Source organism: Vicia villosa, linkage group LG3 (assembly GCF_029867415.1).
Source record: "Vicia villosa cultivar HV-30 ecotype Madison, WI linkage group LG3, Vvil1.0, whole genome shotgun sequence".
Classification (NCBI taxonomy): Eukaryota; Viridiplantae; Streptophyta; class Magnoliopsida; order Fabales; family Fabaceae; genus Vicia; species Vicia villosa.
The window spans coordinates 24,534,320-24,606,408 of record NC_081182.1 but is presented as its reverse complement, the minus strand read 5'-3'; the positions used below and the strand labels follow the sequence as shown (position 1 = coordinate 24,606,408).

Sequence of the window (72,089 nt, the reverse complement as noted above, 5' to 3'; positions counted from 1 at the left end):
TCATTCTCCTAAGCAAGAGTCTCCTAAAGCTAGGGTTTGGTATTCTCCTGAAGGAATTAGCAAAACAAGGTCTCTAATGAAGTTCTCCATGGCCCATGATGATCTAAGATACCTTTATGATAAAAGTCAAGACCCAACTCTAAAGGTTACTTGTTCAAAACAGCTCAAAAGATTCACAGTCAACTGATTAAACCTAAAAGTCAACCACAATCAAAGCATGGTCTAAACCTCTGACCATTGGTCAAACATCAAGTACAAGGGTGTATATCCATAATTTGATCAAAGTTTGATCATGATTTATCAGTAGAAACTCAGAGATGAACAAATACAAAAAGGTTCAAATTAGGGTTTCTCTAGGAGAAAGTCAACTCAACTTTGACTGGCCATAACTTTCACATGGAACATCAAAAATTCCCCACTCAAAGCCTATTTGGAAGGAAATTGGATTCCCTACAACTTTGTCTCTCACAAGCCAAGGCTAGAAATGGTTCATTTGAGAGGTACAATGCAAAAGATTATAGGTCCTTTTCAAGCATCCTCCAAAAGCAGTTTTTTGTCAAAGAGGATATGATCAAGATAAAAGCTCCAAATGAAAACTATGTTCCAAAGTGGCTTATAAAGGACCTCTTGAGGTTTCCAAAAAGTCTTAGAACTCCTTCATAGCTTAAAAATTGAGTGAGATATGCTTGGTTAAAGTTGGGTGATTTTGGAGGCAAAATATGAAACAAAGGAGGTTCAAATTGGGATTTTTTGCAAATGGGCCTATATTTTTATGATTCAACCTTGGTCCACAAGTCACTTATGTTACCCAAACCAAGTGCCACGAATTTTACCTTTATTTGATTTTATATGATTTTTATTTCATTTAAAAATGATTTAAAATAATATAATTGAAGGAAAAATCAAATATTGTGTTAAAATATTCACATGAGCCAATTCCAATCACATTTATGACATATTATCATATAATTTTCGTGGTATATTGATTGGGAAAAGATTGATACAAGATTTGGCCAAAATAGAAAGTTTTCATTCAAGATTTGAATCAACTTTACAAACTTTGCAAGATTGGATTTCAAGAGGCCTTGGGCTATAATTTGTGACCTAATCCGTTGCCTATAAGTACTTAACACATGCCAAGTGAATAAGGGTTGGAAATTCTGCAGAGAAAGCACATTCACGCACAAGAAATTTTCCAAAAAAAACTCACATTCGGTTTCTACAAATTAGAAGGTTTCAACCAGATTTAAAGAGTGCAAAAGCTTCCTTGAAGGTATCTGAAGCTACCTGGATACTTGCATAGCATCAGCACCCCCAGAACAACCTCCAATTGGCCGAGGTATGTAACTCTGAAACTTGGATCGATTAGAGTAATTTATGCATTTTCATGGGTTTTTAAATGTATATTTTGTATGTTCTTAATGCTGTGAACGATTCTGGTTTAATTAATTGAAGTTTATGTGCTTGGAACGTGTTTCGCCATTAGAGGCCGAGTTAGGGTTCCAAGTTTTAATTTAGGGCTTTTTTCTAGGGGCGAAATTATAGGGATTTGAGGGCATATTCTGGTTCGTGAGATCTAGACGAAGAGGATAGGCTGGTCGCGAAACATTTATATATGAGTATGTGCTATTCGCTATAAGGCAGGTTGATTGGCCACGAACAAAACCCTAGCAAAACCGTAGCTAATACTTGCAGGTTTTTTTAGTACTTCTGGGGAAGACGATGGCGTGTCGTCCTATGGTTGGTCCATTCATAAATTCGCGCGCTATTTTGTGGGGTGTTTCTTATTTCTCTCATATTATCTTGGCTGCGTGGAATAAACGACTAAGTGGTTCAGTTGGGTTGGTAACGAAACGCTCTTGTGAGGGGGAGGTCACAGGTTCGAGCCTCCCCTCTAACATATATTTTTACGGAAATTATTTCTCTGATCACATGCGCCCATGGCTATCCATCCCACCATGGTCCCTCAGATCTAACCCCTTAATTCATCACTAACTTAGATCCCACGCTCCAGGATTAATGCCTATACCATAGTCCTCCCAGCCTGCCACATTGGATATAAATCCTGATTAACTTATATATTATAATTAATTTAAATATTTTAGTTAATTCCTTTTAATATTTATTTATACAAATTAATATATATTATAAATATTAAATTCCAATTTATTGTTCGCCCCGATTAAATCGATTAATCGCAATGGGCAATAATCGATTTTAATTAAAATGTTTATTTAGTTAAAATAGAAATAAATTTTATTTGGCTAAAAGGTTTCAACCATTTTACTGGTTGCGATGATTAGCCTATTTTCTTCATTTTAACTCATTATCATTTTTAATCGAAACCATCGATTACGAGGGGTAATGACACAAACTAAATTATTAAATTCCTAAAAAATACTTTTATTCGTTATCAGTGATAATTGAATCCATCAATTAAAATTGGTAACGATACAACTACTAATCTTTTAACTATGGTGATCGAATCTATTGATCGTTGCGGTTAATAGTACATACTAAAATCAGGGTTGTACGCCCAAATCTAAAACACTCAAAACACTTCAAATCAAACTACGGATTTTCATCCTTATTCAAAACTACGATAGGCCATTCAAAAAGCCTTCCAACCATCTCAAATCAAATTTCAACTCTAAGAGCGTACAACCCTTCCCCGAACTACGTTGACTCTGATTCTCCCTAAGGAGATACGTAGGCACTTGGATAACCAAGGCGAGTCCCCTTCCCTAAAATCTCAATTTTTCCCCTATTCATTTCCTTAGCTATAAACCTTAATAATTCTAGCCACAAACCTTTACCTTAAAATGCAAACCTTAGGAAAGGGTTGAGGGTGCCTAACACCTTCCCTCGACCTGAATATAGTATCTTACCCTGATCTCTTAACTGCGCGAGGTTTCCTATTCGCCTTGGTAGAATAGGTGGCGACTCTAAGTCTTAATTTTTAGGGCAGGTTGCTACATAAGGTTTGCGGGGATATCTATGAAAGCTCAAGATATTATATTAGTGGAACTCTCAAGAAGAAATATTTGGGGAGATGAGTAGGTCAAATGGTAGGCCGAACCTCTATAATCCTGGTGTAATCTCTCAATCCCTATTTCTTTAATTTTGGTTATTTAATTTTCTTTTCTCACTAATTTTTTCTTTCTATTTTCTGCTGCTTTATCTATACACTAACATAATTTTTTTTCAAAGAAAATTAATTTTTAAATTAATAACAATTAATGCACTTCACAACCTTCTCTTGTTTTTGGAGTCAATTGGTCAACACAATAAAATTTTCGCTGCCCAATTTTGTGAAAACTCGTATTTTGTGAAAATGTTTTTTAAAATCATTTTTAAGAGTAAAGTCTACTCGAACAAACCCCCCTCTAGACTAGGGGTGGCAAAATGGATGGATTGGATGGATTTGGATTGGATTGTTAATGGATGGATCAAAACGATCCATTAATCCATTAACAATCCACTAAATTTTCTTTTGAAAAATCCAATCCAATCCATCCACTAAGAGATATAATCCATCCAATCCATCCATTATGGTATTTCTAATGGATGGATATCCATCCATCCATAAAATTAACTTAAATTCTTTTTTTTTTTATTAATTTTACAAAAACAATTTTTTTATGAAACTTTTTAAAAGAATTTTAATTATAAATATTTGTCTCTATAGTAACTCTAATCAACTAACGTCTTGATTAACTTTACTTTTTTTATTAACTTTCTAATTCTAACCAACTAACTTATCGAAAGAAAATTAAAATTCATTGTGTCGCAATTAAACTATTTTAACATGAATGTTAAATTAAATAAATTCAATGCGTACCAATTAAGCAATTTTAACGTTAATATTAAATTAAATATAGACAAGGTATCTAGCATCATTAATTTTTTTCAAGGAGATACTGTACATATTGTATCATTAATCCTGCATCATCAATTTTAACGTTAATACTAACGTTAATATTCATACTTTTTTACAATATGATACAGGAAAGAAAATTTATGGGTGTGAATATTATGAGAAACAAAAATGTTAAAAAATTGTTTAATTTTAAATTTTTCATGTTTTTTAATAAAAAAGTAATTTAATAAGTAATAAACTAAAATCCATTGGATTTATAAAATGAGATGGATGGATTGAATCCATCCATGTAGTTTGATGGATGGATTGGACCAATCCATTAAATTTGTTTTTTGGTTAATGGATGGATTGGATGGATAAATTATTGGATGGATTGGATGGATATTCTCTTAATGGATTTTATTGCCACCCCTACTCTAGACCTTTCTCATTCGTATTCCTCCAACAACTAGGAAATTAACATCGGGTCATTGCTTATTCCTAGGGACATTACTCATCTATTTGGAAGGTAAAAAAACAACAAACAATATATAAAAGTTCTTTTGAAGTTGAATATAGAGCATTAGACACTATCTATTGTGAGTTAGTTTGACTTTAATATCGCATGAGGGATTTGCACAGCTTCATGAACTTATTCAATTAAGTGTTTGATAATTCATTCATTCATTTAACAAATAAGGGTTTGTGTATTTTTTAAAATAAGACTTCTTCTTAAGTATAATTAAACTTTTTCGTATTCTAACACATAAAGAAAAGTATTATTATTATTATTTTATTTAAACTGTCACTAGGTTAGGTAAGCCCCCTTTTATCGACGGTTTTACCGCTTTAGCCGACACTGATGCTGCCATTTAAAAATAAAGTAATATGGTCATATAACATCTAATCATATTTTTCATGTTTGGTATGAGAGAAGTTCAACAAGAATTTTATGATTGCTTCTGATCTCTTCATAAGAATAACTTGCAGATTTTTTCACAAAACATTTGTCTTCAACAATGTGTAACTCCTTTATTTCAAAACTTGACACGATTGACATTTATCATGTTTAAGTTTGAGGAAAGGTGTTAAAAGGCTTAGTATGATTAATTTAATTTCTTAATGTTAGAATATTTTATATTTAAATATTATTTATTTATTATATTTTAATAATTATTATGTAGGCATATATATTTATATTAATTATATTAGTTAATTATTTATCAAATTAAGTGGCTTAATTGATTAAGTGATCAAGTAAAATTAAAAAGTTAATTAGATTTTTATTTATAAATTAATTGATTAATTAGTTGGATATGGGTGGACGTCAGGATGATCCATTTCAGAATAATGGGAACCTAACGGGCCATCACCTTATATATAGGCAATGGTCCCCAATATTCCGTATATATGCAAATAATCTCTTCTACCCACTTGGAGAGAGTTTAATGCATTAGAAGTATCAGTTGAAAAACAACCACAAGCCAACGGGTGCTCGTCATTCGTTTATCTTTTCTATCCAAATATTCCTAGTATCAATCCTTGATATATGCTCTTATGGTTTATCAGGCTCGGCTCTGGACCAGGGCAAGTAGGCCCACAACCCAGAGCCTCAAAAAGATGGAGGCCTCAATTTTGGGTGTAATTGACAATTAGCATTTTTAAACTTTAATTATCAAATAATTTGTATATAATTAAATAAAATTTATAATGAAATTTGAAATTAAATTTTATTCTTGTAATCCTTATAATTTTATTTTAGTATAAATTTTAAAAACTATTTATATGTTAAATATTTAAAAGTTTGTCTTATAATTAACTCATTTATTATTAAATTTTTATGATGAAATCAAATTTATTATCATCTGTGCTTTGCTTTGATTTATTTCTTTTTGTTTAGAAATAAATTTCTTACCACTCAGGTAAACTTGCGTATTAGGGACACAATATGGTTTACGCCTACTCCTACATTTTCTAGCCATATAACATAGTTTTCCGCAATTAAAGCAAGAGAAAACGCCATTTTCATTTTTTTGAGATGGTGGATGTTCTCTACAATTTGAAACAATTAAGGCACTTAAAATATTCTCATTCTCAATTCACTTAAAATACTTATTTACATTGAAATTCTTTTTATTATTAGAAACAACTAAGAGTTCATATTTTTTATGGTGTCTCCGAATTTTTTTTTTTATTTTGGAGGCAATTAAAACGTTTATTTGTTAGGGGTCCACTTATTTGTTTGCCATGGCCTCTAAAAAGTCGAGACCGACTCTGTAATTTATATGCACTAAAGTAATATTATAGTTTTAATCTTTGTTATCGAGCATGTTTGTATAATTATTATTAAATTAATTCCAACATTTAGATCTTGTAATCAAGTGTAACAAATTTTCCTTTTTAGACAACTTATTTTAAAATTCACTTACACTCGGTTATAAACAAGTAGTTAGTGTGAGTTTGTTAAATGACTTGTCTATATAAAGTCGTGATGTATTGCCTCTATGCATTTGAGCTGAATGAATTAATATGTTGCTTCACTCTTCACGGTGGTTTTCATATTCTAACAATTTGCCTACCCTAATTAACACCTCAAATTGTCATGTCATTTTCAACGGTAATAAGTAGGCATGGGGTTGGGACCATAATATTTGTGTTTTAATCTGCCACACCAACAAGCCCAACTTCATCTCCTTACCATTTATCCAAAAGTTAGTTTCAGTAATTTAATATTTTAAGTTACTGCAATTGTAACATCAAGAATTGATCTAATAAGGATCTTAAAAATATGTTTTTCTCAAAGTTTTAAGTTTCAATTTCGTTGTTTGTTTTGCTTTATACGCGTTCCTTGCAAATCCAATGGAATTGATCCCTTCAATTAGTCAATTAAAAAATAGGCGAATCGTTTCATATGTTATTCTGAGTTAAAATTAACATAAAAAATATTTTATTTTTAATATAAAATATCGAAAACTAATATAAGTATTATTATTTGTCAAAATTTTAGTTGGTTCGTGAGTAAATTGTGAGAGAACAAATTAAATTTATTTTAAAAATAAATAAAAAGAGGAAAGTGGAATTAAAAAAAAAAAGAGAATGAACACAAAAAGTGTATTCTTTGATAGATGCACGTACCAATCATGAAAGGTATGCAGCATATATAACTTTGATTATGGCTTTGAAAGAGCAAGTTACAACGAATCAAACAAGCCCCATAAAAACAAAACCCTCATGTGATATATCAGTATTAAAGGGACTTTTGCCTTCAAGATATATAACTGTTGTTTTGATTTGATCATGATACCCCCCACTTTCTCTTCATACAATATGATAACAACAACAGATATAGATAAGAGATGCAGCCGATCTATTTTTTTCTGTCATAATCATAACTTTCGTAGTGAATAAATGCATATTTTTAAGTAGTATACATATGTTTTGACCTCATATGTCATGACATTGAAGTTGCTCCGTCGTCCAGAGTTTCCAGATTTATGTTTTGTTACTTGTCAACTTAGTAGTTTTGTTTATTAGTCATAATTGAGATTGAGTGTTAAATTATTTTTAGGCATGCGTAAATATAATCATTTGGTTAAAGTTGACGCAATATGTTTCCAATCAATAAGTCAGAGATTTGGAATAATAAATACATGATAACATTATTCAAATCGTGTCAAGTCTTGCTTTAGCATAATACTTCTTTTTTATTAAAATTTGAAATTTTTGAAGTGTGATTCGAATCATGAGAATGGCTAACTCGAATCCAACTAAATGTGAAAAAATAGAAATTTGATTGTGTCCACTTGATTAGGATCACACAATCCTGAAAAACAAGTTTTTTCTTCAATGCATTTGATTTGAATTATAGGAAAGCTTGACTCGAATCATAGAGGTTTTGATTTGAATCATAAAAAGGTTTGACTCGAATCAAATCATGCCTGTAAATCTTGAATTTTTGTTTTGTTAAGTTGATCTGAATCATAGATTTATGTGACTTAAATCACATGACAAATAGCTCGATTCAAATCATACACATCAAGTTTATGAGTTTTTAATTTAAGTCTTGATTCAAATCATTCACTCTCTTGAATTAACTCATATCATTTTCCCTCGACTCAAATCATATGAATATTTTCTCTCCTTTTTGTGTCTTATTTCCAATACATATATAAATCGTTTTTCCAAATCCCTCTCATAACATTCTATAATTTATAATACACATAAAATATTAGAAATGAAAAAAAGGAGGAAAAAGGAAGTAATTTAAGTTTAAAGTAGTTTGACAAAAGAAATCAAATAAAGAAATAATTAATCGAATAAACATCTCGAATCTGGAAACCTCCACCAACAAAGATGAAATAAGCGAAATTTTTCTCTAAAGAAAACCCTTGAGCAAAGAAGAATTGGAAAAGAGTGAATGAGGTGCATGTTCCATCTTTGTAGGAGAAGTAACAACTAACGACTACAATCCACTTTAAGCTCAAAGAAATCTTCCAATAACCCATATCACATCTTGAAACACTAATTACGCTTGAGTGTGTATATGCATGTTACTTTTCTCCCTACACGCGTGGAACACATGGAAGTCACTTCCTTAAGAAAATGCCCCGTCAATTTCATGTTCATTTAATGCATGTGTTTTCTATAACAATTTCTCCCATTAAGCAAGGGGCCTCTGCTCGATGGACAATATCTCCATGATTCAAACTTCTAAGTCAACCTGTTATACTCTTATGTCAACATCCCTCACTTCATGATTGACATCAAAGACTTTGGGATCAAATGTTCTAGGCTCGCTTGCGGCCCACGAGACTGGTCCAGTTGACATAGGCTCAATCTCTTGAAGGTGCTCGCCGCGCTACAACACATGTAGATCTCCCTCACGCTTCATTGCACAGAAGCACACCTCTCATTCATTCTGAGTCATTAGATCATCATCAAACACCCATCCACATTTTACGCCAGACTATTTGGTGACACTTATAACAGTCACTCATATATAAGTGTGACACCGAGTCATATCTATGTACGCTTCATTACACACTTGCAAAGTTCAACCTACATTTTTAACAGACTTGGATATCAAATTACTAACATTTTTATAAATGCTCTTTTCGATCATCTAAGAACTGTCATCACTGCCGTAAAAGCGTTCTACGGTTATTTTCATTATCAGACCAATCGTCTTCTATTTTAGTTTAGGATAAGATTGAAATATATTTTGATGTTACACGATATGTTTTTGTATAGGAAAATCTAGCGATTGAAATATCTTATTTTAGTCAGATAAATAAAAAAACTCATGTTGGAAAGTTATATTTGCGATTCAATTAACAAATATTATGCGTGAAAAGGTGTGAATATCAGAAATGGACCCAACTCAAATATGTGACAACAGTAGCGAGGGCCCAAAACTACAATAATTTTTTTCAGCAAATTAATTCTTATGGAAAAAAAATTATTCAATACTTAATAATGACTGCCTCTTCACAAGAGGAGAAAATATGTTATGGGAATAATTGGATTTAAAAGTAGTCCCCATTACATTTGTTCAGGCCAAAATTTGTATACTCTTCCGCTACTTGAAAATTGATTTATTTAGTTAAAATTTTAAAGGATTAAATATCTTTCTAGTCTTTATAAATATTTTAACTTTTAATTTTTAATTTCTATAAAAATTAGTTAAATTTTAATTCTTATAAAATTAGTTTTGTACGATGTTTTAGTCCTTTTACAAGGACTAAAACTAGGTGTATAATTAATTTTGTAGAGACTAAAATATGACTTTTTTTTAGAATGACTAAAATTCAAAATTGATAATTTTGTAGAGACCAAAAACATATTTAACTCTATTTTAAATTAAATATTTTAATTACTTTAACTTTTTTTTCTTATATTTAATTATAGAGAAAATAGTATTTAAATTATTTTTTTATGTGTATAAAATATTTTAATCAAATTTAAATAGTGTTAAAAAGTATTTCAAATTTAATAAACTAATTTATATGAGTGAAAATTAATTTATTTTAAGAGTAACTCTTGTTTAAGTTAATCCGCTTAATAACTCTGTAGAAGGGAAGAAGAATAGGAGAAACAAGGAAAAACAACCAAGGGCACTAATCCAGCATAAATGGACAGCAATCTAGCACACCCTCCTATCAAGACAAAAGAAAATGTAGTCATCGATGGAGCTGGGAAAACAACAACTAAGCAAAACAACAACGTTGCATGTTGGTTGTAAAATTTATTTAGCTTAAGTTGTACCATTAAAAACTATAAGTGGTGAGTAAAGTTTTTTTATCATATCCAACAAGAGTATTATGTTAAATCTTACAATGGTAAGGATCTTGTCTGACTCATCTATGTACCGGCCTGCCAGCTTTGAAGCTAACTGCTAATTTCGAGATATACAACCCTCCATTTGAATTCTTTACCCTCCATTTTAATCCTTTATCCTTTTCATGTGGTTAATCTCTACTTGAATCTATAATGAGTTTTCTTATATTACAATTATCTTGCAAAACATAATCACAAAACAAATTAATTACTATGTAGCCCGCTTTGTCTGAATACAATCCCCAATGATTTTAGGGGCGAGTCACAACATACAAAGGTATTATCGCACATAAAATACCTTTGTCACGTCGATCATGCCTCTGTCTAGAAATCATAAACAATCCCACAATAATATTTAATTTCAATATACAAATACACAATTAGTTCTCATTTCTATCTTGACCGATTCTCCAAATTTCGTAAACATGAAAAAATATTAAATGCAAAATAACATGAAATAACTATAAAAAGAAATTCAGTACAGAGACAAAATATAAATGAATCACATGGTTCACATTATTGGGGGAAATTTTGAAGGAAAATTGCGATATAATACGCAACAGAAATTAAAATTTTCCTTTAGAGATCCTTACGAATGGGCGTGATCAGTGATAGAAACAGTTACCTCTGGTGGCGATTGAAACCTTTAATGCTGAATCGAAGGATTGATCACGAGTGTTGATGAAGAACAACGCATCTACTCAGTCCACGCAAATAGATCCCTTCAGTCTCAGTGCTAGCTGATATGAATGAAGGCTTTGAGTGAGAGAGAAGAAAATACGTCTAGGGTTTCTCAGACCAAATTTTCATCAAGTCAAAATGCTTTTACACAAGGGTTTTATTTATAGAACCACTTGTGTGGGCTGTAAGCTAAAAAGCCCACTTAAGTGTACGTGCACCATACCTTATGATGTATGTATATCACTTAAGCGCGTGGTATCTTACCATATTTTGTATTCTACTTAAGTGCACCGTACCTTACGTTGTTCCTTATTTATTTTATCTCTCATCAATCTGTCCTTGTGTGTGACCCTGTAGGTTCTCGCGACGCTTGCAATTATATTAAATCATGTGTTTAACATAATAAACATTGAGCGGTATCTAGCAACACATCACTGTTACCCAAGTTACAAAAATGTCATGTGATCTAACAAAACCTTTTTGTAATAATACTTGTGTGTACAATTACCCTTTTGCCCTTATTTATATATTGAACACAAGACATAGACCGTGTCACCCTTGTCTAGTTCAATATTGGGCCCTTATACATTTATCCTGTTACGCAGGATGGGCAAATTCCATATAGGTCACTCATGTCCCTCAGCATGCTTTGTGGAGTACCCATCAACTGCCTTTATGGTCATCCAGTTACGGATAATATTTGATCAACAATAAAGTATTCGACTCTACATATAGGTTCCATAGTGGTTTCAGGTCGAAGGGTTGTATACACCACTTATCACCATGAGAATAACTTATGACACTTTACATAACATTCTATGTAGTATTCTCATAGCGGGTCAATCCAGTATAAATATTACTCCTAATATTTATACCTATGTTAAGACTTGATAACTCCTTATCCATGATCCACGAGATGTGATCATCAATCTATCTACATAATAGTCTCAATGCGTTAATGTTATCCCACTTCACAATAAAGCTCGACTACTGATACTTTAAGAATAGTGTCCTTGTGTTTAATGATTCTCATGATTAAGTCAAACTTAACATTTGATTAAATGGACTAGATAGTCTAGGAACTTTATTATTTTGGAAAAACAAACATAATAAAGAAATGCCTTTTATTATTAATAAATTATTCGATACAAGTATCAAAAGTATTGACTTATAGGGCTTACACCAACAAAATTAATCTAAGAGAGACCTAATCTAAAAGAACTAGTCACTCATGTCAAGGTGCAAAGAAACACAAGAAATTGGGGGTTTGAATTGGGTTTCAAGATTAAAACTTTTTCTCTCACCCAAACACAAACAACACAAATACAACAATGATAAAAGAACACGAGTATTTTTATCCTGGTTCCCCTCTACCTAGGTTAGTCCAGTCCACCCGCCAATGTGATTTTGCCTTCTCAATAAGGTCTTAATTCACTAATCAAAACTTTGATTACAAACTCAATGACAGGCATCCAAAGACTTCTAAAGAATCATTACTATGCCCTAGTCCCTCAAGAAAATTACAACTCAAATACAATCTGTAAATGACTTCTTGAGTAATCTTATTAACACTTAGTCTTTCAAGGAAATTAACCAAAAAGTTAAAATACAAGGATTGTGTTTACATATGCTTCTAAGTAAGCTGATACACATAGTTTAATACAATTGTAACTTTCTAACAAAGAATGAAAGATATAAAGATTTAAGAAACAACAAATGTTTTCTTCGTGTATTTTTTCAGTGATTTCTTCATAATATTTTCCTTTTCTTTTCATATTATGCTTCTATTTTTTATTCACTTCTCATTATTATTTCATACTTCAAAGTCCTCTTTATATAGATGATGAATAGATTTGCTGGAGGATAAAGTTGGAAAATCTTTAATATCACAGCTTGTATGAAGATGTTAATTGTACCATAGTAGAGGGGCGCTTGCAGCAATAGTGGATGGAACGTTTGACAACGTGATGGTGCAACAGCACCGTCCTTTTTCCTAATAGTATGGGTAGTGGAAAGGATACTTGATTTTTGTACTATTGTACTATTTTTTCAATATCTTTTTTTAGAAGTTGTCTTCTTGAAGTAGAGGCTTCACATATGATTTAATGAAGCTTGAGTAGAGATCAAAGTCTATCTTCAGAACTTGATGACAATGAGACTTTAGAGTTCAAATTTCCGAGACTTTTCAAACTTGAATTACCAGAGTCATTATGGATGGACACTTATAGATGCGTTGACTTAACAATCCAGAAGCTTGACTTATTTTAGCACATGTCTTTGTATTCTTTCTTTGGTTCAAAGTGTGATTGATTTTCGGAGTTCAGAGTATGCTTTGTTCAGAGTCCAGAACTTCACTAGTCCAGAGTCTACAATTTGCTAGTCCAGAGTCTACTAATCAGAATCTGTGCACTTAACAAAATTGTTAGAGTATAAAATTATTCTCTATATATTGTATACTTTGTTATCATAAAAACTTAAGGATAGTTACATATTCAAACTTGTTCCAACATCATCCTTAAAGGATTCATGACAATTATAGTGAAAAGAGAGAGGTTAACCTTGGAAAAAAATTAAAAACGGTTATAAATAATTTTATGTGTTTTTATTTCTTCCTTTACAGTAAAATATGCCTTCTTGATCATAAAATTTAAAACCATAACAAGTAAACGAGTTTTACATTATACAAAAAAATATTATACAATTGCAAGATTGCACCATTCTTAAACTAAGATATGCCACGATTTTTAGATTATGTCTGACGTGGCAGTCAAAGATCCATAATGGTGTACCTCTCTAGTACTTGGAAGTGTTTGTAAGCTAACATGTTGCTTAAAATAGTGTCACTGTAACTTTTGCAGCGATTTTTACACTTTTTCTACTCAAATAGTGCCCGTTCTAAGGTATGGACACACCATCATTTTTTTCTCTTTTTGCACCTTCTCCTTCTTTTTTTTCTTCCATTTCTCATGTGCTAGTCCTCTTTTTCATTGTAACTTCTATAGTAAAATACCATAGTTTTTTTGGTTAAGATGATTTTGACTTGTATTGGTCTTTTCCAAAATTCTTCAAAATATTTACTAAAACCTACAAAAACAAAATAAATTAAAATAAAAAATACATAATAATGAAATAAATTATTACTAAAAACATTATATGACAAAACTTCTTAGTAAAAACAAATTCAAATCAAGCATATACTCATGGTTCGAATCATGTTTCCCAAATCAAGTTCAAGAAAATTAAAAACTTCATGATTCGAATCAAACCTTTACATGACTCGAATCATGCCTTCCATATATTCTTTATTTGAGTGAAAAACTTGATGATTTGAATCAAATTGCGTTGACTTTTGGTCAACGACTTGTTTTAAGCACTAAAAACTTTTTTTGCATGTAAAATAACCCTTTTGGGAAATGTGCAATAATGCTCATTGTGAGAAACACGGTTACTAAAATAATAAGCATGAAGACAAGCAGCAAAACACCATAAAGAGATAGATATATTGTTGGATAATTTACTCCAAACACAAGAGGGGATAGTGAATTGGGTGAATTTAAAAAACGATGTCCAATTATAAATTCTTTGAAAAATATAATTATTTAAAACAAGTTTCTAAATCAAACAAAGAATAAATCGTATAATAAGTAAAGAAAAGGAAATCATAGTAAAGGAAAGATGAAAGCGCGAGGAAAATATTTAAACATCGGAAATATAAAGAGATTAAGATTGATAGAATTTCACTAGAGAATTATTGAGGTTTGTCCTGACCTCTTAGAGTACTCCGCTATCCAAGAATTTTTTCTTGAGATTTTCAACTATATAAGAGAATTTCACAAGTTATGACCATAAATTTTCTCACAAACAAACAGGTGTTTTACATTGGCTGTCCTTTAAACTAAACACAATATTTATACTTGGACAATCTCGAAATAATTAGAGTTTTTACACTAGGATGAGCTCAGGAACCAAATGGAGATTTTGACGAACAATCTCATAAACAAAACTCATTAAAGTATCAATCCGGTAAGCTTCTTTAGCACAGGAATTACCTTGAAAACTCCATGAGAAATTAGTGTTCAAATGTGTTTTTATCCCTTGTATTCTCCAAAATTTATTAAATTGCTCTGAACTACCGTCCAGGCATCCACCATGCATTGACCTCAAATTTCATAGCTTATTTTTCTCATGAAAGTCTTTATTAGCTGATGATAAATTAACAACAACGTTGGAACCTTCTAAAATATATAAGCCAAATTTTAGAACCTTTAGCTACGTTCACTTGTTCATTTGAAATATTCAAGACCCTATGTTCAACTCTAATGCAATAACCTATATCATTAAACATGCTCATGGATCTTAAATTTCCTCTAAGATTCGGAACATACCTCCCAATGTGAATAAGAAACTAATGATCATCAAACATTTTATGTCTTATCGTACCAAAACCATGTACCTTACAAACCTTATTATTACCAAGTTTTAGATTTTTTAATTCTCTTAAATCCATCCACTTGAAAGTCTCGAAATATTCTTTTTTTGAACACATGTGATTAGAGAAACATGAGTCCATAACATAACCCTCTCCAGTCTTCAAACTTGGCACCGCTAATGCACCAACTGATAACTATCCTCATCAGAGGCAACAACAATCTCCACAGAATCTTCATTGTCCTCCATCTTAGAACAAACCCTCTTGAAGTGATTGAGCTTCATAGAAATAAAGATTTTAACCTTGACTTGTCAAACCTCTTTTATTTAGACATACCTCTATACTCACTTTCTCCTCTTGAGACACTTAATCCTTCATCATTATTCTTAATCTTCAAATATTTCACCTCTGAATGTTGTTTGGATCTCACAACCCTATAGACTCATCCAAAGCAAAAGTACCTTCTTTACCTTAAAGAAGGGAATCCCTATAACATTAAAAGTATTTGGGTAATGAGCTCTACAAGAGTATATCCTTGTTATCTTCTTTAATTTTCATGTAATTATTCTCGTTATCATCATTGATATTGTGAATTTATATCAACTACTCCACTATAGATTTGTCTATACCATTAAGAATGAGCAGACTTGTTGTTTTAGACTGTTCAATTTTCTTAAACCTGAGGATGTACCCAACAGAGTCGCCAGTTCTGTTATACGGTGGGAGAACTGACTTTTAAAAATGTTGCGGATAGCAAGAGTCGCCACCGACTTTTATTTTATCCAATTAGGAAAGATATAAAAGAACATGTAAGACCTTTTTCGAAAAGAGATTGAGTTCGGGGGGTAGATTATACAAAGGGAAGGTGTAAGCACCCTTTGCATCCATGGTTATCCATGGGCTCTTAATTGCTTAGCTCACTTGTTTGTTTGAAATATTTGAAAAGTGTCGTGTGTGAATTGAAAAGATTTGAATAAGGACTTTAGCTTGTAAAATAAGCGTAGCCTTTTTGAATTGATTTGAAAAAGGGGTATGAAAAGTAATTTGAAAGTTTTGTTGTAACCAAGCAGTTAAGAGTACCTACCCTAAGTTCGTCTTTCTTGTTCCTTAAGTTTTTCGTTTTGAAAGGGCTATCCATACCATAAGAAGGGTAGGTAGTCTTTTCATTGGATTTGAAAAGGGTCATCGAGGCTTATCATTCACCATAAAATTGTCCCTACCATAAAGAGGGCAAGTAGTCTTTAGGGGAGGATATAATAGTCATTTTAAGGCAGCAATAAGGACACCTTAGCATTTGAAGGGACGATCATTATTTTATCGAGGCAACATAGAGGGACTAGATCTCATATGCTGATTTTATTCGTAGGCAGCAGGCTAAGGTATCCTCGTATCTGAGGACTTGACTATTTTTTAATCGAAAGGCAGCAATAAGAGGGATTACCTTAAAGGTGCGTAGGTGCATCAATCACGTGATTCAGTTTGGATATTTTATCTTGTCTTAGTGATCTAGATTCAGTTAATAGTCTTGCCACTCCCTATATTACTAACCACGCAATTAAAATAAAGGCAGAAATATAAATGTTCCTACGCTATTACAAGGCTTCGGGTGGGGGATTACATGGCCAAAAACCCATGAATGCAGAAAAGAAAAGGCAGAACTTTAAAGGCATAAAAATAAAACCTTAAAATATTACATGGCTTTGGGGTAGTTACAAGAATATAATTAATTAGGCAAATGATGAAAAATTAGTACGGTAAAAGGGCAAACCCCAAATGGGGGAAAAAGTTAACCACAGTTAATAGAATCAAAATAGTAAGTCAGCAAGGCAAGGAAAAAGGCAAACCCAAACGGGACAAAGTTAACCACTGTTAATAGAAATCAGATAAAAGCTTAGACTAGGGTTGGAATACCTAAAGGGTTAACGGGAAACTAATTACTGAGCCTAACTGCACTAAGTTAGTTAAAGTTACAAGGAAAAGTTAATTGATTAAATAAACCTAAATCTAATTAGATTAACCTAATTATTTAACCTAATTCAAGCTAATTAATTAATTAATTCTAATTTAAGAAAAAATAATATTATAATTTTGTCGATTTAGACGTTTACCTAAAATAGGATTTTGGCTATTAGTAATAAAAAGATTTATTGGTTAAATTTAAAAGAAAGTAAAATAAATAAAAAAAGGGAATTAAAATTAACAAATAAATAAACAAACCAGGGACTGAGATCCCATGTGCAACGTCCTTGAGTATCCATGGTGGAGATGCGTCCCAGGCACCTTCAGATCTGAGCGTGTAAGCATCATATGGCTGGTGCTGAGGGTGTATCGTGAGGTGCGTGGAGGGGGGCACATGGAATCTGAAAGCATGATTGTTCAAATAAATTAGAAAAATAGAGAGGAGACATTAGGGATCGAACATGCATCCCTTGGGTGACCAGTTTCCTTCCTTTACCATCAGCGTTGCACATGTTAGCTGATAATAAAACCAAGATCAAACAACATATATTAAAACATGGATTAAATTGAAAATTTCAAAAGCACTCAAACTGGGGCCCGCCACTTCACGCATTAACCAATGAAGAGGAAAGAGGAAGAGACTGGGTTGTTGACCACCAATCACCATGCGTGAACATGCCACACAGACCTCCCCTGGTCAAATGAGTTGCAGCGGCGCCAGAGTCAAACTCTGGTCGCCTTCTCCGGCGATACGAAAGCTCCCACCTACAATAAACATTGAAAGACACAATCCAAACGCACCCAGATGCACTAAATCTCATGCTGCGATTTCAATGGAAAGATTAGTTTTCAAAAATAACACACATAACTATGAAAACGAAAGGATCACCCCTTAATGCCGTAACCATGGCAAGGACTCATTCCGGCATGTAAACTCGTGAACGATGGTTCAAAACGGTCCTAAACTTTCCCATGATCATGGATATATGCATCAGAATTACTTATAGGCCATGAATGGAAAATTCGAGATCCAAGAAAACTTACCTCACCGGTGCAATCAAGGGAGGACCTTTTGGAGTGCTTAGAGATTGGTTGGTGCTATGGATCAACTCCTGGGAACTTTGGGAAGTGATTGGTGTAATTTTTTGGCTTTGAATCCTTCTTAAACTTGCTTTTTGCCCATGCCCTAGCTTTTTGTAAACTTTGAAATTTTGGAACCCTAGCACTTGCACCACCTTTTCGTCTCTTTTTCTTGTGGTATGGTTCAGAATATACAAGGGGTGGAACTAGGTCAACAAACTTGGAGAGAATCAAATTGAATCAAAGATTGGAGTTTTGAAAAATATGATTGGTAAATGTTTCCAAATTTGGCCAATTTTGATTCAATCTTACCAATATGGTTATGCACGAAATTAGATGGGAAATATGGTGCTTATTTGATTGGATTTTATTGGAAATCAAGGCAAAGTTAAATCCCTTTCATAATTCTTTGATTACTTGATTTTAATCATATTTTTAATGAATAAAAATCAATATAAAACCAAATAAAATCCATAAATTCGTGGCATTTGGATTGGATGTTTTGGATGACTTGAGGATCAAGATTGAATTAAAAAAGATTGGGCCCATTTGCAAGAAAACTCCTTTTGAACCATATTTGCTTCACATTTTTTACTCAAAATTGTCCAACTTTGACAAGGCATATCTCCCTCAATTTTTAAGATATGAGAGATTTCTAACACTTTTTGGAAATCTCAAGATGTCCTCTACAAGCCACTTTCAAACCTTTTTCCCATTTGGAGATTTTATCTTGATGATATGGGCTTTGACAAAAACTGCTTTTGGTTGACTTTCAAAAAGGACCTATAATTCTTTGGACCATATCTCTTAAATGAAGCATTTTTGACCTTGGCATTAGAGAGACAAAGTTGTAGAGAATTCAATTTCCTTAAAAATAGGCTTTGGTTGGGAAATTTATGATGTTCCATGTGAAAGTTATGGTTGGTCAAAGTTTAGTTGACTTTTAATTCCAAAACCCTAATTTAGAAACTTTAGGTTTTGTTGATTTCTGAACTTTTCTTGATGGATCATGATCAAACCTTGATCAAATGATGAATGTTATTTAAAGGTGTTGATGTAGACCAAGAATCGGGAGTTTTGACTGTGATTTGATCATAGTCGACTTTTGGGTCAAACTAGTCGACTGTTGACCATTTGAGCAGTTGACTGGGCAATCTTGGGAACTGAGGCTTGAAACTTGGCATGGAGATAATTTGAATCATAAGAAGTCATATGAGACTCTTTTGAGGCCTTGATTCATCCATCTTCTTTGATCAATTCAAAACCCTAGTTTGACGGTCTTTGATTTAGGAGAGAGTGCATTCAGTCAATTTATGAAATGTCTTGAGCCATTGATATTTAGATGAGCTTGAGTATGAAAATGTGGAGGGAAAATTTTGGGGTATGACACAGACACAACCTGTGAGTCAAGGCTTGGTCATAAACAATGATTCAAGTTTTGTCTGCATTGAAGTTGTAATTTTCCCTTAGAGTGTGTTTGGATGAAGCATTTTAATGAGGGAAAGTAATTTTATGACTTGATCAAAATCTATTGCTTGGCTAATAAATATGGAGAATTGTTAAAATGATGTAAATTTATGAAGTATTTTATTCAAGTTAAATTTAAGGAATTTCAAATGACACCAAAAAGTAAGGAATTTAAAATTGCTCCATAATTTGTGTGTTAAATTGTTTTTTTTTTAATTTTGCAAGATGGTCCTTATATTTTATGAAAAATTTTAATCCACCCCTAAAATTTTCAAAAATTGCAAATAACTCCCTTATGATTTTCAAATTTTACAAATTGGTCCCTTGAAATTTTCAAAAACTATAAATTGATCCCTATTTTTCATATTTTAAATTTGGCCCAAAAATATTAAAATTTATGAAAATGACCTAAAAAATTTAACAATGAATCATTTTATTACTCCATCCAAACAAAAAAAATTAAAATTGAATGCATTTCAATTTTTTTTTTTATAAGCAAAATTTATTAATAAGGAAAGTACAAGGAGTACTCCTAACCTTACAAATAAAGGAGGATCATCAAGACCCAAAAAGGAACCAAGAAAGAATGACAAAAAATAAAGTTTATACAATTTACAATTAAGACCACACTCCTAGGCACCTTTTAATAAGTTGCTACTTCTTGATAAAATAAAACCAAGATCAAAACTTCTACTTGGTTAGCTCCAAATATTTCAAACTTGTTTGAGATTATAAAGGATTGGATCCTTTTGTCAACACCTCAAGAACAATAAAGGATTGAATCATTTGAAATGCTTAGAATTCTAAATTCCTTAAATATCCACAATTACATCATCCAAACTCACTTTTAGGGAATGTAATGTTTTGAGGAAATTTAAAAAAAATTGACTAAAATTCATTGTTTGAATAAAAAATATGGAGAATTGTTAAATGATGTAAATTTATGAAGTATTTCGTTCAAGTTAAATTTGAGGAATTTCAAATGACACAAAAAATTAAAGAATTTAAAATTACTTCTTCACTCATGCGAATGTTAAATTGTGTATTCTTAATTTTACAAATTTTATAAGATGCTCCTCATATTTTATGGAAAATTCAAATTCACCCCCAAAATTTTCAAAATATTATAAATAAGTCCCTAATAATTTTCAAATTTTACAATTTAATCCCTTTAAATTTTCAAAAATTGTAAATTGGTCCCTAATTTTTATATTTTAAATTAGACCCAAAACTTTTAAAATTTATAAAAAACGACCTAATAAATTTGACAATGAATAATTAACTACTTTATTCAAATATAAGAATTTAAAATTGAATGAATTTCAATTGAATCATTGAATTGCTTAGAATTTTAAATCCTATAAAAATTTACAACTACCTAATCTAAGAAATTTCAAATGACACCAAAAATTAAAGAATTTAAAATTGTTCATTCCGTGTATATAATGCGAACGTTAAATTGTTTATTATTATTTTTTCAAATTTTACAAGATGGTCCTCATATTTTATGAAAATTTCAAATTCACTTCCAAACTTTTTAAAAAGTTGTGAATAAATCCCTAATAAATATTAAATTTTACAAATTCCCCCTTCAAGTTTTCTAAAATTGCAAATTGGTCCATATTTTAAATTTAACCTAAATTTTTTAAAATTTATGATAATGACCTCAAAAGTTTAACAATTGATCATTTTTATACTTCATCCATATAAAATAGTTTAAAAATGAAAGGATTTTAATTGAATAATTTGAATTGCTTAGAATTTTGATTTCTTTACAAACTATCAAACCTCATCCAAACACACTCTTGAGATTTATCCTTGAGGCACAACGTAATGGCACGTCTAGTTTTATCCTTCATCTCGGTCTTCTCTGCTTGTGTTATGCGTACAAGCATCAATGTCTCATCCTTCAATGCTTCAATCTGCCATTTGAAACCCATGATGATCACTTGTAATCAAAATTTCTTTGCCCTACAGTAGGCACCACTTGTTGTGAAATTGAAAAGTTCAATCACACCAAAAAAATTGACGTGTGGGTTTTAAAGAACAATGATAATCAAAATAAACGACCTTAAATAAAAATAACTCCTTTTGTAATACGATATCAACTTAATTTGAAAGAAGAAGATAAAACCCAATTCTATCAAACGATCTATTATGGATGAGAGAACATCTCTTGGATTCACTATTCTTCCAAAAGTTGTTACAAAATATTTCAAAAATGAGTTACAAGAAAATTGTCACTCAAGTTCGCAAGCCCAAAGTATTTAGAAGTGTTTATCAACCCCCCTTAAATATATTTAAGGGTTTCTCAAATTATAAGAACACACTCTTAAGAATTTACCTTTGTCTCTCTAAGATTACTACTAGGATTTCAAAATGTCTTCAACTCTCAAAGTTTGAAGGTTGTAATGACAAAAATAATGAAGATACATATTTACAACTGCTAAAGTTAAGCAGATACTTTATGAGCCCAAAGCACAATCCATTAACAACAGATCTAAAAATCAAAATAACCAAATCCGATACACAAAAATTTCCCCATCCCAAACTCGACTTTTTCAGATTGCTTTTTCCTTTGACTTTCTCACTTTTTCTATATCAAAATAAAATCTTTCTTTTCATCACTTATCACTTAAAATTTTAAAGCAATACCTTAACCATAATAATACACTATAGTTTTGGAGTGGATGCTAGAATCGGGTACACCTTTTACATAGATTTTAAGTGTCTCAATCTGCACATCAGAACTATATTTTAACAACAAAAATTACTACTATAATATTGTGCCTTTTAAAGAAAAGAAATCTAAAATTTCAAGTGAAAATGACATTTGGAATTTACTAATATTGGTACTAATCTATCCGTGTGATTAATTGCCAGGCAAAAGGATTAGGACAAGGGAAAGGTTACTAGTTTGTGCAAGAAAAACCGGAGTGGTGTTTCCACTAAAATATAACATTATTTTCTTTAATAGACATCACTATATTTTTCACTATTAAGTTGACAACTTGATATTTAGTTTAGCACAACTCTCTTTATCACTTTGGCGCCCGGTATATAGTAAACCATCAACCTATTGCTAATATATATTTTATACTTTTAAATATAACATTTTCAGGGAATTTTTTTCTAAATATAAATTTTATTTTATAATTTTCAATACCTTAACTTAAAAAATGTATTTTTCTTATAAAAAAATTGTACTTTTAATCAATATTATTAAACATTTTTAAAATAAAAAGTCAGAGCTAAACGCATTCATATATAAAAATATTTTAAAAATAATTTAATTGGTATACATTGAAAATGTAAAAATATTTTACACAATCAATCAATTATAAATTTTTGAAGATGTTTGATTTTTATTTTAATTACATGTAAAATAACACAAATGATGAAATGAATGGTTGAAATAGGTAGAAAGTTTAAAACTTTTTACAATTAATCTCTGTAGAAAAGTTTTGCCAATAAAAATACTAAATACTCTACTTGTTTTATTAATATATGTGAGAATTATAAGATAAAAGCTTATATTAAATGATTGAAGTATTTGTTTATTTTTTATGAAAATAATTTAGAGTAAGAGAATGGTTTTCTAATTCAAGATAAAAATAAGCCTTGGAGCTCAAAGAATACTCAATAAAAAATTGAACTATTCAGAAAAGTATCCACAATTTTTAGGGAATAAATCAAGCAAGAGTTCATGAATATTTTAAAACCATCAAATACCAATTTTATACTGTTTGTCTATGTTTTGCTTCAATCTATCTCAAGTCACTTGATCACTGCACTTAGGTATTGTCTATTTTAGGGGTGGGAATTTGTTACGGTTTTATTCTTTAAAAAAAGTGTTCCAATGAATTAATAAGTGTGAATGTTGTATATAAATTATCTTCGATTTTAAAGTAATGTGTGACTTTAAGGTGTGTCAGAACAGTTGTCTCCAGTCAAGGTTAAGTGGCTAAAGAGTCCGAACATCAAGAATGTGAGTCCGGTTCTTCCATCTAGCGCCAATGTCCTGATCGACCTAAAATTTGCTCACCACTGTGACTAGGAGATATTGTCCACTCTGGATAGGGGAATCCGTCACAGTTTTGTCTTTTAATTAACGACACTTTATGTCAAAAAGTGTCATTATATATAAATTACTCTTAGTGATTTAAATTCTCAAACAATGCAAAATCTTAAGATGTACTAAGAGATATTTGCTTTTGATATTTTTTTTAGTAAAACTTCTAAAACATTCACCCACATCTAAAAATTAATATTGAATAAATTAACACAATTAATGAAAGTGATGGGAAATTGAAAGTTTCAACCACACAACGATATAGTTGAAATCTAACAATAATATTAATTTCGTTGATTGTAAATTAAAGAGGTGTGAGAAAAAACAATGACAACTAAAATAAATGGTCTAAAACAATAAAATAGCTTATACTCAATGTAAGCAAATCCATAACAAGTAAGGGGAAGATAAAAGATGAGAACACATAGAACTTGTTTATCCAAATCGATCAAACCGATCTACGTGAGGGAGAAAGAAAACTCTCTGGTTTACTTTACTTTCAAAAATTATTATAAGAAATTCCAAAAGAGTTACAAAAAAATAGTCACTCAAGTTTCCATGAACAAACCCTATTTTCTACCAAATGTTTCCCAATCTCTCAAACTCTTTGTTTATGAATCACACAAACTCAAGGTGTTGTTAAGTGTTTATGAATCCTCTTAAATACACCAGAAGGTTTTTTTATTTCAGAAAACTTTAAAGAATTTCTACCATATATGGTTGATGAGGTGTTCGATCGCTAACCTGCTATAGGAGTGAGGCAAAGGGAAAAATGGCTCCTTCACTATTTCAGAAAGAATAAGTCTTCCACTACCCTATTTCCCCGCATATAAATTAGCTAGTAACTCAAGTATATTTCACAAATAACACATAGGGTGTCACACACTCTCATTTCAAAACACCTACTTATCTGTAGCACATATAATTTTAAAACTAAAACATTACACCTGTCATCGCATGCTCACCTTCACTTAGGGTATATCGCAGCAGGATTCATCAATAAACATGCAATATAAACTCTTATAAGTCTCAAATCAATTACTTTAATAAATTGAAAGGCAAATGAGATAAAACCTTCGCAAAACAACAAAAGCATCAAATATTAAGAGTGTAATATCCAACTCTCTAATTTAATATCAACAAAACATAAATGAAATGGAAATATCGTTTGTCCCGCCCTGTATTACAAAATTAGAGCAACGTAATCTAAAACGCAAAACAAGTAAAGAAAAATAGCCTCTTGCCATCCTCCAGCTCTAAGCAGCTACACGGTTGCCCACTTATCTGTACTCCGAAGAGGAGCACAAACCATAATAATAACAAAGGGGCTGAGAATACATTCAAATAATAACCGTGCATAAATAATCAGAGTAGATTACTACATAACAATTCACGCATATCAACTATGCACCACAATAACTTGTATCCATACTTCACTCTCATCACAATCATATGCATTTATTTATACAATACGACTCACAATACATCAACGACTCATATGCATACGGTATCGATCACGATAAATGGTTTTTATCATGAACAGGCTTCCATCTGCCGAACCCCTGAGCCCCGTATCAAGCTCCAAGCCCCACACCGAGCTTGGGACAACCACCAATCCCCTCACTAAGACTCATGACCTGCCTCTTTCATGATCAACAATAACGCAAGATGCATGAATGAATGCATCATCACATTAACTCAACAACATATAACGATATCACATTAAACCGTATTAATTTCTACGCAATAATAGGGTAGTTTCCACACCGTAACCACACACCTCAGCTCAAACATCTTATCAACACATGAATATCACACCGCCTGCAACCATGTTAGCTCACTGTAACATCAACTCATCATTACAGAAAATACAACGATTCACTAAACAATTCATATATGTCATCACAGAAATCCCTACAGGGTCCCATAACTACAGCTCAATCCTCTCACCAAGCACTACCATGAGATAGTACTACTAATTAGCTTTCCAACGCTTCAAACGACTCTCTATTCTGACTAGAGATCAAAAGTCATGGCCAAAATCGTCAAAATGACCATTTCTCTCATTCAACCCTACATGCGTCGACCTCTAGGGAGCATGCGTCGACCTATGCAATGCATATGTCGACGAAAAAAGGACAAAAAGTGTGACTTTGCAAACCACTCAGTATGCTTTGACGCAAAAGGGACGGAATACATAATTCATGTTTTTTCATCGTTCGAGGCCTTCCAGACATCCAATTTCGATTCCGTAAAAACTCATGATCTCAATATTCGTCGTACTACAATTATCTAATGATTAAAACAACAATTTAATACATATAATTCTTAATTCTCTCAATATCATATTAACCCCAAAGCTTCAGCAACAATGGTGGAAAATAATTCAATTTCAAAACAGTAAAATCACTTATTTTAAAACCTCACCCAAACACTCCCTAACATGTCAAAACAACTTATTTCAAAAATCTAACATTATGGGTCAATTACCTACTACTATTACTTTTCAAAACTCCCAATTAACTCATGATTTCACCAATTAACACAATATCAACCAGAATAACACATATAATCATATTCATCATCTCCAATTTACCATTAACACAACATATCCACAAGAACAACATCAACACAACTTCACATATTAAATTTATGGAAACATCATCAAGAAGACATAATCCACCATCAATCATCATCATCAATTTTCATAAATCACATACAAAGCTATTAAAACACAACAATGGAGAAACATAAATCCTATTGGAGGTTAAAGGAAATCTCTCTATCCTTTCATGATTTAAGCACTCTTAGATGAAAAATCCCCCTTTACCTGAATTTTCAATAAAAATTGATCGATTCCTTAATATGTAGGAAGACATTGTGGAACATGTATTTCATAAATTAATCTATCATATGACTACTGTATATTTTTTTAACAGAACATTGTATGACTAGTACTACTACTTACATCGTGTGTATTTTTATTAATTTAAGGGTGCATTTTGGAACCTATTAAAGGTATCACAGGATTCACTTCTGAAATGGCGGGGAACATCAATAGCTTCCTCTCAATTTTAAATTCCAACCTTTCCATTATAATCCATTTTCTCTCTCCATAATAGCATGATTAGTTGAAACTGTTTCTCGTTTTAGGAAAGAGAGAGAAAGAGCCACAAACATTATCAGGTATATTATATATATGATTTGGCTTGTTTGTATTTTTATTGTTTAATCAACACCTGAAGTGTTTCATTTCATTCAGACAATACAAAACTTGAGCCAAATAGTATTTCTCAATCAATTTTTTAACTGCTTAATGCATTTGACTACACAGTTGAAGAGATTCCTCATAATATAAGGTTAGTTAAGCTTGGTTATGAGATTTTCAGTTCATTCTTATTCTTATAGATTCATACAGTTTGGTCTCAATTTTCCCGTTTTTGATTTTTATCTACGAAACACTGACACAACAGACACCGGTACTAACACGTTGATATCAATAATAGTTTGAAAAAATTCACAAGTGCCGGATCAGACACTGACACGTGTCAACTCTAGACACACATTTGTTATTTGTTCAGAGGTTTCAGTGAGATTTTTATACTTCTCCATTAAGATGTTTTGCCTTTGTTTGAATGATGAAATTGAAAATCACCACCTTGGAAGTAAACCCTTAAAGTCTTTCAATTTCCAAGAGTATTGATAATTTGGGGGGACTAAAAATTGATAAGACCCTACAGTTTTAGGGACCAGTTTTGAGTATTTACTCCACTTTGAAAACTTGCCATTGAATTTAATTCATCTATTTGACTTTTTTTCACAGAATTGTTGGATTTTGGACTAGTACTTGTTAGGGTACCAATGCCATTAGAATGAATTGAAATCAAAAGTTGTGTATTATAGAAAATAACACATTATGGAGAAAGAGATTGTTGATGATGTTATGGAAATTGAAGTCCTTCCTTCAATGTGGCCAGAAGATATTGCAACTGATGTTGGAAAACAGTTCAATATCGAAAAGCCCGGAAATGACCAAGTTATGTTAGAAGAGATTACAATCATAGAAGAACCGACTATAGCCGACTTCAAGCGTCTCATCGAGCTAACGAATTTCACAGAAAAAGGTTCTTCTCAATTGGCAAGCCTTATGAAACACTGGGAGTATAAACAAGCTAATGTCGCGCGTCTTTTAAGAGAAGAACTCGACAATCTTAGAAAACAAAGAAAGGATGTTGAGTTAAGGAAGTTGGAGATACTAGAAGAGCATAGGTTCGAGGAAGAGAGATATGGAGGCGATAAGCGTCCGGTTTCTATATTGGATGATATTTATGATATATGGCAACAAGATCAAGATGTACCTTGTAGAAAAAGCGATGTTGTGGTTCAAAACAAGAGAATTGAAATTGATGCTGAGTATGATACTGTTGTCTACTGGAAACAACGAGCCGCGCACTTGGAAAAGCTTCTGGAGGCAAGTATGATGAGAGAAGAGTGCCTAGAACAAAAGTTGCAAGAAAGTATTAAGAACTTTGAGAGACAATCATCACCTGTTGAAGAACTCTCTCAGATTTTGAAGAGAGCAGATAATTTCTTGCATTTTATACTCCAAAATGCTCCGGTTGTTATTGGCCATCAGGACAAAGAGTTGCGATATCGCTTTATCTATAATCACTTTCCAAGTTTACAAGAGGAGGTAATGGTTTTTGCTGTTGAAGCTTAATGATACATCAAATTTTTTTCATTTGAATTTCAATTCATTTTCGATCATTTTTTTCAGGACATTATAGGAAAAACGGATGTTGAAATATTTACCGGATCGGGTGTTAGGGAGTCTCAAGATTTTAAGATGGAAGTTTTAGAAAAAGGATTGCCTGCCAAAAGGGAAATCACTTTTGAGACAGAACTATTTGGTTCGAAGACATTCTTGATTTATGTTGAACCTGTCTTCAGCAAGACAGGAGAAACAATTGGAATCAATTACATGGGAATGGATGTAACAGATCAGGTAAATATTATTGTTGATTTGTTGTGAATTTTTCGGTTTTGAATTTTACTTGCATGGATATTTATGTTTCCTGGAAAATGAAGGTGAGAAAAAGAGAAAGGATGGCGAAGATTCGTGAAGAGATAGCTGTTCAAAAAGCAAAGGAAACAGAACTGAATAAAACCATTCACATTACAGGTTGGTTCATTCATTCTTTAAAAACTCCTTTTATCAAATTTTAATTTGTTTTCGCGGCAAGAACGCTGATTATGTTTTCATCTCCTTTGAATAGAGGAAACAATGAGAGCAAAACAAGTGCTGGCAACAATGTCGCATGAGATAAGATCTCCACTGTCGGGTGTTGTTAGCATGGCTGAAATTCTTTCCACGACGAAACTTGATAGGGAACAACGACAGCTCTTGGATGTCATGTTATCATCAGGGGACTTGGTTCTTCAACTTATAAATGACATACTTGATCTTTCCAAGGTCGAGTCAGGTTGGAAATCTTTCCTTGTTTTCAGATTAATTATGAAATTGTATCGCGTAAAAAAATTTACACCATCAACAAATACAAACCATTCACACGATTTTAGAAGTATTAATGATTAAAGTCAGATGTTTCTAATGATCTGAAGGTTATGATTGATCGAAAAATTTTACACTGGCGGTGTATATGAACTAAATCCTATTATTTATAGATAAACTTGAGAATTATATATACTAATTCATACCTCGTAAAATCTTGATTCTATGTAGGAGTGATGAAGTTGGAGGCTACAAAATTTCGACCACGAGAGGTAGTAAAGCACGTGCTTCAGACAGCTGCAGCATCATTGCAGAAAATATTAACCTTAGAAGGACATGTAGCAGATGATGTACCTATCGAGGTGAGGAGATATTTAACAGCTGCATAATTCTAATTGTAACGATGCGTAATAGATGGCCATGACATCAAAACATTGAGCATGATTTCAACTGATTCGTGCATAACTGCAGGTTACTGGAGATGTTTTAAGGATTCGACAAATCCTCACAAATTTAATCAGGTACTAACTTTTATGCGATTAATAGTCTCAAACTTTGCAACATTGTTGCAGTTATGAATTATTGATAATATTTTGCAGCAATGCCATCAAGTTTACACATGAAGGCAAAGTTGGGATAAACCTTTATGTTATGCAAGAGCCAACTTTTTCAAAAGCTGAAAGCATACAGAAGATTACATCAGGCCAATCAACCATTTCTCTGAATGTAATGAAAGAAGAAAAATATCTCTCAACACCTCAAAACGAATGCTCGATGAATGGAGACACAGAGGATCAACATCACTCAGCTGAAACAACCGTGTGGATAGGTTGTGACGTTTATGATACAGGCATTGGAATACCAGGTATCGAATATCACTACTTCGTCTTAATGTTTATTCTCATCAGATGAATAATTTTTCCATGTTACAATGTAACAGAAAATGCAAAACATAGTTTATTTAAAAGGTACATGCAAGTCAGTGTGGACCATGCTCGAAAGTACGGCGGCACAGGGCTAGGACTAGCAATATGCAAACAATTGGTAAGCCTCTTGTGTATTTGGTTTGTGTCACATTTCATTTGTTTTCTTGACTTTCTAAATTTCCACCATTTTTTATGCACTTGGCATAGGTTGAGCTGATGGGGGGTAGCCTAACAGTCTCTAGCAAAGAACAGCATGGTTCTACCTTCACATTCATACTTCCATTCAAGGTCTCGATAGCTTGCGATAGTTCTGATTACTCGGACGAGCTCTCAGACATGGAGCATAACGACGCAGCTTTTGATGATACAACGACAGAAGGTTTCTTCCAATTCCACACAAACAGAACTCACAAGTTACTGCCTCACAAATTCAGTGGATTTTCTGAGAGTCCGTTATCATTTCCCGCTACTTCTAATGACATCATATCAAAAGGGACATGTTCGTTCGATGATTCATCTTCGATTGTTGATGCTTCAGATATGTCTGAATCAGCCAGTTCTTCTAGTAACAAACATCATCTATATAATGCTCATGCATGGTTTCAAAATGGTAGTGCAGATTCTTCTCAGCATATGGTGATAAACACAACTAATCAATGTGTTAGTAGAAGTAGTAAATCAGAAGTAACCAAATCCATATATAAGCCTAAGATCCTTCTTGTGGAAGATAACAAGATCAATATCACGGTGACACAAACCATGATGAAGCAGTTGGGTCATAACATTGATGTTGTCACTAATGGAGCCGAAGCCGTGCGAGCAGTTCAACGCTGTACCTATGACCTGGTTCTGATGGTAAGCATCGTTGCTTATTGATATATATTACAATCATGATTTCTTCAACTCATTTGATAGTCACACTTTACAGGACGTGTGCATGCCGGTTATGGATGGTCTTCAAGCAACAAAACTGATTCGGTCTTTTGAGGAAACAGGCAATTGGGATGCTGCGAGAAATGCTGGAATCGAGCAAAATCTACTAGGTCTAGATTATGAATGTTCCACTCCATCCACAAAGCGAACTCCCATTGTTGCGGTGAGCTCTAGAAGACTAGAACCAATAACATATTAACAAGAAAATAACTGACATCTTTAAGTTGTTTATTGAATTATCAGAAAAGAAACCATTCTTACTATGAATGCTTTTGGAAAGTTAATAATTACTGCCCTGTATGAATGCAGATGACAGCAAATGCTTTGTCAGAGAGTGCAGAAGAGTGTTTTGCTAATGGTATGGACTCATTTGTATCAAAACCTGTGAGTTTACAAAAATTGAAAGAGTGTATTGAACAATATACTTAAGGTGATAATACTTTGTAATTTCTTCTTTTGTATAAAGAATATGAGTTAAGAAAATTTTGTAATGTATGTATATCATATTTTCATCCTTTGCAAGTGCTTACCTGTTATATGTATCGGTATAGGTGAGGTATCACAAGTGTCTGATAAAAGTAACCTTGAATCAATATAATTATTAGGATCTTGATGTTACAGTTGTAGATTATAGCATAGTGAATGTGAGTTAATTTCACAGTTGTTCACAGAAACACTTTTTGGATTAGTAATTTGCACATCCTCCATTTCTGTATTTTGACTTAAATCTTCATTAGTGGAAACATTTGATTCAGTTTTACCAGATGGATTAGGTGGACAGTGTGTACCTGAAGAGGCCTCATCTGCTCTTAAGCCATCATCATGAAGACTAATGTTTTCATTTTTATTTCCACTTTTCATGAATGTGTGACAATCCAAGTCTCTTTAAACAAATATCCTTACCGAGACGCGAGATATTGAAGTACTTGAATTATTGTTTAACCAAATAGTTTTGTTCTGATATAGAAAACTTACCACAAATATTAGGAGTGCTAAGATAGGTAAGCAATCCCTTCAATGAGAAACAGGCCCCAAACTGTTATTAGAGGAAACGACCAGGAGAATGAGGTTTTGTGAACAAATCAGCGGGTTGATCATGAGTGCAAATGAAGATAAGATGAATTTCACCATAGAGAAGACACTGACGAATAAAGTGACAATCAATTTCATTAAATTTTGTTCGCTTATGAAAAACATCATTGTGGGAAATTTGAATGGCACTATGATTGTAACAATAAAGATATGTAGGTGAAGGTTGGGGTGTCTCTAAATCAGCAATAAGTCAACAAAGCCATAATATCTCAGAGGTCGTATTAGCAAGAGCACGATATTCAACTTCAGTGCTAAAGCAGGCTGTCAAAGTTTGTTTCTTGCTACGCCAAGAAATAAGAGCATCTCCAAGAAAAATACAAAAACATGTGGTGGATCGATGATCATTAAGATCATCGACCCAGTCAACATCATATTATGATCTAAGAATCAATGAGGATGCAACTGAGTAGTGTAGACCATAAAACAGTGCCATTAATATACCGAATAATCTGGAGGACAACATCATAATGAATGACATATAGAGAAGTCGTGAATTGACTAACCAAATGAACATCATATGATATATCTTGCTTAGTCAATGTGAGTTAAATCAAGCTACCTACAGGTTGTCGATAAAGGGATGCATCGTCGAGCAAAGTATCAACTCGAGGAGTAAATTGAACATTGGGTTCTAGAGAAGTATTTTCAATTTTACAATCGATGAGACCTGCTCAAGAAACAAGATCAGAAGAATACTTAGCTTGTGAGATAAATAAGCCATCAATAGAAGATAAGACCTCAAGTCCCAGAAAGTAACTTAATGGTTCTAGATCCTTCATCTCAAAGGCTCACACAAGAATTTCTTGAGCTCTTCAACTCCAACAGAGTCATTGCCAGTGATAATCATGTCATCAACATAAAGCAGCAAGACAACAATATCATTGTTTGTTTTTCAATTAAAAAGAGCATAGTCATGAGAACTAGAAGAGAAATCCAACTAAGTAATAATATTGTGAAATTTAGCAAATCAAACTCTAGGTGCTTGCTCAAGATCATAGAAAGATTTACGAAGACGACACTTCATTTTTCTGGCAAGTATATCCTAGAGGAGGATTCTTATAAACCTCCTCTAACTCATCATTGAGAAAGACATTTTTGACATCCATTTGTGTAAGTACCCATTTTTGAATGGCTGCAATGGCAAGAAGAGTTCGAACAAAGGTGATGCGTGCAACATGAGCAAAATTTTCTTCATAACCAATACCATACACTTGAATGAACCCTTTTGCCACTAGAGGAGCTATGTATCACTCAATAGATCCATTTGAAAGAGTCTTTATTGTATATACCCATTTGCGTCCTACAAGAGGCTTATCAAAAAGAGGTTCAACAAGGTTCGACGTGTGGCTTCTCTCTAATGAATGTAACTCCTCCTTTATAGCTTGCCGAAAATGTGGATCTGTAGAGGCTTCCTTATATAATTGTGCACTACTAGGTAAAAGGTATACCACAACGGTTGGAAAAGGAATACCACAACGTCTGACCAACCGTTGTGAGATAAGGGGTAGTTGTATGTATGATGCTTTCCGCCACAGTCGCGTGACCGTGATTTTAGGTCAAGTAGCACGCTACCTATCATAACGGTTACTTAAAACAACCGTTGTGATATGCTTTAAAGTAAAATATTTAACAACGGCTGTTCTAAACAACCGTTGTGATATATACACTAAGTTTATTATAAATTGTGTGAAATTATTATAAATTGAATGCTCACTAAACATATAACTTTTCAGTCCAATATAGAATATTATAATATGATAAATTAAGTTATATTAGAAGAACAAGTTAAACGTTCAATGCTAAATAAGAATTTTTCAACTCCTTATCAGCATTTTGCCCTTTAACTGTTAGAACTTGGTTTAATTCTCCTAGTTCTTCAACCCCCTTCCTTTACCTTTAGTTCATGTTGCAACATATTATTTACTTTGCAAAATAAATTAGAGGTGAAGGAAGTTGAGGTTGAAAAAATAGAAGCATTAAACAAAGTTCTCACTGTTAAAGAGCAAAATGTAGATAACGTGCTTAAGAATTTTTGTCTAGAATTGAACATGTAACTTGTTTTCAAATGTAACTTTATCTATTATATTATAATTTTTTAATGCAATCTGAAAAGTTATATATTCGGTAAGGTGTTGAAAAGCACTCAAACCACATAAGATATAGTAAACAAATCTTAAACAAACATTAACAACAACATTCATAAAAAACATACAACTTTTATATGTAACAACAACATCAACTCATAAAATGTGTCAGAAATGTACTTTTCTCATAATGGCATCAAAAATGAAAGGTAATGAGGATGAAGGTGAAGTGAGAGCAGCAAAAATTTGTTAATATATAAGTTTGCAGCGCTCACACAAGTTTGCAACGCTCACTTTACCTTCATCCTCATTAATTTTTTTCATTCACTCATCCATACCTACAAGTCTAAACAAGTTGAAAGTTCAAACATAATGTAACAAGCTACTGAAACCTAAATAATAATAGATAAAAAGATTTTGAAACATAAATTATGGTGAAGACGAACCTGTAATGTAGTCATTTCCTAAGATTTGAAAAAGACGAAATCGCTACTTAAGTTTGGGATTTCAATATGAGTGAGGCGAGTGACATAGATGCTAGGGTTTTATTTTAAGAGAGATGAGTGAAATAGATGTTAAGATTTTATTTTGAGAGAGACGAGTGACATAGATGCTAGGGTTTTATTTTAAGAGAGATGAGTGAAATAGATGTTAGGATTTTATTTTGAGAGAGACGAGTGAAATAGTTTTTGCAGAGTGATTTATATCTCAGGACAAAGAGTTTGAACTTTGGTTTTCCTCTTTTGGTTTTTGTTCTTTGTAGATATTAGTATTCTTGAACTATTTGATGTTATGAGTAGACATGACAATAGGGCGGAACAATTTTGATAAATTCTCATATCCTTTTCCAATCTCCATCGAGAATAAACTAAATTGAGACTCAAACCCATTTAAAATATTTTTTTCGGTCAAAATCAAAGTAAGTTTTATTCACGTGTACAAGTTTTATATATATATATATATATATATATATATATATATATATATATATATATATATATATATATATATATATATACACACTACAATGAGGAAGGGCTTTTAAAGCGCTTTTTCGGCCTTTAACAGCGCTTTAAAGCGCTGCCAAAGCCAGCGCTGGCATAGGCTACGAAAGCGCTTTTAAAAGCGCTCTGGTAGGCCCCCCTATAAGAGCGCTTTTCTGGAAAAAGCGCTCTTGTAGGCCCCCCTTTAAGAGCGCTTTTCAGGAAAAAGCGCTCTGGTAGGCCCCCCTTTAAGTGCGCTTTTTCCAGAAAAGCGCTGTGATAGGCCCACCTGTGAGAGAAAAAATTTAAAAAAAAACGCAACATACTAAAGCGCTTTTGTAAAAGCGCTCTTATAGGGGGGGCTATCAGAGCGCTTTTTCTGGAAAAAGCGCTCTTAAAGCCCACCCTATAAGAGCGCTTTTACAAAAGCGCTTTAGTATGTTGTTTTTTTTTTTTTGCTTTTTTAGTAATCTTTGGCAGCGCTTTTAAAAAGAAGCGCTTTAGTATGTGGGCCTTTAAGAGCGCTTTTTTAAAAAGCGCTTTAGTAGCTAAATGAGGTATTTTAATGTGCAGCCTGTAATTTAATCCTCCCAGTCGACCTGTAATATTTTCGACCTGTAATATGTTTTCAGCCTGTAATATTTTCGACCTGTAATTTATTTTCGACGATATTATTTCAGCCATCAGTAAGACAATATATATATATATATACTAATATAATACCATTATAATATCCAATATTATATATATACATCATTACAACATCAATAATATTATAGTACTTCAATTCGACACAAATCCTACATGAAAAAGCGCTTAATATAAAAATGACACAAATCCTCTTTTATTTCTTCCAACTTAAGTCTCGGGTATCCAGTGGCACGGAATTCGTCAAGGTACTACAAAACAAAAACAAAATATGAATGATACATTTAGTTAAATGTAATAAATTATATGAAATTATCTTAAGTTATAAATTCATACCGTGATCGGAATCTCTAATTGATTTGCCTGAAGGATTTCTTTCATAAACCTCAATACAAAGTATCCGCAATCGTAACTGTTTTTCTGTTGCGGGCACTACATAGAAAAACAAATAAGATTCTATAGTTGTGCATTGTTTTATCAAGTAGCATAAATATATTATAAGCAACATTGTGAAAAATAATGTACCTGCACTTGGATCCAAGTAATGTTGCTAGATTTAGTTCGGGATACCTGTGCGTCCCGTTGACTTCGGAACACTTGTATTGATCTAATTAACAAATATATAAAAGCATATGTTTAGATCAATCCCACAAATAAGTAAATATATATATATAAATATACACGAATATATATTTAGAACGATCCCACTTACAAATCAACGATGTCCTTCATGGCCGGATAATTGGTCCATTCACCATTTACCGAATTCAGATAATACACGACTTCCCTTATAGGGTTGATAGCAAGCAGCAACCAGTGTGCTCTATAAATAAAAACAATAGGTTATATGAAAATTTTGCTATACACAAAAGAAACAGAGATTAGATGAACAAAGAATGAGAAACTAACCCTACTGGTCGGGTATTATACGCCCAAAGATGCAGACATTCTGTATTGCCGGTGGACATGAATCTATCTACTAAGCACTGTCTAACTGATTCCGGTTCTGAATCAATTGCCATTCCGCTGCAGTGGGCGGAAGATACGAAACGGAATCTGTTAGACAACGGAGTCCCGCGCAACACTCTGTCATACAACAACCTTAAATAAAAACATAATAAACATTAGATTATTTTCATTGAAATGTGTAAATAAATTATATTGTGGGACTAATTAAATAATATATCGGATGAGGGAATATTACCGAATGTATGAGTGCATGTTATTGACGCCTAGTTGATATATAATAACAACAATTAACCATATATGATATATACCTGAAGCTCGTCCCGAATCGCGTCTTTTTTCTCATCCAAGTCTTTGCTTTTCATATTCCATCTAGCTACGGAGACCGGAATATGCATACGAACAAGTGTACCAATATAACTTGTCAACTTTGCAGAATTAGGACCAATTGCTTGTTTATCAGAATTCCATTCCAATCGGTATACTAATCCTTGGTCTCTATGTCGAACGATTCCCTTCATGATAGTGATGCCTCGTGCAACTTCTTTTGCTTCAGTATCAGGTGGAGCATTTGTATCCGTGGCATCTCTTTCTTGAGCATCTCTTTCTTGTGAGTTTTCAGGTGGAGCATCTCTATCCGGAGCCATTTAACCTGTATCAAACAAACTAAAGCACATTAGTACACTATTAATAAGCTAACAATCTATACAAGTAAAATGGAAGTCAAACCATGCATGTACAAGTAAATCGGAAACGAAATCGGTACAAATCAAAATAATCGTCAAAAAATAAAGTTGTCGGAATTGAACGAAATTTACATGGCTATGGTAAAACGTCCCCACGGACTCAAAAATAAAGTCGGTTTTCCGAAATTCAGACCCTAAGCCCGACTTTTGATTACGGGCAGAAGCAAAACCGATAAAAAAACAGTCCCGAAATGTAAAGATAAGTGCATGAGCAGCTCCGGAGTCGTCAAAATAGTATATTTACATGTAAAGAAGTCGACAAACGGATACATGGTTCAAAACAAATTAGTCGGTAAAAATTGAAGAAAATAATCGGTACAAATTGAATAAAACAATCTGTACAAATTGAATAAAACAAATTGAATAAGTACTATACTATTGAATAAAACAATCGGTACAAAGTGAATAAAACTATTACCTTTATCACTAACGTCTCTTTCTTTTCTTGGTAGGATTGTGTTCAACGCGTCTCTTAACAACACGGACGGTTGGATTAATCCAAATACCCTCATTATGATCATTTCTAGTACAAGATTCATTCTCATTTTGATCGCTTCTTGTACAAGAATCAATGCCAACACCAATATCACCTTGATCTTCAATGTTTTCATCAACTATTTTGTTAGATAAAAGCACTATAGACCATTTCGTACTTGAAGGATCATTGACATAGAACACTTGTTTAGCTTGAGAGGCTAGAATGAAAGGCTCATCTTTGTACCCTACCCTATTGAGATCCACTTGCAAAAATCCTGACTTATCCATTCGTATGCCACTATTATTTTCAACCCACTTGCAACCAAATACAGGAATCTGAAACTTCGCGTAATCAAACACCAAAATGCGCTCGATAACCCCAAAATATGACAAATTTGCAAATTTCGGATTTAAGTCATTCGCACTTGATATGTGCATTGCTTCAGCCACCAAGGTAACACCACTATTTTGCATAGTACTTTTATCATCCTGTTCTTTGGTATAAAATGTGTATCCATTAATTGCGTATGCGCTATAAGAAAGCACAATTACAGTTGGACCATAGGCTAAGCATCTCAACCTTTCTGTTACTGAAGCAGGATCTGAACGATACTTTGAATAAATATGATCCCTAAACCACGGTATGAAACTTCGATTGTGCTCTCGTACTATCCAGTTCTCATTTCTATTTGGATTTAAATCTCGGAGAACAATCTTGTGCATTTCAACATACGGCTCAACCTCAATCTCATTGTGCAGAACATACAAGTGCGCTTGATCCCGTTCGACCATTGATACTGTCACAACTTTATTTCCAATTAGCCTTTTTCCTTCTTTTTTTTCGACAATATGAGACTTAGGGAGTCCAATAGATTGAACATTTGACAGATATTCAGTACAAAACTCAACCGCTTCTTCAACAACGTATCGTTCCGCAATACATCCCTCCGGTCGACTTCTGTTTTTCACGTACCCTTTTAATATTTTCATATAACGTTCAGCAGGGTACATCCATCTCATATAAGCTGGTCCGCACAATTGTGTCTCTTTCACAAGATGCACGACTAGATGAACCATTATGTCAAAAAACGAGGGAGGAAAATACATTTCAAGATCACATAAAGTAACAACTATCTCTTTTTGCAATGTTGGTAAGATCGCGGGATCGACCACCTTACTGCAAATTGACCTGAAGAAGAAACACAGCTTAGTTATTGCGCTTCTTACTTTTTCTGGAAGAATAGAACGTATACCTATTGGTAAAAAATGTTCCATTATAACATGACAATCATGCGTCTTCAAACTCTTTAACTTGAGGTCTTTCATGGACACAAGTCTTCTAATATCTGAAGAGTAGCCTTCTGGATTTTTAACTTCACTGAGAAACTTACACAATGTTTTCTTCTCCTTTCTAGATAGAGTGTAAACAGCAGGTGGCAGATATGTTCGTCTTCCTTTCGTCACGGGTCCCAATTCAGTTCTCATTCCCATGTTTACCATGTCCTTCCTTATGTTAAGGCCATCCTTAGACTTTCCTTGTATATTGAGTAACGTACCTATGACGCTGTCAAATACATTTTTTTCAATATGCATAACATCCAGGAAATGTCTTACGTACAACGACTTCCAATATGGAAGTTCAAAAAAAATTGACTTCTTCTTCCACCCACCCTTGACAAGTGAATGTGCAAAAGGCTTGCCAAACTGAGTGCTCACATCTTTCACCTTTTCAAAAATTTGATCACCTGACAAAAAAGGCGGGGCTGTACCGTGTTCGGCCTTTCCGTTGAATGCTTTTCTCCACCCACGGTAGTGATGATTAGAATTTAAGAATCTACGATGGCCGAGAAAGACATTCTTCTGACAAAGCTCCAATCGTGTCGTATCGGTTTCATCTTCACAAACGGGACACGCCTTTTGACCTTTATTGCTGTACCCGGATAGATTTCCGTATGCTGGAAAATCATTAATTGTTCCAAACAACATCGCCCTCAAGTTGAAACTTTCCTTCCTATACCCATCGTAAACCTCCACACCGTTCTCCCACAAAAACTTTAAATCTTCGATTAAGGGTGCCAAGTATACATCTATGTCATTCCCTGGTTGTTTAGGCCCAGAAATTAGCATAGATAACATCATGTACTTACGCTTCATACATAGCCACGGAGGTAGGTTATAGATCATAAGAATCACAGGCCATGTGCTATGCGAGATACTTTGAATACCATGCGGGTTCATTCCATCAGTAGACAATGACAACCGAAGGTTTCTTGCTTCTTTTCCAAATTCAGGATATTCAGTATCAACTTTCATCCATTGTGGTGAGTCTGCCGGATGTCGCAACTTTCCATCAATAATTCTTTCATCTGCATGCCAAGTCAAGTGTCTTGAATCGGTCTCACTACGATACATGCGTCTAAATCTCGGAATTATAGGAAAATACCATAAGACTTTAGCAGGAGACAACTTTTTCTTATATCGAGGGGCACCACATTTAGGACACTCATTCAACGCTGCATACTCGTTTCGAAACAAAACGCAATCGTTTGGACATGCATGTATCTTATCATAGCTCATGCCAATAGAGGACAACATCTTTTTGGCTTCATACGTTCGATTGGGAAGAACATTATCCTCTGGTAGCATATCTTTCATAAGGGCTAATAACTCTGTGAAACTTTTATCCGACCATCCATTGTCCGCCTTTAAGTTGTACAACTTTAACACCGCAGACAATCTTGTGAATTTTGAACAACCATCATACAACGGTTTCTCTGCATCGCTTACCAACCTCTCAAACATTTTGGGACAATCCGCAAGATCTTCTTCAAGCGCTTCTGCAATCTCTTCGACTCGATCGCAATCGTATGTGTCTGTGCAATCGTCGTTTGAAGCATACTTCCTATTACAACTCGACCCAGCATTCCCGTTACTTTTCTCACCATGCATTGTCCAACATGTATAACTTCTATCAATTCCAAACCGTAGTAAATGGGATCCCAACTTTTTCCCGTCAACCTTATCCCCATAACAGCAACCCAAGCAAGGACACGACATTCGAAGCGGGTCTTCGGAGTGCGCAACCGCAAACTCAACGAATTTCCATACCCCTTTCTCGTACTCTTTCGACAATCGGTTTGATCTCATCCATGTCTTATCCATGTCTTGGTTTCTCTATCAGGTACTAAGGAATTCTGTCAAGATAATAAATAGCTATCATCATAATAGAATACCTAATCAGAATACCCGATTTCTTAAAGAAGACATTACCTTATTTCAAGGTAATATAAGTCCACAAACCAAAAAATTGGTTGAGAGACACTAAATTGATATTAAATAGAACCATAAACAATAAACTATAAACAATAAACACTAAATTGAATATGCAAACTGTAGCATATTCAACTATTTGTTCAATAAACTTGATTCATGTACAATTATTTTAAAATGGTAAATAAAATGAAAACAAAATTATAATTTTATAGTTTAAAGTGAAAGCAAAATATGAATATAGAATATATTCTCAATTATGAAATCAATTATGAATTAGCTAGTAACTACAAACACCCGAATTTACAAAACCGAAATGCTCAAATATGTTTTGGCTAGATGCTTTATCTTTATCTTTTGTTATAGAAATAGCTTATAGATAGGCACTTATATGATATGCACTAATGTAATATAGTACTTAATTAAACTATTTATCTAAATAGTGCCTAAGTTATGTTTAAGAGTCACTTCTAACATCAATGATATTAATTTCTTTTTACTTGAATATTGAATATTTCTCATTAACAATGAAAAGATGTGAACAATATTTATATACATGTTAGTTGGAAAAATCTAAATAAGAATGTTATTCTATCGTTAATTTCAAAGGATACTATTAAATCTTAATAATCAATAAGATAGCACTCAAAATATCTTCACTAATTTGTCGGTGTCGTGTTGTATTTACACACAACATAACCTACAATCACTCAAATTATCTTCACTCAAAAACCTATAATAATTTGTAAGTTGTTGTGACTAAACCTCTTTTGTCTTCAAACAGAGCAAAACAATGTATCAAAATAATGTATCAATGTATCAAAACAATGTATCAAAACAATGTATCAAAACAATGTATCAAAACAATGTATCAAAACATATGCCACAGACCCTAGTAAGGACAGTAGCTCTATAAGCCAATTAACTCTAGTAAGGACAGTAGCTCTATAAGCCACAAACAGCACCAGGTAGAAGAAATCCAAAAGAAAATGTGACTTAATTTTTCAACAAAACCTACAGCAATTCATTGATTCAAAGCATTCATGTAATACCAAATTCATTCAGATTCACAATTGAAAAGTATGCTTCCAAATCCAATGACAAAATATTTGCAATCAAGAAATTTGTCAAACCTGATTTGAACAAAAATGGAGATAAAAAGCGCGACACAGCAGAGGCGGAGGGACGGCGAACCAGCTGCTGAGAACGGCGAACCAGCGACTAAGACGGCGAACCAGAGGGGGAGGGACGGTCGGAGAGCTGCGATGGAAGATGAATGTCGTGGCGGAGTGACGGAGGGGAACGGTCGGAAACAGTGATGAGGGTGGTTAGGGCTTCAGGCCGTACGCGAGGAGAAGAAGAGAGACTGAGAAATTTGGGGCAAAACGTGTTTTTCTGTTCATTAGTTTAATTAATTTAATTTTATAAAAGCTACGACAGCGCTTTTGAAAAGCGCTTTAGTAACACCCCTTATACCAGCGCTTTTTAAGAGAAAAGCGCTTTCGTAGGATATCCCTATAGCAGCGCTTTTGAAAGCGCTTTCGTAGACTACCCTATACCAGCGCTTCTATAAAGCGCTTTCGTAGACCAGCCTATACCAGCGCTTTTTAAAAGCGCTTTCGTAGGTCCCCCATTTACCAGCGCTTTTTAAAAGCGCTTTCGTAGGTCCCCCATATATCAGCGCTTTATTCCCCTTGTTTTATATTGTTGTCTTTAGTGAAAGCTATAGCAGCGCTTTCTCTCAAAAGCGCTGGCGTAGCTGCGCTGGTAAATGTTTCATTTGGCGTAGTGATATATATATATATATATATATATATATATATATATATATATATATATATATATATATATATATATATATATATATATATATATATATATATATATATATATATATATATATATATATATATATATTCTATTTTTCTAAACTCACCTTTCACACTGAAAGAAGTTTGCCTAGACATGATATTATATTATGTGTGGATGTGAGTGTTTGTACTTTTCAAACGACGACTATATATATGCTTGTGAGTTGAAAAAATTGGGATTGCTTGGTGCAACCGACTCAACCATGAACACATATGATATATATAATCAATAAGGATTAAGCTTCTAAGACTCTTATCTAGCTAGCTAGGTTTCCTCATACTCAAAAAAATTAAGATCGAAATGGTGGTGAAGAAAAATAACGATCCAATTATGATATTCATCATGGTTACATGTTGGTGTCTAAATCTCTTGTTGGGAGGAATGGCACAAATTAGAAACGAAAGTACTGTAGTGAAAGTTGGAACTGTGCTTGATATTAGCAACGGAACAGTTGGGAAGATAGGATTGAGCTGCATCAACATGGCACTCTCAGATTTCTATCTCTCTCATTCTCACTACAAAACCAGAATCCAAATCATCGTCAGGGATTCTCATAGGGATGTCGTCAATGCAGCTGCACAAGGTAATTAATTGCTAATTGCAACTCTTCATTCTTCTTCTCTCCAACTACTATTTATGTGTATTTATTTGCCACATCTGCTTTTCACAATTTAGTTTAATCCATTTTTAATAAAAATCTATTTAAAATCAACAAAACTAAATTCAACAAATTTTAATATATTCCGATTTAAATAATCAAACATGAAAACTAGAGTAGAATCTATCTAAACATTATATTATATGTTATAGGATAATAGAGATACTTTTGTATGCAAATTGGTTGTCCTCTCTGAAAATATAAAAAAAAAAATGTAAAAGTGAATGTTTATTTTGTTAACTCTAAATGATAACCATTTGTTTCTTGGGTGTTAAAAAATGTTGGGGTCGTTTTTGGAGCTGACTGAGGGCCTTTCGTATCGTAAAGTGGACTATTGGTTGGCGCTAATACAAGAGGATAGCTTCTTAAAATAATAAATTTACAATTTTTAGGGCAAGAATGATTCTTTTGAACTCGGTTCTGAACTCTATTCAGGTCATTATTTTCTTCATGAAGATTCTAGTGTCGATATGGAAGGGGATATTAGGGTTTTATAGACAATTTCATTAGGGTGGTTCCAAAGAGGGGGTCAAGGTTGCTTAGGTTAAGTGAGTTGAAGTGTGCAAGGCCAAGAAGTTAGAGGGCGGGGTGGGGGTTGGAGATACGTGTTAAAAATATAAAGCAAGTTAACTTGGCGCTTCTTGGTAAGTACAAGTCGTTTGATTGATTTGTTTCCTTCGTATGTAAGGTGATCGATAATAGGATGAACATTTGGTTTTTCCATATATATATATATATATATATATATATATATATATATATATATATATATATATATATATATAAAATTAATGTAACAACAAATTTAGTATTTTTTATTTTTATTAAATTAAAATAATTATAATATAGATAAAAATTTAGTATAGAAAAGAAAGGAAAATAAAATGAGGTGGTTTATGCATGTGATGAAGGAGTCGCTGTTCTTTGCATTAATGCAATGCAGTCATGCATTAACACATCAAATGAATTCCTCTCTACAAGTACTGTAATTAATAACCTATAGTACAGAGACGTGAGTGAGTGAGTGAATACTCCAAAACTTATTTGTAATTAACTTACGCCACTTATTGTCTTCCTATTACCCTATTTTCTTTCCTCTCTCTCAGTTTTGTTCACATTAAAAGGCTGGCCACAGCTACAACTAAAACTACAACTATACACTTTGACTTGACTTATGGCTGTTAGCCTCTTAGATCAGATCTTTTCATGTCAAAAACAATTTCTTTTCATGTCTTATTGGTTGTCCAATTCCTTACACTACATCTCATTTCTCAACCACAAAATAAGATTTATTATTTGAATGTAATATTTGACTTTTTAGTATTAGTTGACTGTCCTTATTCTCTTTGACTTTAGTAGCAGTATAGTGTTTTAAATTGGTTTGACCAAGTTACATAATCCAGTCAAATTACCTTTAATTGATCAACAAAAATTGAGTTAATTAAACCGAGTTGACTTGATTAGTTAAATTTTAAAGAAATTTTTAATATAAATCAACATATTTTTAAAGACTTCACAAAATTTTAATATAAAGTTAAACTCATAAAAATTTTCTTACAAAATTATGTTTTTTAAAACTCTCGCACAATGTTTTAAAAATTGGACCGGTCATTAAACTGTTGGGTCACTAGTTCATTTGTTGAACCACAAAATTACTGATCAAACCGCATGATTAAATCGGATTAAACCGGATAACTCGGTTGAATAAACCAGTATCTATTATAATACTATATATTTATTAAATCGGTTGAACCGGATGACTTAGTCTCTAAAACATATCACAACACCCACAAAATTTTAAAATATCATAATTTCACATGTTTATTCTTTACATTCAAATCCTAAATATAATCATCACTCACAACAAAATAATACAAAATATAAATTTAAATAAATTTTAAATCAGGTCTAATTGCAAAATGGGAAAAAATGTTTCAAATAAGGTTTGAATAAAGTGTAATTATATTTTAAATATATATTTTTTAAAAATCATGAAAACGACGTCGTTTTGTGCGAAAAAAAAGCATACATTTGAACCACCGGTTTTCTAAAACCGCCCATTCATCGGTTTTTCCAATTTTGGCCGGTTCTCACCGGTTTTTTCCGGTTTTGGCCGGTTCTCACCGGTTCAATAGCATACTTGATCCAACAATCAGATCAGATCAATGACCCCTCCAATTCTCGGTATGACCGGCCAGTTCGGTCCGGGCTCTCACAAAATTTATTTATTTTAATTAAACTACTTTTAAAATCAGATAAGGAAACAAGGAAATGGTATTCATATATTTTTTATCGCTATAAACTTGGAAGTCGGAATATATTAATATAATCTTAAATTAAATGTTTTTACTATATACAATAAATTTATAAAAATTCATAAAATTTTATAGTTGTGTAATATTTGTGATAAACAGCTTTGGATCTTATAAAAAATGAGAAAGTAGAAGCAATCATGGGACCAACAACAACAATGGAAGCAAATTTTGTGATTCAACTAGGAGACAAAGCTCACGTGCCCATTGTAACATTTTCTGCAACTAGCCCTTCACTTGCATCACTTCAAAGTCCATATTTTTTCCAAGTATCACAAACTGATTCAGCTCAACTACAAGCCATCACCACAATCATTCAAGCTTTTGGTTGGAAACAAGTGGTCCCTATTTATGTTGACAACAGTTTTGGTGAAGGACTCATTCCATACTTAACCAATGTTCTTCAACAACAGAATATTCAAGTTCCTTATCTTAGTGCAATTTCTCTCTCAGCCACAGATGATGCCATTACTCAAGAGCTTTACAAGATAATGACTACTATACAAACTAGAGTATTTGTTGTGCACATGTCAACAACTGTTGGCTCTAAACTTTTTACCTTAGCGAAAAAAATTGGGATGATGAGTCAAAGCTATGTTTGGATAGTAACTGATAGTATGGCTAATTTATTCAATTCGTTGAGTTTAGATGTCTGGGAATCGATGGAAGGAGTAATCGGTGTTAAGACTTATATTCCAAGAACGAAAAAGCTAGATGATTTTAGAGTTAGATGGAAGAGAAAATTCATGAGTGATAATCCATCTCTTGTTGACACAAATTTGAACGTTTTTGGAATATGGGCTTATGATGCAACAATTGCACTAGCAATGGCTATTGAGAAAGTTGGAAATGGAACCGCAAAATTTGGTTACAATGAGAGCAACACATCAAGCAATTATTATATACCTGAATTTGAAAGGTTTGGTATAGCAGAAAATGGTGAGAAATTGCGTGAAGCTTTGTTGAACAGTAGGTTTAGTGGTCTTAGTGGTGATTTTAATGTTTCTGATGGGAAGTTACAAGCATCAACTTATGAGATAGTTAATGTGATTGGTAATAGTGAAAAGAGGGTTGGATTTTGGACACCAGATAAGGGTTTGGCTAGAAATTTGGACACAAAAGACAAGAACAATAGTACATATTCTAGTTCTAGAAATGATCTTGGAACTATTATATGGCCAGGGGATATGTACTCTATTCCAAAGGGATGGGAAATTCCAACTATTGTTGGGAAGAAATTGAGGGTAGGAGTTCCAGTAAAAAATGGTAATAACTACACTGAATTTTTGAAAGTAGCACATGATAATGACACTAATTCAACACAAGCCACTGGCTTCTGCATTGATGTTTTCAAAGCTGTGGTGGAAGCGTTGCCTTATGGCTTACCGCAATATGAATTTGTTGCGTTTGCAAAGCCTGATGGGGAGATGGCAGGAACATATGACGAGTTGATCATGGAACTCTATCACGGGGTACTCTCTTTTTCTCACACATTTTTTATCATGAGCATCTGTCAAATCAAAACTCTTACTATAAAATGTTACTTAAAACTTTTGGCATATTGACATCATGCATTTCTTACTTAAATGAAGTGAATAAAAATGTGATTTTGCATTTGACAGAAGTACGATGCAGTAGTGGGGGATATAACGATCACTACGAAGAGATCCAACTATGTTGATTTCACAATGCCATACACGGAATCTGGTGTGACAATGATTGTTTCAATGAAAGACAGCAGGAAGAAAAATGCATGGGCCTTTTTGAAGCCACTGACATGGCAACTTTGGGCAACAACTGCTTGTTCATTTGTGTTCATAGGATTCGTTGTTTGGGTTCTCGAACATAGAATAAACAACGATTTTAGGGGACCACCCTCTCATCAAATCGGCACAAGCTTATGGTTTTCGTTCTCAACTATGGTTTATGCTCATAGTAAGTCTCATCCACTCATCACACACACACGCGCGCACGAAAACTACAATTCATGATGACCCTTATTGCTAACTATCTCATTTTGATGGCAGGAGAGAAAGTGGTGAGCAACTTGGGTAGATTTGTGGTGGTAGTATGGGTTTTTGTGGTTCTAATTCTGGTTCAAAGTTACACTGCGAGTTTGACTTCACTCTTAACAGTTGAACAACTAACCCCAGCTATTACAGATGTTAACCAACTTCTAAAGAATAAGATGAATGTTGGCTATCTCAAAGGTTCTTTTGTTTATGGAATCTTGAAAGGCTTACAATTTCCAGATTCTCATCTCATTCCTTATCAATCAGCTGAAGAATGCAATGAGCTTTTCATAAAAGGAAGCGTAAATGGTGGTATTGACGCTGCTTTTGATGAAGTTCCTTATGTTAAGCACTTTCTTGGAGTTTATAGTTGTTCAAAGTATGTCATGGTTGAACCAAGATTTAAAACCGGTGGTTTCGGCTATGTAAGTTGTTTTAAAACTTCTCTCCCTAATAGTCTTATATATTTAACCGGTACAACCGAAGCTAGTTCAAATGCGATTTATTCATAAATCAAAGATCTCACTGGTTCGATCACTTGTCTGATTTTGTAGGCGTTCCCTAAAGGTTCACCTCTTGTAGCAGACATTTCAAGGGCAATCCTAAATGTGACACAAGGAGAGAAAATGAAAACAATTGAGAATGCATGGTTCAAAGAGAGTAGTTGTCAAGATTCTAATACAGAAATCTCCACTAATAACAGTCTTGGACTTGAAAGCTTTTGGGGTCTATTTCTCATTGCAGGGATTGCTTCCCTATCAGCACTCGTAATATTCTTTGTCACATTTCTATATCAGCACAAACATATTTGGTTAAGCAATGATCAAAGTGCTTCAATATGGCAACGAGTTCGAGTCTTGGTAAGGATATTTGATCAAAGAGACTTGAACCGTCACAACACATTCAAGAAAAGTGAAAACAAAAATGAAAGAATTGTTAGTCCTCTTGATGCTGATTTAGGTTCAGTTGAGGCCTCTCCAGGTACACATTGTCCACCTAGTCCATCTAGCCAAACTGACTCAGTTGTTTCGGCTTACTGCGATTTAAGTGCCGACCATGGTAGTGCTAATCTACTTAGCTGTGCAGCAGATGGTAAAAACACTGAAATGGATGTTGTACAAATTACTAATCCAGAAGTTGAACCTGTGAACAACATGGCAACATCTATAACTGTAACATCAAGTTCCTAATAATTGTATGGATTCAAGTTTGTTTGCCAATTACTTTTATGTATCTCAAGAATTTGCTATATCATGCATATATCAATATGCAGCATTACATGGAGTTTTAATACACTTAAAACTATGAAAACTGTTCATGGAGAGAAAGTGAAAAACAAAATACAATTCTAATATCCATAAATTACCATCAGAACCATGTCATAAGTACAGCACTGAACGGCACACGCACCGCTTCAGCTCCATTAGTGATAACATCTGTTATGATCTGACTGTTACTTCATGGACTGTATAATCGTAATGTTAGTCTTGTTATCTTCAACAACAAGAATCTTAGGCTTTGATATGGAAATGGTTACTTTTGATTTACTACTGCTAGTAACGTATTGAGTATTATATAGAGTCTATGCCATATGCTTAGGCTTTTCCGCCATATGCTTAGAAGAATCTGAACTGCCATCCTTGAACAATGCATACCATTGTGATTTCATTATAAAAAAATAGAAGTTAAGGAAATTTTGTAATGAATGTATCGCGTTTTCATCATTCGCAAGTGCATGCACAGTTATATATATCATTATGAGCTATCGTAACTGTCAGATAAAACTTATTTGTATCAATACAATAAGTAGGAGCTTAATGTTACAACTATAGATAATGTCATGTTTCTTGGGAGTTAATTTCACAGTTGTCATCAGAGGCACCTTCTGGTATAGCAATTTGCACTGCATCCATTTCTGTGTTTTGACAAAAATCTTCATCATCGATGGGAACATTTGATTCAGCTTGACTAGATGGACTAGGTGCACAGTCTCTGCCTGGAGAGGCCTCATCTGCTTCTGAGTCAACATCACGAGGACTAATATTTCGATTCCCATTTCCACTTTTTTTGAATATGTGACAATCCAAGTCTCTTTGATCAAATATCCTTGCCAAAACACGAATTATTCGCCATATTGAAGCACTTTGATCATTGTTTAACCAAATATGTTTGTGCTGATGTAAAAACGTGACAACAAAGATTAGGAGTGCTAGTAGGGAAGCAACTCCTGCAATGAGAAAAAGACCCCAAAAGCTTTCAAGTCCAAGACTGTTGCTAAAGGAAATATTTGCATAAGAATCTTGAGTACAGCTAACTTCTTTGAACCATGCATTCTCAAGTTTTCGCATTTTGTCTCCTTGAGTTATGTTTAGGATTGCCCTTGAAATGCCAGCTACATAAGGTGAACCTTTTGGGAATGCCTACGAATTCACCCCACAGAAGTCATTTTACTACTCCCAATCAGAAATATATATAAGAGAGAGCGAGAGAGAGAGAGAGAGATAACACAACTTACGTAGCCAAAACCACCTGTCTTAAATCTTGGTTCAACCATGACATACTTTGAACAACTATAGGTTGCAAGAAAGACCTTAACATAGGGAACTTCATCAAATGCAGCATCAATGCCACCATTTTCACTTCCTTTTATGAAAAGCTCATTGCATTCTTCAGCTGAATGATAAGGAATGAGCTGATAATCTGGAAAACTTAAGCCCTTCAAGATTCCATAAACAAAAGAACGTTTGGGATAGCCAACATTCATCTTATTCTTTAGAAGTTGGTTAACATCTGTAATAGCTGGGGTTAGATGTTCAACTGTTAAGAGTGAAGCCAAACTTGCGGTGTAACTTTGAACCACAATTAGAACAACAAAAACCCATACAACCACCACAAATCTACCCAAGTTGCTCACCACTTTCTCTCCTGTCATCAAAATGAGATAGTTAGCAATAAGGGTCATAATAGTTTTAGCGCGTGTATGCGTGCACGTTTGTGTGATGAGTAGATGAGACTTACTATGAGCATAAACCATAGTTGAGAAGGAAAACCATAAGCTTGTGCCAATTTGATGAGAGGGTGGTCCTCTAAAATCGTTGTTTATTCTATGTTCAAGAACCCAAACAACAAATCCAATGAATAAAAATGAACAAGCTGTTGTTACCCAAAGTTGCCATGTCAATGGCTTCAAAAAGGCCCATGCATTTTTCTTCCTGTTGTCTTTCATTGAAACAACCATTGTTACACCAGATTCTGTGTAGGGCATTGTGAAATCAACATAGTTGGATCTGTTTGCAAGGATTGTTATATCCCCCACTACCGCATCATATTTCTGTCAATCCAAATAGAGAAAGTAAGCATTGCAAGCTGCCTATGTGCCAAAGGTTTTCAAAAAAGTTATCCCACACACTGATGGGATATGTTTGAGAGGAGCAGTTCTAATCCTCAATATTAAAGTTTTCAGCAATCATATTCTTACAATCTATCCTACACCAAATACATACACTGATACACTATAACCTCACAAATTTCACAATTGTATTAATCACAAAAATGTACGATATTAATCACTTATTTTATGTTATAATTTATTAATCATTTTCACTACTACATTAACCAATAAAATACATATTATTGACGATGTTCTGACACTAAATTATAAATGTATTATCCAACTTTATTTCACTATTAAAATTTTTTTTTTATGTTTAAGAACTCATTGACCAAGTTATGATTTGTATTAACCAACTTTATACTTAATATTAACCAAAGTTAATTTACTACGTAAGATTTAATATCAGAACACTCGATAATCAAATTCTGAACTATATTAACCAATTTATAATACTCAATTAACCAACTTTAATTTATAACTTAAAACTATTTTTTTATGTCAGATATATATTAACCAAACTCTAAACTATATTAACCAAGTTTTGATATTTCATTAACTAAATTAATTTTTTTAAAAATCAAAAAATTAAAATAATAAAAAATACACTATTCACGTATTTGTAAACAATGTAATGGGTGTAGGTGTATGATTTGGTGTAAGGATATCATTTCTCTAAAATTTTATCTCTCCTTTCTTATTATATTTAGAATTATACCACATGGAATTTTCAAGGGGGGAATCCTTTCCCAATACTAATATTTTTTATGTTACCCTCTTCAGAGTAATTTATTATAAGATCTTCTTCATATTTTTAATTATATTAATTATTTATAATTATTATTGTTCCATTATTAAATTAAAATTAATGTTGGTCGATGACGTAGGATTCTAGAATTAGTAGTGCCGATCTTCGGCAAGGTGGTATAGGGTGGACCTGCAAGGTTAGCACTCCAATACTCATGTCAGTTACAAAGTTCAAGATGAGTATTTTGAAAAGTAGAGATCAGAAAAGTGTACATTGAATCTCACGTGAGGTGACTATATGCGTTTGATAATCTTGATTGGCCTTGTGTGTAATTGGACCCTTTATTGGGTCTTTGGTCGGTCCTAAATAGTCTCCCCTTGACTTGTTTGACATATATTAATCAGGAAGTCTTTTGGATTTCTGGTCAACCTCTGATGTTCATGTCCGACCATAGAGAGACGCAAGAAGTTTGTGGGACAACTATTAGAATAGTGGAAAACATGTGCATTAAATACTTTCTCATCATTGAGACGTTTTGTTACTCCCTTTAAGCACATGGCTCTAGGTCTTTAGGTTAGGGTGTGGCTTCGAGTACATTTGAATCATCAATGCTTCTTACAAAAAGGCCACTTCACTCCCTTTAGATTTCCTTTAACTTCTAATATGGACTGTTGATTTGCGACTAATTTCCTTATAAAAGGATGGCTCCTGATCAAGTGCCTATTTTGCTTCATTTTTTTCAAAGTTTGCTCTCTCCTCTTAGGTTCACTGTCTTGTTTACTTGCTCTGGCGCCTTAAACCTTTTATTGCTTCATTGTTTGTGGGTCGTTCTTCTCTCTTCATCCTCTTTTCAAAGTACATTATCGTCTTTTTCTCGTGAGATGTTATGGTTAACCTAAGAGATGTACCTATAAGCAATGCTATTGAGCTTGCTAGTGATGAGTCTTCATCGTTTGCGGGAGTTTAGAATACCAAACCCGTAGACATCTTCAATGGAATTAAATTTCCCTTCCCTACCCCGAACACTCACAATGGTAACTCATGGTCGGGGTTGGATTCTTCCAATGAAGAGGGCAATTTGATGAGTGACGTTGTGGAATTTTATAATTTTTTAGCTTCTTCCTCGCGGCCGGTTAGTTGTACTAATAACGCTAGAAGGTTGTGATTTCCGGACCACATTGATGAGAAGGATAGCTCTTACTCAGTCTCGTACATCTCCGTTACTTATGAGGAGAAATCTATGAAGGCGATCTTACTTTCAATTTCTAACAAGGCAACCATTTATAGGGATTTTGCAGGCGCAAAGTTTGTTGAGGGTGAGGGAAAATATATTTGGTATTTGATTTTTCTATGTTTTATTTTCATTTGAAGTTGACCTTTATTGCACTTACCCCGTCAATTTTTTTCTGTTTCAGATGAGATCAAGATAGAGAGAGAAGAAGGTTTCCAGCTTTCGGTTAACCTTACTCCATTTGAAAACCCTACTCAGCCCATAAGCGAGGGTGGAGATTATTTATATGAGGAGGGAATCCTTATGCATTTAGAAGCTACTCGGCTGCCCTTCTAGTGACAAAGTAAGAAAAACAATGATAGGCCTTCCGCTTTGGATGGGGCCAAAAAAGATTATGGCAAGGCGTCTGCTTGAGGAAATACCGCTAAGAAGACGAGGTTTTGTGGGCCAATTTTGGGAATCCTCCCCTCCAATTGTCCCCAATATTCGTTGTTCGAGTGCCTCAGACTACTTCATTGATAAAGGCATGTGTAACCGCTAAATATTATTCTCATTTACGCAACCTCTCTGAAACAGGCAAGTCGGGGTTGCTGGCAGTGCCAACCTTTCAAATGTTATGGAAGACTTCCATCATGAATTTAATTGATGCCCCTTCTCGAGAGGTTGAGTTTTTTAGGAAGAGTTGTATAGGCTCCACCAATGCTTGGATCGAATTTCTTCTTGTTGAGTGCAAGTGTGAGTGATTAAAGTCACCCATTGCCTATGAATGGGTGGAATGTTGGATTTATAAGAGAGATGACCCCTTTACCTAACACCTTAAGGTTTTAGGTTAAGATGTGGCTTCTTTCTCTCTCTCTCTCTCTCTCGTGGTCCTGGAGCATTGGTCCCGTTGGTGCTCCTGACTCTCCCATACTCTTTAATAGTGGTATCAGAGTCGTGATTCGGCTTTGTGGGGGAGCGAGATATAGATCCGATGTAGGATCCTGTTATAGGATGTGCGGGACTCATACTTGTGGAGAAGAATGTTGGGTACAAGTGTGAATGATTAAAGTCCCATATTGTCTAAGAATGGGTGGAATGTTGGATTTATAAGAGAGATGACTCATTTACGTAACACATTAACATTTTAGATTGAGATGTGGCGTCTCTCTCTCTATATATATCTCTATCTCTCTCTATCTTGTGGTTCTAGAGTATTGGTCCTGTTGGTACACTCAACTCCGCTGGATTTCCTAACACTCCTTTCTTGGACGAGGTGTACTTACACGAGTCTCTTATTACCTTGGTCGATCGGGTGGCTGAACTTGAGGCCTTGCTTAAATAGGAAAATAAGGATCCTCCAGAAGTAGAGCTTTCCCTGAAGGCTTCGTCCTTGAGTATCTTGGTTGCTGGAACGGAGCTTAAAGAGGAGGAAATTGCCCACTCGATGGAACTACATACTTTTCTAGAGGATGTAGCCAATTTTGACAAGTAGCTGCTAGATCTTTGAGATGACGGTATGGATGAAACCGCCCTCAAGATATTATGAACCAGCTCGTGTTGTTTGTTCCTAATGTTCGAGCACTATATGATTCTTTGAAATTTGTTCTCAAAATTTTTTGTTCTCAAAGGATGAGCCCTCGTCCTTGCGCCTAGATTATGACCTAGATTGAGGTGGATGTCTCTTGCGCTCCACTACCTACACTCTTGGAGTAGCTAGCTCGTAAAGAAAGGTGCGTGAGTAGTGTAGAAATGTGTTAGTTTTTCTAGCCTCCTGTTTCCAAGAGCACGTAGGCGGCTTCCTCCTTCTCTTAGAATCTTAACACAAGGTTAGATATGCCTCTTTTATATAATATTCCTTCAATCATAGTATAAAAACCATATCTTCTTTTTACCAAGATAGCCTTGACTGGGTCATACAAGAGAACCCATGGTTCAATATACACTCGAATTTGAGACATCCAAGAGGGGGGGTCGACATTGTTATGGCCGACTCTATGTCCTTCAGAGCTTTAATTCTCAAAGCTTTCATAGTTTCCTAGACAAAAGAATGATTAATTTTAGGGCTTCTTGTGCTTGCTAACCTGTAGAGTACGTCGACCCAAGTGTTCTCCTCCCAAGGAACATGACCAATCTCATACGTTTTGAACCTCTCTAACTTCTATTTAGCTAGCCTGAAGTGTAGTTGTAGTAACTGGTCTTTATCATGAGCCTTTCATCTGATCTAGGAGACGGCCAACTTAGAACTCGTCTATAATCACATTGACTCTACTTCCACGGCTCTTAGATGATACGTCCATGAATATTATCCAAGTATCAACTGGCTCCACTGGGATGGAAGTCATTTCGGCTAAGAAATCGACGAATAGTTGGGCTTTCATGCCTTCCTATATTCAAAATATACTTTGAACTTCGATAATTCGATAGACCATTTTGTCTAACCCACAACCAAATTCGAACGATTAAGTGCTTGCTTCATAGGCATGTTTGTTTAAACAATTATAGAATGTGCAGGGAAGTACCTTCAAAGCTTTCTCGGCGCGGTTACCAAAGCCAAATCCACTTTCTCTATCTCCTGGTAGCGTGTATACGATCCTGCTAGAGCCGTCGATATGAAGTACATCAGAATTTAGTTAGAATCTAGTTCTCAAATCAGGACATCACTTGCCATTTCCTTCGAGACTTCGAGATAAGGTTTCTCCAAGAAGTGGTCGTGTGATTACTGATGGTTTGGCTAGTGCTTTCCTGAGTGACTTAAATGCTCTTTCAAATTCATGTGTTCATTCGATCTTCACCTCTTTCCTCAACAACATATAGAAAATAAATTAATGTTGGGTGGATTTTAAAATGAACATGTTTAAAGCAATTAGCATATCGTTCAACTTCTAAACCTCCTTCTTCAAGGTTAGGGCATTCGTCTGAACCACCATTTTACACTTGTCAGGGTTGGCTTCAATTTTCCTCTCTGTTAAGTAGAAATCCAAGAAATTTTCTGCTCTCACTCCAAATACTTCAATTGATTGAGCTTCATGTTATATTGTCAAACTCTTTTGAACACCCACTAGAGGTGTTGATCATGGAACTCTTATTGACCATACATTACAATCATATCGTCCATGTATACTTTCAGTGTCTCACCTTATCTTCCCAAAAGACCTTATTCATCATCCTTTGATATGTCACGCCCATATTCTTCAATCTAAAAGGCATGACATTGTGTTGGTAATTAGCTTGCTCGGTTATGAAGTTCATATTCTTTCTGTCGGGTCCGATCATAGATATCTAGTAATACCAAGATTAATCATCCATGAATGATAGTAGTTTGTATTCTGTCGAGTTATCTGCATGTTTGTCGATATTCGGCAGCGGGCATGAGTCCTTCGGGGATGCTTTATTGAGATCATTATAGTATACATAAATCCTCCACCTTCGTGAGGCTTTCTTAACCAATACGGCATTGGAAATACACTCTAGGTATTTCACCACAAAAATGAAATTTTTGTCTAACATGTCGTTCATTTTGCTAATGGTAGCTTTGGCTTTATTCGAGGATTGCCTCCTTCTTCGTTGAGATACGAATCGGGTGTTAGGTTCAACTTTTAATTGATGACAGACCACCATAGGTTCAAAGTCGAGATCTCGTGTGGGGATATAGTGAAATGATTTGTGTTCGCCCGGAATCATTTGATAAATACGGACTTTACTTCAGAAAGAAGCTAGGATCCTATCTTTACCGACCAGACGGAATTATCATCGAGCAGAACAACTTCAAGACCATCGTCTAGTATAGGTCTAGGAATCTTATTGCAAGTTGGTCTCTCCTTTGCCGTCTGGTATCAATCATTGCTTGGAAGAGGTGCTCTAGTAACGGATTTGCGTTGAACAATATCACAACTACAAGGCTATATAAGCCTAACACTACCAACACTCAAGGTACACTTTTTATAACCCTAAAAATCACTACTGCCTCTAATAGCTACTAGCTTGAAGGTCAGAGCGTTTGCAAGTACCATCCATTAATATAAATTATCAATAAATCCAATAGTTCCATCAATTTTTTAATTCATGTGATTTTATAAAGACGATTTAATATCTAGGAATATATATAATATTAGTAGAAATTTTAATATTATCAAGTTCTCTTCGCGAGTTTGAAAGGGAGGGAAAGCAAAGCCTTTGAGAGGAGGGAATTAGAGAAAAACAATTAAAAAATATTTCATATTTTTTTAAAATGATATATTTTATAGAATAATAGATAAATATTTATTATTAATATTATTTTATTTTTAAAATATTGTAATAACGTAAATTATAATTGAAGAATTTATGTAATTTTATAAAAAAAAAATCAAAATCTTCTTCTAATATAGTTTTTGAGTTCATCCAAAAAATTTTAAAAAATTGTATTATAAAAAAAAACCTAAAAATCCATAATAAACATTCACCTTTATGAGAGGGTTGTTGAAAAGGAATATATGAAAAAGAGTACATACCCCGTGATAAAGTTGAATGATCATCTCCTCGTAGGTTCCTATCTTGTTCTGACCATCAGGCATTGTAAATGGAACAAATTCATAATATGGTAAGGGGTAAATTTCTACCGCAGCTTTGAAGACATCAATGGAAAAACCTGTGACTTTTATTGAGTTGGTACTATGATCAAATGTTGCTTCCACAAAGTCAGTGTGGTTATGATTTTTTTGTAAAGGAACTCCTATCCTCAGTTTCTTCCCAATAATAGTTGGAATTTCCCATCCCTTTGGAATAGAGGACATATCCCCTGGCCATATGATTGATCCAAGATCATTTTGAGAACTAGAATATATGCTATTATTGCTTATTAGGCCTTTTGTGTTTAAACTCTTAGACAACCCATTATGTAGTGTCCAAAAACCAACCCTCTTTTCACCATCACCAAACATATTAATTATCTCATATATTGATGTTTGTAACTTCCCCTCAACCACATTAAAATCACCACTGAGACCATTAAATCTAATGTTCAACAAAGCTTCACTCAATTTCTCACCATTTTTTGTAAAACCAACTCTCTCAATAGCCATTGCTAATGCGATTGCTACATCATAAGCCCATATACCAAAAATGTTCAAATTTGTGTCAACAAGTGTTGGATTGTCACTTATAAATTTTCGTTTCCATCTTTTACTAAAATCATCTAGCTTTTTTGTTCTTGGAATGTAAGTCCTAACACCAATTACTCCTTCCATTGATTCCCTCTCAGAAAAATTCAAAGAATTGAATAAGTTAGTCATACCATCAGTTACTATCCAAACATAGCCTTCACCCATCATCCCAATTTTGTTTGCTAAGGTAAAAAGTTTAGATCCAAGAGTTGGTGACATGTGCACAATAAATACTCTAGTTGGTATCGTAGTCATTATTTTATAAAGCTTTTGAGTGATAATATCATCTGTGGCTGAAAGAGAAATTGCACTAAGATAAGGAACTTGAATATTTTCTTGTTGAAGAACATTGGTTAAATAGGGAATGAGTCCTTCACCAAAACTATTTTCAACATAAATGGGGACTACTTGTTTCCAACCAAAAGCTTGAATAATTGAGGTGATGGCATTCACCTGAGCTGAATCGGTTTGTGATATTTGGAAAAAATATGGACTTTGAAGTGATGCAAGTGAAGGACTTGTTGCAGAAAATGTTACAATGGGAACTTGTTCTTTCTCTCCAAGTTGAATCACATAATTTGCTTCCATTGTTGTTGTTGGTCCAATGATGGCTTGCACTTTTTCATTTGTTATGAGATCACGAACTGTTCATTACAAATATAGTTATTATCAATTTTATTAAGAAAAAAGGAACATACAATGTTAGTGTAGACTAAATTTACATTGATGTTAAATTAAAATCCAAAATGTTATACCATGACTTCAAACTTAATGTTTAGCCCTAAAAAATTGAAGAACATGTCAAGACAAAATAAATAAGACAAGTGATTAATAGATAGACAAACCTCTCTGAACTGATAATAAAACATTAAGTGTGACTTAACCATGAGATCACATTAGATGTAGGGACGTTATTCTTAAAGTGTCTATTGACGAGCTTATTACGAAGTGAGAAATTTATATGGGTATATTGATGATTACATCTCATGAATCATGAATAAAGAGTTATCAAGTCTTCACATATATAGGTATGATATTAGGATTGATATAAATACTAGATTAATCTACTATGAGAATACAACGTATAATGTTACTTATGTGTCATAAGTTATTCTCATGAGGGTAGTGGTGTATACCTTCCTTCAACCTCAACCTCTATAGACCCTAGATGTGAAGTTGAGTACTTTATTATTGACCAAACAATATTTGTAGTAGGATAAACTTAAAGATGTCCACAAATCATGGTGAGGGACATTAGTGTCCTAGATAAAAATTGTCCAATATTGAACTAGACAAGAGTGACATGGTCTATGCCTTGTGTTCAATATAAACATAAAGGCAAAAGGATAATTGTACACATAAACATTATCACATCAAGATTTTTCAAATCACGTAACATTTTTGTGACTTAGGTAGCAGTGATTTGTTGCTAGATACTGCTTGTTGTTAATTATATTAAATATGTGATTTGTATATATATGTCAACGTCACGGGAACCTACAATGTCATACATATAAGGAAAGATTGAGGAGGAAAAATAAACAAGTGAAGCTTATTCAGTTGTGTGGTCTCGTAATGCACTGGTGTTATTTAGAGAAACATGATATACCATAAGGTAAGATGCTTAAGTGTAATATGGAACATCATAAGGTACCGTGTACTTAAGTGGAATATGGAGAAAACAATAAGGTACATTGTACTTAAGTGAAATAAGGAACATCGTAAGGTACAAAGTACTTAAGTAAAATACTACTGTAAGATATGATGCACCTAAGTGAAATATAATAAATTGTAAGGTATGGTGTGCTTATTGGGCTTGTTCAGCTTGCCGTCCACACAAGTTGTTAAATAAATAGAACCCTTGTGCTGAAATATTTGTTGCTGACCAAATTAGATTTGTGAAACCCTAACTACACTATCTCTTTCTCTCAAAGTTTTCATACGTAGCAGCTAGCACTGAGATTGAAGGAACTCTGTTTATGTGGAGTAAGTATAGGCATTGCTCTTTGTTCAACACTCGTGATATTTCTCTGGATTCTACATTAACGATTAATCTCAACAAGAGGTAAATATTTTATCGTTGATCATGTCCATTTGTAAGGATCAACTGAGGGGAATTTTTATTTTCCGTTGCATTTTATATCATGATTTCCCTTCATCATCATCAACCCGTAAGGAAGGAATTTGAATTTTAGATCCTAAGTTCTCTAGTAATCAAGTCCAATATGAGTTAGTGATTACATGAGTTAATATATTGGAAAATATGCTCTTTGAGTATGAGCATATTCAGGTCAATGGTGATTTGCAAAATGATGGTCAAGAAAATCACTAAGCAATACAAATGATTGGATTCAAACCTCCAAAGAATTTGTGAAATGGCTAACAAATTTATATGAATGTTTGTGAACATAATAGTTCTACTTGTACCCCATACAGATAAATGGTGAAGTTAATCACTTAGTGCAACATGCTTCCAAATATAAAGAACCATCTCCCAAACTTATACATAGACAATATCCTATGGAAGGATTTATTGAAGTGGTTGATTCGTGAATAAAAGAGTTATATGACTGTTTAAAGGAATTGTCTATTCCAGTCGGCTTTTAGTTAAAGTAGATGGCACTTTTAGTGGATAAAAAAATTCTATAAGAGATGAGCAATGGTTTTCTCCTTCATAGTGAGAGAAATGCAAAATCTCTCGTAATTATGGTTGAGGTTCACAAAGGACTTTGTGGATCCCATAAAATAGATCCCAAGATGAAGTGGTTAACCCATCTTTATGGATACTATTGCCTAATCATAATGGCTAGTTTCTTCAAATATGATAACAGATGTGAACCATGTATTTTATGTGATCCAATACAAAAAGCATGGGTCAGCTTCACGGTCCAATAAAAAAACACATGTCAAATTATTCTATCATGTATTCAAGCCTTGGACATTAATTGGATGTCTTATGAGCATAATTTTTAAAATATATTTGGCCTCATTTAAGAGGCACAGTCGAAGATAGATGTAAGGAAAATTGTGACTACCAATTTCATACTACATCAAAATATTTATAGCTTTAGTAACATTGTAAAAATTACGACTAACCAAGGAACAATGTTCAGTACCGATCAAGTGGTTGCCTTCATAGACAAATTGGGAATAAAAACCATCATATTTTCCTTACTACACTCAAGCCTATGGGAAAGTCGAGGCAATCAATTGAATCTTCATTGATTTAATCAAGAAAAACATGGATGGTAAGTCTAGCAAATGGCATGAAATTGAACATGTCAGTCAAAATCGACAAGACATGTGATTAATAGATATATGAAATCCTCTTTGTTGAATGCGAATCAGACGAGTTTGATCACAGTTAAACATGAGTCAATTGAATCTTTCTCAAATCTATTAGATCAATCATGGTTGCAAAGATTTTGTACTCAATATGAATACAATAGAACTAAATAAGGTGGCCTTAAAATCATTTTTCTGTTGATAATGTTTTAACAAAATAGACCAGATATTATGGAACCCTGAGTAGAAGAAAGTTATGCATGTATGGATAAGATCAACATAACATGCCACATAATAGAATAAATTAAACCAAACATGGCCCCAACAACTACCTATAAAAGGGGATTCACACATTACATGTGTGAACTGTCGAACAAGGTTAAACTCTTTGACCACCACAATATGTCCAATACAACTAGTATTCGCCTATATATATTAGACTTTGTAATCATTTCAAAACACAACAATCAAAGTAACTATTGTACGCATATTTTTATCATTTATTTTATTTTATATTTTATGTATTTCGTATTTTAGTGGCTCAACATCCCTAAGGATTCATTTTGATCATTTAACTTTAAAAGGATTCATATTGGTAGTAAAATAATGTTAAATTAAATTAAACTAATATTAATTAGAAAATATAAACTAAATTAAATTAATATAACTAGTATATAATTAGTTGTATATAATTATTAAATGCAAATAATAAGTTGAATACTATAAGAATAATTAAATGTAAACATATATCAGCTTTGAACCTGCAGCCTAGCACCTAACCACTAGGCTGCAGGTTCAAAGCTGATATATGTTTACATTTAATTATTCTTATAGTATTCAACTTATTATTTGCATTTAATAATTATATACAACTAATTATATACTAGTTATATTAATTTAATTTAGTTTATATTTTCTAATTAATATTAGTTTAATTTAATTTAACATTATTTTACTATTAACGTTATATTTAAGTTAATTAATTTAATTTAAATATTTTATATTAATTTAAACAATAACGTTATATTTTTGTTATAATTATTACTATTTTAGTTTATATTTTACTGTTGCTATTTTTTTAATATTAATTAATAACGTTAATAGTAAATTAAATTAAATATTAATATTAATATAAATTGTTTAAATATAACGTTAATATAAATTAAATTAATTAACTTAAATATAATGTTAATAGTAAAATAATATTAAATAAATTAAATTAAATAATCATAAACGTTAAATTAAATTAAACTAATATTAATTAGAAAATATAAACTAAATTAAATTAATATAAACAAATATTAATTAATAACATTAACAGTAAAATAAATTAATTTGAATAGTATATATAGTATATATCATTCAAAGTATTTGAATAACAAAATACTTATATAGTATATATATAGTATTAATTTAACGTTAACGTTTATGTTCAATAGTATATATATATAGTAAATTAATTTAACGTTAACATTTATACTTATATAGTTTATGTTCAATATATACTTATATAGTATTTATATAGTATAACTTATATATCATTCAAATTAATTTAATAACGTTAATAATATATATTATCCAAAGTAATTGATTAACAAAATTATCTGTCCAGCCTAGTGGTTAGGCGCAAGGAATTCTTATGGAAGGGAGTGGGTTCAACTCCCACTTCCAACGTATTTTGCACGTCATTATGACTGGATCTGACGAAGATTTAAAATGAGAGAATCTTTAAATGTTAGGGTTAATTGTGTACTATTTATTCCAAAATGAATACTTTTTAATATTATATAGTATATATTCCAAAAATAAAAACGTTACTTTACATAGTATATTATAACTAAATTGAAATTAAAAATTAAACAATTATTAAACAAATATTATCTTAATATTTATTATTTAAAAACTGAAAATTATAAAATTATAATAAACTAAAAATATAAATCAAATTAAAAGTGTTTAACATTCATTATTTTAATATTTAATAATTATTATTACATAAAACTGAAAGTGTTAAAAATATTTAATAAAATAATTAAAATTATCAAATATCAAATTATTAAATAAAATGAAACTACTAAATATGAAAAATATGTTTCTTGATTTCATTAATAATAAACTGATAGTAAATAAAATAAAATAAATTTAAATATATTTACTTAAAAAAATTTATTTAAAAATAATTAATACATATTTATATATTTCAATATGTATTTACGTTTAATTTATTTTCAGTTTATTAATATGAATTTTATTTACTTTCAGTTTATTAAATATATTTTATTTACTTTCAGTTTATTATATTTTGATATTTATAGAATATAATATTCGATTATTATATATATTAAATATTTAATATTTCAATTTATTAAAAATTATATTTATGTTTCAATTTATTAAAAAAATAATTACGTTTAATATTTTAATTATTTTATATTTTAATAAACTGAAATAATATATTTACTTTTAATTATTAAAATGAACTAATATTTCAATTAGTTTTAATTTATTATTATTTTATTATTTTTAGTTTTTAAATAATAAATATTAAAATATTGTTTGTTAAATAACGTTTTAATTTTTGAAATATTTACTATCTAATATTAATGTATTTATTTTGGACTAAATAGTACATATGCAAAATAGTACTCATGTAATAATAATAAATAGATTTTATTTATATTAATTCTCATGTAATTTTAATTTTTTAAATAAATGTCAACTATATATACTGTTGAGGAGAAAAGAAAACATAAAAAACAAATTGCCCTAGTTGTAGGCACTCTTGGATTCATGTGCAGGGTCATGGGTTGAATACCTTAAGACTACAAAACTTTTAACTTTTTTTATAGGGTTGTTTTAGTTATGATATTATCTTTTGTTGCCTGATAATATATATAACTAAAATTATTTATGGTTTTAAATTTTATTCAATATTAATTTTAAATCAAATTTAATCTTTGTTTATAATCAAATTATTAAACTAAACTCTTAAATAAATCTTAAGAAATAAAATATAAATTAATCTTATCTTAATTTTTGATTAAAAATACTATAGTTTATATGCATGCAAAATGAAAAGGTGCAATTAGTAATAGTAAGTAATAATTACCTTGTTCAGCTGCAGTGACGATGTCCCTATGAGAGTCCCTGACGATGATTTGAATTCTAGTTTTGTAGTGAGAATGAGAATGATAGAAATCTGAGAGTGCCATGTTGATGCAGCTCAATCCTATCTTCCCAACAGTTCCATTGCTAATATCAAGTACAGCTCCAACTTTCACTACAGTACTCTCGTTTCTAATATGTGCCATTCCACCCAACAACAGACTTAGACACCAACATGTAACAATGAATATCATAAATGGATGACTATTTTTCTTCACCGCCATTTCGATCTTAATTTAGGTGTATGTGGATAAGTAATAACCAATGAAGCATAATCCTCCTTGATTTATACTTTTATGGTTGTGGCTTGCACCGAGTACTTCCAATTGTTTTTAACTCATAAGCATCTTCATCCGTTGAAAAGTAAGCACACGACACATTCAACATGATATCCACGCGTAGTTAATAATACTCCCTCCGTTTTAAAATAAGTGTCATAGTTGACACTTTCATATAGAGATTAAAAAAATTGTAATAAATAAAAGAGAGAATAATAATTTTATCAAATTATTCTTATTTATTATTGGTGTATTCTTATCACCATTAATATAATGTGAGAGAAATAATAAATAAGAATTATTAATTAGAGGGTACGATTGAAAGATAAAAACAAAAAATTGTATTGAAAATTAAATGAGACAAATAATTTTTACAAATATGACATTTTTATTTTAGGACAGAGAAAATACTTTATTTACATTAAATATCTAAATGGTCATGTGAGTATAATTATTATTTGGTTTTAATTTTTGTAATTTTTTTTGTTCTAGTAAGTATTTTAATATCTTTGAAAAATTGATTTATATTAAAATTGATTATGTAATATTTAGAAAATATCACAACCAACAGAAAAAGAAAAAAAAAACTTACAAAAAGACAAGAAGAAGGGCTCAAGAAGATAAAGACCGACCGCTTATGATTCAAGTTAGAGTTTTTACCGCCCGAACCACCATCAACATATTAAAATCCACCGACTGAAACACTAAATAACATAATCCACTAACCTACCTCAAAATCAGGCGAACATTTGATTTGCTATAAGTTAATGAAGAGGTCAAGCTTCTAAAGCCAATCAAAGTACAAGCATAAGTTAATCCCTAATTTGTCGAGAAAGAATTTTCAAATAAAAAAAATACTTTTCTTCTCCACCTCTTTTACAACCAAACAACCCATAGTCTTAGCCCTATCATCCAGAGAATGGCCCAAAAAGAAGCTTATTGTCACTAGAAAGAAACATTTGCAAACTCAACCACTAGAAGATTTTATACCAGTATCACTATATTCATTTCTTAACATTCTACCATTTCATTTTTTCTAGTTTGCTTATTGAATTAAATGCATATTGCTTCATAAATCGTGTTAAAAAAATTTGGATGGATACAAACCTAAACCCTTATTGTTAGAAACAACTAGATTGTTCACCCGTGCGATGCACGGGTATTTTAGTATTGAAACATTATGATATTTATTAAAAGTTGATATTCAGTTTTTAATTAACATGATAAATTATATTATTAGTGTTAATTTATAACAATTACATCACTTCAAGACGCCTTTTATTAATATTATTCTATTATATAATGTTATCTTTTATTTACCATAAAAGTTGAATCATTCATAATTTTATTAATATAATAACACAAAATTTTAATATTAATTTTAAGAATTTTTTGATAAAAATTTCTAAAAGTTAAACTTATAGTATTTTGAGGTTAAGTATATGTGTTGTATGATTTTTATTATAATATATTTATAAGAATTTTTTATGTTGAAATATGATTATTATTTTTAAAAAATTCATAATTTTGATAAATTATAATTTTACTAATAAATATGTGAATTTTGTGATGTTTTATGTCACTTGCTTCTTTTTTTTAATTTTTAAGGATCTTCAAAACATGACAACAATATAATTATAATTAGGTATAAAAACTTTAATAGTTCAATATTATCAAATTTCTTAAAGCAACGTTGAAAAACACTTAAAAGAAAATATCAAATTTTCTGTCAAACAAATATTTTATTTTTCAATCATTTAAATTTAATTTTTTTTTTGAATTTTTTATAATCTGCTACCTTATATATTAAAATTATTATCATTTGTATAAAATTTTGAAATTTAAATAATAGAAAAACTACTTAAAGTTTTTTTAATGGCCGAAAATCTACCATACCAAACAAAAGAATAGAGGAAAAATGAAAAGAAAAAGAAAATAAAAAGATTGATTTACCATGATTATATTTTAAACCACTTATTTATAACTCTTTTAATCTCTAACGTATTTCATAAAGAATATCGCACATGTCTTTAATATTCTTGCGCATAAAAGCATATACTTCTATATTCTTATTAAAATATCCATTTTTACACCATCACCATCGAATTTGTCCATTAACATTCTTCACATAATAAAATACAAAATAAAATAAAAATAGATTATCTTATTTCTCAACTTAAAGATTATAAAATAAATTAATAATAATTGTATTATTTTTAGTTTTGTTTTTGTTGTATAAACAAACTAAAGTTTTTGTGTTTAAGAAGTGTTATAGTCGTAAGTGAATATGATGTTTAATTTTTATTAAAATTGAAAGGATAAGAAGAATTTTAAAACTGGTATCAAAATGAGTATACATTACAAAGGTGTTTTTGATAAGACTTATACATAATGAATTCTAAAAACTATTTTTTAGATCATTGTTGAAATCAAAAGTATAAGAATAATTTTAAAATTAGAATAATTTTGAATCATATAAAATATAAAGGCGTGACATTTAGTTTTGATATGTGATATTTACTTCAGATGTGCGATATTTAATCATTGGTAATAAGTTGGCTCGTACACCGAGAGATCGTGCGCTCAACTCCCACAGATAATGTGAGGATCTCCTTGATGGATGATCTGTAAGTACATCTTAAGTGCTCTTTGATCCTTGAGGTCTGTCTTACCATGGTGAACCCCCAAAGGAAAACTCACCTAAACTTTTTCACAAAAAAAACTACTATCTATAAAAGTTAATCGATATGAATTTTTATACAAATAAATATGTATGTAATTTGTTTAAATATTGTTTAAATAATCTAAATATTAGAGTTAAAAACATCTAAATACTTACATGAGGTGTCATTAGCAAATGAATAATCTTTTATCCTGCCACGAAAAAAATTAATATTCAATACACGTATATAAAGTAAGAAAAAGAAGATAAAAATTATCATACAAATTTGAAAAGTAGCACAAAAGTGAAGATATGAAACTAAAGTGTCATATTTATACTCACCTAGAGCAAGTATATCAATAAAAATTATAACAGAAAAATTTATTATTAAAATTTGATATTATTACAGTTATTATGGGAGTAGTTGAAAGATTGTTAAAGTTTTTTTTTATAAATATAAATGACAATAATAATTTTTCAAATTGTAACGTTGCAATTCAGTAATTGTTTGGTTATATAATTTATAACATACCATTCAATTAAAGTATAAATGTGTTGTTTGGTTATATAATTAAAGCATGTCATGGACACTGGTACCTAATTGGGACTTCCGTCTCTTATAGGTCGAAGTAAGAAGGACACTTTTGGGTATGTGAAGGATAGAATTTGGAAGAAGATTAATGCTTGGAGAAGTAGGCCGATTTCTAAAGCGGGTAAAGAGGTGATGATAAAGTCGGTGCTTCAGTCTATTCCATCTTATATTATGAGTCTTTTTATTCTTCCTGATGGTATTGTTAACGATATTGAAAAGATGCTTAACTCTTTTTGGTGGGGTGGAGGAAATAATCCTAATTGTATTAAGTGGATGGCGTGGGATAGACTTACAGGTACTAAGAATGAAGGTGGGCTTGCTTTTCGTGATTTAAAGGCTTTTAATATGGCTATGGTGGCTAAGAGGGGCTGGAATTTGCTAACTATGCCTCAATCGCTTTCTTCCAGAATCTTTAAAGCAAGGTACTTCCCTAGAACTACTTTCTTTGAGGCTCCTCTTGGTAATAATCCTAGCTTTGTTTGGCGAAGTATTTGGCAAGCTCGTAATATCTTATCTCTTGGGTGTAGGTGGAGTATCGGTGATGGTAGTAACATTTCTGTGATGGGTTCACCTTGGCTCCGGGGGAGAAAAGAAGGGAGAGTGAATGGGCCGCAACGACAATGTATTTATGGTATGTAGGTTAATGATCTTTTATCTCCTACTGAGAAAATTTGGAATTCTATGTTGATTAGGGAGTTATTTGATTATGTAGCGGCGGAAGACATTCTTCAGGTCCCTTTAGTTGCGGAAGTGCAGGAGGACAAATGGAATTGGAAAGAGGAGGAAAATGGGTGCTATAGTGTTCGTTCTGGATACAGGTTGTGGAGAAAGGATCATGAGAGATCGGGTTCAAGAGGGGTGGAGGGCGACTGGTGTAGTCTTTGGAATGTCAAGGCTCCTCCAAGAGCTAAACATTTACTTTGGCGGATTTGTCGTGATTGCCTCCCGACGAGACTAAGGTTACGATAGTATCATGTTTCTTGTCCTATTAGTTGCCCGTTTTGTGAGGACACGATGGAGGATTCGTGGCATGTGTTCTTTGGTTGCAATGTTACTAATCGTTGTTGGCAAATAACAGGTTTGTCCCATATTATTGACCCTCGCTTACAAATTTTCCATGATGTAAAATCCTTGATTCTTGATATTTGTAGTAAGGAGGATAGTATGACGGCGGGTAGAGTTGCGGTAATGATTGAGATTTTGTGGAGAAATCGTAACAATATGGTTTGGAACAATGAGAAGGATGATTATTCTAAACTTGGCTTAAATGCGTTGTGTAGTTTGCAAGAGTGGTTTCAGGCGCAAAAGCATGGTACCAATGTGGGAAATAGGACTACAAATATGAGGTGGATGCCCCCGGTGGAAGGAAGTACAAAATGTAATGTGGATGCGGGTTATAATAACCGTCGAGGCACTACTAACCGAGGTTGGTGTATGAGAGATCATATGGGGAGCTTTATGTGTGCAGGTGCAGCTTGGGATTTTGGGCATTATCCGATTCTTGAAGCGGAAGCTTTGGCTCTTAAAGAAGCCATTCAAAGTGCCATCAATATGGAGGTGCAAAATGTTATCTTTGAAAGCGACTCCCAAAGAACGGTTCAAGCTATCCATAGCAATCATCAAGGTGTCTCAGAGTTTAGTTGCATTATTTCGTCTATTAATGGTTTGTTGTTTAATTTTCCTAACTTCGAGGTGAAGTTTGTTAAACGCCAAGCGAATACGGTTGCCCACACTATAGCTAAGGCGGCCGATTCTTGGTCTAGGCGTAGTTTATTTCATATGATTCCTCTTTGTATTGAACAATTGTTACTTCTTGATATGAATTGATTTTCTATTTGTCAAAAAAAAAAAGTATAAATGTGTTGTTATATATTATTTAAATTTATTATAATGAAACGTTTTTATTAATATATTTATTTGTCATAAAATTTATAATAGATCTATAAGTTATGAGAATTAGATGATAATGAAATTGTTACATAATTGCCTATTTAATGGTGGTTTTGTTGTATAAAAAAATAATTCATAAATTTAATATCTATTTATTTATTCATAATTTAAGAAACTATTAAATATTCTAATGATATAGGAGATTTCTCGTATAGAATAATTTTTAGGAGATGTATCAAGAGATATTAAATTAAGTTAATGAAAAATTTAGAAATTAAATTAAGAAACCAAAAGCATTATACATACATAGGCCATAGCCATTAAGAAACCATTAAATCTAGGGGTGTTCGCGGGCCAGTTTGGTTCGGTTTTGAGAAAATCCGATACCCAAACCGATTAAAATTACATGGATTGGTTTGGATTGGATTTACAAATTTTTTAGATAAAACTCAAACCGAACCGAACCGAGAAACAGCGGGTTGGTTTGGATTGGATTGATCGGGTAGATAAAAAATACAAAAATATTTGAAAATATAATTTATTTATGAAAATTAATTTTCCATAATAATATTATAAATATAGTATTAATAGTGTTCAAATGTAAATATTAGACTAACAATTTTTTCGTATTAGATTCAAAATATCTAACATAAAAGGTTTTGAATATATAATAGTATTAATAGTGTTCAAATATAAATATTAGACTAACAATTTTTTTCGTATTAGATTCAAAATATCTAACATAAAAGGTTTTGAATATATAATTAGTTATTTGAATTAGTATGGTAATGAATGTGTTTCATAGCACTATGTTTATGTTTAGTTACCACAATACACTAACAATTTTCTAATAACAAATTAAAATAACATAACTTGTCCATATACAAGATTTCACTTTTTTCTTGTTGAAGTTAAATGTTTGGTAGTAATTTTTATGATAGTTACTTATGGTTGGTTTGGGTTGGGTTTGCGGGTAGAAATTTGAAAATCCGATGCCCGAACCAATTGACATTGGATTTCATTGGTTTGGTTCGGTTCTTGCCCGAACTGAAAAAATGCCCAACCCAAACACTATGATTTGGATTGGATTCCGGTTTGGTTCGGATTTACCCGAACCAATGAACACCCCTAATTAAATCACATTTAACTCCCTTTAGTTAAATGAGATTTTAACGGAATAGAATTCACAATTATACTAAATAAAATTTAATGACTTTATTTAAAATATTAAATTAATTAATTGGTTAGATGTTGAAATAGTGTGACGTCAAAATTTTTGAAATTGATGTGTATAATGATGATTTTCCATTTTAAAAAACTAAAAATAAAAATTATCGTAATTTGTTTTTT

General features: G+C 32.5%; 5 protein-coding genes across 5 annotated transcripts; 3 read left to right on the top strand and 2 right to left on the bottom strand.

Moving 5' to 3' along the window:
• Positions 1–26,900: 26,900 nt before the first annotated feature.
• On the top strand, positions 26,901–31,722 carry LOC131655177 (histidine kinase 5-like). The gene is made up of 12 exons (XM_058925074.1): positions 26,901–27,242; positions 27,707–28,576; positions 28,661–28,888; positions 28,972–29,065; positions 29,160–29,366; positions 29,627–29,757; positions 29,867–29,916; positions 29,995–30,260; positions 30,336–30,439; positions 30,529–31,176; positions 31,250–31,417; positions 31,564–31,722. Exons 2-12 carry the CDS (start codon positions 27,800–27,802, stop codon positions 31,681–31,683), a joined length of 2,793 nt encoding a protein of 930 aa, XP_058781057.1. The 5' UTR covers positions 26,901–27,242; positions 27,707–27,799; the 3' UTR covers positions 31,684–31,722.
• A 5,640-nt stretch (positions 31,723–37,362) lies between these two features.
• Positions 37,363–39,160, bottom strand: LOC131655175 (uncharacterized). The gene is made up of 2 exons (XM_058925073.1): positions 38,192–39,160; positions 37,363–37,679 (listed from the first exon to the last, which is right to left on the bottom strand). Exon 1 carries the CDS (start codon positions 39,040–39,042, stop codon positions 38,200–38,202), a length of 843 nt encoding a protein of 280 aa, XP_058781056.1. The 5' UTR covers positions 39,043–39,160; the 3' UTR covers positions 37,363–37,679; positions 38,192–38,199.
• Positions 39,161–43,587: 4,427 nt separating this feature from the next.
• On the top strand, positions 43,588–49,607 carry LOC131655174 (glutamate receptor 2.7-like). The gene is made up of 5 exons (XM_058925072.1): positions 43,588–43,975; positions 46,465–47,834; positions 47,985–48,297; positions 48,390–48,799; positions 48,929–49,607. The coding sequence occupies exons 1-5, from the start codon at positions 43,693–43,695 to the stop codon at positions 49,562–49,564; spliced, it is 3,012 nt and encodes a 1,003-aa protein (XP_058781055.1). The 5' UTR covers positions 43,588–43,692; the 3' UTR covers positions 49,565–49,607.
• A 483-nt stretch (positions 49,608–50,090) lies between these two features.
• Positions 50,091–65,554, bottom strand: LOC131660687 (glutamate receptor 2.7-like). Its single transcript, XM_058929975.1, has 5 exons — positions 65,262–65,554; positions 58,217–59,511; positions 51,393–51,705; positions 50,890–51,299; positions 50,091–50,794 (listed from the first exon to the last, which is right to left on the bottom strand). The coding sequence occupies exons 1-5, from the start codon at positions 65,539–65,541 to the stop codon at positions 50,213–50,215; spliced, it is 2,880 nt and encodes a 959-aa protein (XP_058785958.1). The 5' UTR covers positions 65,542–65,554; the 3' UTR covers positions 50,091–50,212.
• Positions 65,555–69,020: 3,466 nt separating this feature from the next.
• On the top strand, positions 69,021–70,676 carry LOC131657726 (uncharacterized). The gene is made up of 4 exons (XM_058927092.1): positions 69,021–69,271; positions 69,377–69,480; positions 69,562–69,783; positions 69,928–70,676. Exons 1-4 carry the CDS (start codon positions 69,021–69,023, stop codon positions 70,674–70,676), a joined length of 1,326 nt encoding a protein of 441 aa, XP_058783075.1.
• Positions 70,677–72,089: the final 1,413 nt, after the last annotated feature.

Bases quoted from the DNA above. Each gene is read 5' to 3' on its own strand.
- LOC131655177 (XM_058925074.1), top strand. From the start codon at position 27,800: ATGGAGAAAGAGATTGTTGATGATGTTATGGAAATTGAAGTCCTTCCT. The intron at 28,889-28,971 runs GTAAATATTATT...TGGAAAATGAAG, and splicing joins GAATGGATGTAACAGATCAG to GTGAGAAAAAGAGAAAGGAT. The intron at 30,261-30,335 runs GTATCGAATATC...ACAATGTAACAG, and splicing joins TACAGGCATTGGAATACCAG to AAAATGCAAAACATAGTTTA.
- LOC131655175 (XM_058925073.1), bottom strand. From the start codon at position 39,042: ATGGTCGAACGGGATCAAGCGCACTTGTATGTTCTGCACAATGAGATT.
- LOC131655174 (XM_058925072.1), top strand. From the start codon at position 43,693: ATGGTGGTGAAGAAAAATAACGATCCAATTATGATATTCATCATGGTT. The intron at 43,976-46,464 runs GTAATTAATTGC...TGTGATAAACAG, and splicing joins CGTCAATGCAGCTGCACAAG to CTTTGGATCTTATAAAAAAT. The intron at 48,800-48,928 runs GTAAGTTGTTTT...CTGATTTTGTAG, and splicing joins AAACCGGTGGTTTCGGCTAT to GCGTTCCCTAAAGGTTCACC.
- LOC131660687 (XM_058929975.1), bottom strand. From the start codon at position 65,541: ATGGCGGTGAAGAAAAATAGTCATCCATTTATGATATTCATTGTTACA. The intron at 51,706-58,216 runs GTATGTACTCTT...TTGGATTGACAG, and splicing joins TCATTCAACTTTATCACGGG to AAATATGATGCGGTAGTGGG. The intron at 50,795-50,889 runs GTAAGTTGTGTT...GTGAATTCGTAG, and splicing joins AGACAGGTGGTTTTGGCTAC to GCATTCCCAAAAGGTTCACC.
- LOC131657726 (XM_058927092.1), top strand. From the start codon at position 69,021: ATGAGTCTTTTTATTCTTCCTGATGGTATTGTTAACGATATTGAAAAG. The intron at 69,481-69,561 runs GTATGTAGGTTA...TTGATTATGTAG, and splicing joins GCAACGACAATGTATTTATG to CGGCGGAAGACATTCTTCAG. The intron at 69,784-69,927 runs GTGATTGCCTCC...GGCAAATAACAG, and splicing joins TTTACTTTGGCGGATTTGTC to GTTTGTCCCATATTATTGAC.